General features: G+C 45.2%; 1 protein-coding gene across 1 annotated transcript; it reads left to right on the forward strand.

The window, feature by feature from the left end:
- The first annotated feature begins 2,075 nt into the window (after positions 1 to 2,075).
- On the forward strand, positions 2,076 to 45,198 carry PLEKHF1 (pleckstrin homology and FYVE domain containing 1). The gene is made up of 2 exons (XM_063946032.1): positions 2,076 to 2,351; positions 41,505 to 45,198. Exon 2 carries the CDS (start codon positions 41,519 to 41,521, stop codon positions 42,329 to 42,331), a length of 813 nt encoding a protein of 270 aa, XP_063802102.1. The 5' UTR covers positions 2,076 to 2,351; positions 41,505 to 41,518; the 3' UTR covers positions 42,332 to 45,198.
- Positions 45,199 to 72,089: the final 26,891 nt, after the last annotated feature.

The following is a 72,089-nucleotide window of genomic DNA, read 5'->3' on the forward strand; positions in this document are numbered from 1 at the left end:
AATCTACCGTAATTCAACTGGGGGTCGAGCTTTTAGTCATGCGGCTCCGACTCTATGGAGCTCACTTCCCCGCACAGTGCGAGAGGCCCCAACTATAGAATCCTTCACAAACAGAATCAAGACTTCCCTGTTATCTCACGCGTTTCACTAATGTCCCTTTAGTATGTCCATGCTCTCTGTATTTTATAAAAAGCTGTTCTGTACTTCATTGTTTCTGTACTATATTATGGGGGTTATTCAGGTTTGTTAGCAAACAAATAAAGGCAACTGGGCAAAACCATGTGCAGTGCAGGGGGGCAGATGTAACATGTGCAGAGAGAGTTAGATTTGGGTGGGTTATATTGTTTCTGTGCATGGTAAATACAGGCTGCTTTATTTTTACACTGCAATTTAGATTTCAGTTTGAACACACCCCACCCAAATCTAACTCTCTCTGCACATGTTAAATCTACCCCACCTGCAGTGCACATGGGCCCTCATTCCGAGTTGTTCGTTCGGTAAAAATCTTCGCATCGCAGCGATTTTCCGCTTAATGCGCATGCGCAATGTTCGCACTGCGACTGCGCCAAGTAAATTTGCTATGCAGTTAGGAATTTTACTCATGGCTTTTTCATCGTTCTGGCGATCGTAATGTGATTGACAGGAAATGGGTGTTACTGGGCGGAAACAGGCCGTTTTATGGGCGTGTGGGAAAAAACGCTACCGTTTCCGGGAAAAAACGCAGGAGTGGCCGGAGAAACGGAGGAGTTTCTGGGCGAACGCTGGGTGTGTTTGTGACGTCAAACCAGGAACGACAAGCACTGAACTGATCGCAGATGCCGAGTAAGTCTGAAGCTACTCAGAAACTGCTACGAGGTGTGTAATCGCAATATTGCGAATACATCGGTCGCAATTTTAAGATGCTAAGATTCACTCCCAGTAGGCGGCGGCTTAGCGTGTGTAACTCTGCTAAAATCGCCTTGCGAGCGATCAACTCGGAATGAGGGCCATGGTTTTGCCCTTTGGTGTGCTTTTTGTGTTTGCTAACAAATCTGAATAAGGCCCTATGTTCATTCTATCTGTTAAGCGCCTTGAGTCCTATTGCAGATAAAGCGCTATATAAATAAAATTTTATTATTATTATAATAAGCTGCATTTCAGCTCTATTTAGCAGCACACACTTTTAACGTCACGAAACCCAGAATATATGTATTGCCAGCAAGGTAGGAGAAAACGGGGTCTTAACGACGTGATTCTCGTCAGCAAGTGGGCAGGGTAATCTCATCAAGCTCCACCCACCTCATTAAGCACTTCAATGGCGTTATGAGATCAGTTATGTCATGTTCCCACCCTCCATGCTGGTAGGTAAGTGCTCCCTGGATGACGTACCTGCTGTAAATCAGAAAGCTGCATTGGTCGCCCCCCACTCCCACCCTGAAATTTGGGGTCTCCCTGACATTCCAGAGAGTGGTCTTCTATGGCATTTTTTCTGCCATTTAAAGACAACATAAAACTACGGCGACAATTATTAATAGAGTTGGCACTGGGCATAGCCCATATAGGCAAATGCCTAGGGCTCCACTGCTTCAGGTAGGCACGGTGGGCTGCCCCATCCTCACCCTGCACCCTTTGACAGCAGGAGCCGCCGGCAGACCTGCGACCTCTCACCAGCGGCGCTGCAGAAAAAAAATCCCACAAACTCTAGCGGCGCCGCTGGCAGAGGTCACGTCTTCTGGCGGCATCTCCCAGCGGTGTGACCACGTCCGCGCCAGCCGCCATATTTGTTTGGACGGGGGACACCAGCTAAAATCTTGCCTAGGGCACCAAAATGTGTTCAAAGCCTGTAAAAAAAAAAAACTGTGGAAAAAAAATAAAGTGTAAGCTCTTTGACCTAAACCTTTATGATGACTGATCTCTGCCATTATGTCAAGGCATCAATCCGCAGGACAAAAGCTAGATCTCTGCTGACAATGCCAAGTCTGAAACGTGACACCATATGACAAAGGTCAGAAGATTGGTAGCTGAGCAGGGCTGCTGTGTACTGCTGGGCGCAGGCTCAGTTCTGCTTCCAGCTGTGGGCGGAATGGAAAGCTCTTCTGCAAGAATGAGGGGGATTTACTAATGGTCATGTGCTATAGCTGTGTAGCATAAAGGGATAGCACACAGTCTGCCAGGAGACAGAACTAGACAGAACATAAGAGCCGCAGACACCCATTTCCACCATCAGGATTATTTGGGAGCTACCGCCCTCATCGCCCCCTAAACCTGCACCCCTGAGGACACCGTGTAATGTAGCTGCGGCTGCACACTAGGATCCATCTGCTTCCAGTACAAACACAGAGTGGGAGCAGCAGAAACTCACAGCAGACTGGGTGAGTGGCAGCAAAAAAGTGTTTTTGTTTTATTTTACTTTGTGAAACTTTTTCAGACTTTTAAGGAAACTTTTAAGTTTGTTTCTGCAAATAGGGAATCACTAATCAAAGTGTGTGACGACCAAAGCCGTGGATTATACACCGTTTCCCAATTATTATTTGTTTTAATCTTGAATAATGCAAAAAAAAAACAAAAAAAAAACAGACGTTAATTCTTGAAAGCTTCTTGCACGGCATCTGGAATAATAAGGGTGGTGACTTTCCAAGCGTACAGTAGGTGCAGCTACCTGGGACAGTCCCAGCTTTTAGGGATATGTTGCAGGTAATGTCCCTGTTTTTCAGTATAAGTGGCGCAGGACGGATTCCTATTATCCTGTGTATATGATGCCGTTCTCCCTGTTTTCTTCTAGAAAAGATCATATGTAGCGTTAATAGAAAACATGTGTTGCCGCCATGTCTATTAGACAGTGATGTGCTGGAGGAAATGACAAAATAATTGGTAGCTATTGATAGAATCTTATTGTAGGGAAGAATTGGGCAATGTGTGAATCTTCTGCTGACATTAACTTATCACGCTGGGACTTGTAGTTCCACGTTGCACAATTGCCTAGCGGTTACAGTCACCTGTGGTAGACCAATAAAGGATCTGAGTAGAGATGTACGTAAAAAGAGGAAGATATGTCAGGCAACAATTTCTCTCTTTTTTTGGGTGGGGGGAGGGAGGGGGATAAATGAAAGAAATTAGCGTTTAAAAAAACAGCAATTGTCTTGAGACAAATATATTTCTATATCTATGTAAAAAGTATTCCCTTGTTATTATCTGATGTAATAATGCTTTTTAAAATATACATTGTTTTTTAAAGTGTGTGCAACTACAAGGTGCGTACGCATCGCAGTATAGCTGGCGCGCCTACTGAACTCGCTACTAGAACGCGCACGTGCGTACAGATCTGATTTACAAATGTAGCGGAAGTTTTATATGAGAAGAGCCCATGTAATTGCTGCCTCAGACCGTGCATAGGTTAGGTACACCCCTGCCTCAGACCGTACATAGGTAAGGTACACCCCTGCATCAGACCGTACATAGGTTAGGTACACCCCTGTCTCAGACCGTACATAGGTTAGGTACACCCCTGCCTCAGACCGTACATATGTTAGGTACACCCCTGCCTCAGACCGTACATAAGTTAGGTACACCCCTGCCTCAGACCGTACATAGGTTAGATACACCCCTGTCTCAGACCGTACATAGGTTAGGTACACCCCTGCCTCAGACCGTACATATGTTAGGTACACCCCTGCCTCAGACCGTACATAAGTTAGGTACACCCCTGCCTCAGACCGTACATAGGTTAGGTACACCCCTGCCTCAGACCGTACATAGGTTAGGTACACCCCTGCATCAGACCGTACATAGGTTAGGTACACCCCTGCCTCAGACCGTACATAGGTTAGATACACCCCTGCATCAGACCGTACATAGGTTAGGTACACCCCTGCCTCAGACCGTACATAGGTTAGATACACCCCTGCATCAGACCGTACATAGGTTAGGTACACCCCTGCCTCAGACCGTACATAGGTTAGATACACCCCTGCATCAGACCGTACATAGGTTAGGTACACCCCTGCATCAGACCGTACATAGGTTAGGTACACCCCTGCATCAGACCGTACATAGGTTTGGTATACCCCTGCATCAGACAGTACATAGGTTAGGTACACCCCTGCCTCAGACCGTACATAGGTTAGGTACACCCCTGCATCAGACCGTACATAGGTTAGGTACACCCCTGCCTCAGACCGTACAAAGGTTAGATACACCCCTGCATCAGACCGAACATAGGTTAGGTACACCCCTGCCTCAGACCGTACAAAGGTTAGATACACCCCTGCATCAGACCGTACATAGGTTAGGTACATCCCTGCCTCAGACCGTACATAGGTTAGATACACCCCTGCATCAGACCGTACATAGGTTAGGTACACCCCTGCATCAGACCGTACATAGGTTAGGTACACCCCTGCCTCAGACCGTACAAAGGTTAGATACACCCCTGCATCAGACCGTACATAGGTTAGATACACCCCTGCATCAGACCGTACATAGGTTAGGTACATCCCTGCCTCAGACCGTACATAGGTTAGATACACCCCTGCATCAGACCGTACATAGGTTAGGTACACCCCTGCCTCAGACCGTACATAGGTTAGGTACATCCCTGCCTCAGACCGTACATAGGTTAGATACACCCCTGCATCAGACCGTACATAGGTTAGGTACACCCCTGCCTCAGACCGTACATAGGTTAGATACACCCCTGCCTCAGACCGTACATAGGTTAGGTACACCCCTGCCTCAGACCGTACAAAGGTTAGATACACCCCTGCATCAGACCGTACATAGGTTAGGTACATCCCTGCCTCAGACCGTACATAGGTTAGGTACACCCCTGCATCAGACCGTACATAGGTTAGATACACCCCTGCATCAGACCGTACATAGGTTAGGTACACCCCTGCCTCAGACCGTACAAAGGTTAGATACACCCCTGCATCAGACCGTACATAGGTTAGATACATCCCTGCCTCAGACCGTACATAGGTTAGATACACCCCTGCATCAGACCGTACATAGGTTAGGTACACCCCTGCCTCAGACCGTACAAAGGTTAGGTACATCCCTGCCTCAGACCGTACATAGGTTAGGTACACCCCTGCATCAGACCGTACATAGGTTAGGTACACCCCTGCATCAGACCGTACATAGGTTAGATACACCCCTGCATCAGACCGTACATAGGTTAGGTACACCCCTGCATCAGACCGTACATAGGTTAGGTACACCCCTGCATCAGACCGTACATAGGTTAGGTACACCCCTGCATCAGACCGTACATAGGTTAGGTACACCCCTGCATCTGTTGCCGACACTGATGTGACTGTACTTTGGGGGTCCAGCATTCTGTGTAATATAGGCTAGATTTATAGTTAAGTCTATGGAACTACAGAGGTCAGTAATCCGGGTTCACTACGGCTGGCCGGCGGTCGGGCTCCCGGCGACCAGCATCCCGGCGCCGGGAGCCCGACCGCCGGCTTACCGACAGCTTGGCGAGCGCAAATGAGCCCCTTGCGGGCTCGCTGCGCTCGCCACGCTACGGGCACGGTGGCGCGCTACGCGCGCCACACTATTTTATTCTCCCTCTATGGGGGTCGTGGACCCCCACGAGGGAAAATAATTGTCGGTATTCCGGCTGTCGGGCTCCCGGCGCCGGTATACTGAGCGCCGGGAGCCCGACCGCCGGCAAACAGAAGACCACCCCAGTAATCCTAAACATACCACGGGTGTCCATTTTTTGGATGGACTGCTCTTTATTTTAATTAGACCCCCCCCCCACCCTCTACCCTCCCCCTCATATGGTTTAATGTTGAAATCTTTTGAGGATGTTCAAAACAGTCTGTATAGCTCCTACATGAATATCATCCGTATTATACAGCAGGCGACTCACTGACTATAAATATATGGCTGTCAGGGTGTGCTTGGACTTGTAGTTCCACAGCTGCTGGAGAGCCACATGTAATAAGCCCACTGTATATTACAATGTGGGCAGTGCTTTCAGCTACATGTATGTATCATACATGTTTGCCCGGACACAAGAATAAAGTGCCTTTTACATGCACACATATCTGTGTGACATCATATCAGCCACTTCCAATGAAATGAAGGCGATTCAGACATACTGGGGTGGGAGGAGGACACGGCTGAACTTTTAATACTCAGCAAGCTCTGGGTGACACATTAACCCGCTCCCTTATAAGGCTCAGAACTACCTCTAGTGTTTGGGGCCTTCCCCCTGGGCTGTTGGCAGACGTGCTTGTTTTTGACTTTTTTTGCAAAGATCCGAATAATGGACGGGATCAGACCCGTGGCCTAGGAAAGATCACTATAAAAATAGAAAGAATGTACAAGAGTTCTGGCAGGCAGACAGGTCCTTGCTTTGCTTAGTGGTCAGGCAAGGTTCCCAGATTCCAGTCAGAGATGTCTCTGCACCATAGGAAGATGCAAGATGTAAGTAACATGCGGGGAATGGGCCTCAGTGATTGGTTAGCTGATGTGGCAGAGTACTGATCACAAGCCTGTACTCGCCTGCAAGAGACACGGACAGGAAAACACCTCTCGGGGCTATACACAGACACACAATGACACACAATGGTCCATTCAGGTATTCCGCCTCTTGTCACTCTATAGTGTTGTTGGTGCATACTTGCCGATATTTCAAGTCTCCTCTCCAGGAGATGCCTTGAGAGGAGAAGCGGGTGGGTGGTGATGAGGGAGGGGCCAAGCTGATTGCATCAGTAGGTCCCACCCGCCCGCCCACCCACCGGGAAAAGTCTGTGATTGGGCAAAATTTGCGTAGGGGTGGGGCTAAAATGACGCGATTCACATATAATCACGTCATTAGGCTCAGCCCCTCCGCCGGGTCTGTGATTTTGTTATTCTCCCTTTTTTATACTTGACGATCCACATGAACTACAATTGGGAACGGTAACTTGTGCCGAGCACCGCGGTAGCGGAGCGAAGCACCTTACCCGAAGCATAGCGAGCCATGTGAGGAGACACGGTGCACTAATTGGGGTTCCCCGTCACTTCACGAAGAAAACAACACCAAAAAAGGTTCAAAAAGTCATGTCTATCATTTCACCTGTCGACCTACTACATGTCGACCTAATGCCCATGTCAACCTTCAGTGGTCAACCTAATGACTGTTGACCTACGTTGAGTCGACCCAACGACCCGTACCCGTCCACGCATATTGTCCCTTACACGCAGTGGAAGCAGCCATTTTGCGTCCTTAGCCAGTATTGAAATTGGCTTCTTAGTCGGTGTAGGTTGGTTCCAGTTTAATATGAAACTAAAGGTGTATACACGCTGTGATATATTGTCTATACACACGGTGAGATATTGTCTATACGCGCGGTGATATATTGTCTATACACGCGGTGAGATATTGTCTATACACGCGGTGATATATTGTCTATACACGCGGTGAGATATTGTCTATACACGCGGTGAGATATTGTCTATACGCGCGGTGATATATTGTCTATACACGCGGTGATATATTGTCTATACACGCGGTGAGATATTGTCTATACACGCGGTGAGATATTGTCTATACACACGGTGAGATATTGTCTATACACGCGGTGAGATATTGTCTATACACGCGGTGATATATTGTCTATACACGCGGTGAGATATTGTCTATACACGCGGTGATATATTGTCTATACACACGGTGAGATATTGTCTATACGCGCGGTGATATATTGTCTATACACGCGGTGAGATATTGTCTATACACGCGGTGAGATACTGTCTATACACACGGTGAGATATTGTCTATACACGCTGTGAGATATTGTCTATACACGCGGTGAGATACTGTCTATACACGCGGTGAGATATTGTCTATACACGCGGTGAGATACTGTCTATACACGCGGTGAGATACTGTCTATACACACGGTGAGATATTGTCTATACACGCGGTGAGATATTGTCTATACACGCGGTGAGATACTGTCTATACACACGGTGAGATATTGTCTATACACGCGGTGAGATATTGTCTATACACGCGGTGAGATACTGTCTATACACACGGTGAGATATTGTCTATACACGCGGTGAGATATTGTCTATACACGCGGTGAGATATTGTCTATACACGCGGTGAGATATTGTCTATACACAGGGTGATATATTGTCTGTACACGCGGTGAGATATTGTCTATACACGCTGTGATATATTGTCTATACACGCTGTGATATATTGTCTATACACACGGTGAGATATTGTCTATACGCGCGGTGATATATTGTCTATACACGCGGTGAGATATTGTCTATACACGTGGTGAGATATTGTCTATACACGCGGTGAGATATTGTCTATACACACGGTGAGATATTGTCTATACACGTGGTGAGATATTGTCTATACACAGGGTGATATATTGTCTATACACGCGGTGAGATATTGTCTATACACAGGGTGATATATTGTCTATACACGCGGTGATATATTGTCTATACATGCGGTGATATATTGTCTGTACACGCGGTGAGATATTGTCTATACACGCGGTGAGATATTGTCTATACACATGGTGATATATTGTCTATACACGCGGTGATATATTGTCTATACACGCGGTGAGATATTGTCTGTACATGCGGTGAGATATTGTCTGTACACGCGGTAAGATATTGTCTATACACGTGGTGAGATATTGTCTATACACGCGGTGATATATTGTCTATACACGTGGTGATATATTGTCTATACACGCGGTGAGATATTGTCTATACACGCGGTGAGATATTGTCTGTACACGCGGTGAGATATTGTCTATACACGTGGTGAGATATTGTCTATACACGCGGTGATATATTGTCTATACACACGGTGAGATATTGTCTATACACGTGGTGATATATTGTCTATACACGCGGTGAGATATTGTCTATACACGCTGTGATATATTGTCTATACACGCTGTGATATATTGTCTATACACACGGTGAGATATTGTCTATACGCGCGGTGATATATTGTCTATACACGCGGTGAGATATTGTCTATACACGCGGTGATATATTGTCTATACACGCGGTGAGATATTGTCTATACACACGGTGAGATATTGTCTATACACGCGGTGAGATATTGTCTATACACGCGGTGATATATTGTCTATACACACGGTGAGATATTGTCTATACGCGCGGTGATATATTGTCTATACACGCGGTGAGATATTGTCTATACACGCGGTGAGATACTGTCTATACACACGGTGAGATATTGTCTATACACGCGGTGAGATATTGTCTATACACGCGGTGAGATACTGTCTATACACGCGGTGAGATATTGTCTATACACGCGGTGAGATATTGTCTATACACGCGGTGAGATACTGTCTATACACACGGTGAGATATTGTCTATACACGCGGTGAGATATTGTCTATACACGCGGTGAGATATTGTCTATACACGCGGTGATATATTGTCTATACACGCGGTGATATATTGTCTATACACGCGGTGATATATTGTCTATACACGCGGTGAGATACTGTCTATACACACGGTGAGATATTGTCTATACACGTGGTGAGATATTGTCTATACACAGGGTGATATATTGTTTGTACACGCGGTGAGATATTGTCTATACACGTGGTGAGATATTGTCTATACACAGGGTGATATATTGTCTATACACGCGGTGAGATATTGTCTATACACGTGGTGAGATATTGTCTATACACAGGGTGATATATTGTCTATACACGCGGTGAGATATTGTCTATACACGTGGTGAGATATTGTCTATACACGTGGTGAGATATTGTCTATACACAGGGTGATATATTGTCTGTACACGCGGTGAGATATTGTCTATACACGTGGTGAGATATTGTCTATACACGCGGTGAGATATTGTCTATACACACGGTGAGATATTGTCTATACACGTGGTGAGATATTGTCTATACACAGGGTGATATATTGTCTATACACGCGGTGATATATTGTCTATACACAGGGTGATATATTGTCTATACACGCGGTGAGATATTGTCTATACACGCGGTGAGATATTGTCTGTACACGCGGTGATATATTGTCTATACACGCGGTGAGATATTGTCTATACACGTGGTGAGATATTGTCTATACACGCGGTGAGATATTGTCTATACACGCGGTGAGATATTGTCTATACACGCGGTGAGATATTGTCTATACACGCGGTGAGATATTGTCTACACACGCGGTGAGATATTGTGTCTACACGCGGTGAGATATTGTCTGTACACGCGGTGAGATATTGTCTATACACGCGGTGTGATATTGTCTATACACGCGGTGAGATATTGTCTATACACGCGGTGATATATTGTCTATACACGCGGTGATATATTGTCTATACACGCGGTGAGATATTGTCTATACACGCTGTGATATATTGTCTATACACGCGGTGAGATATTGTCTATACACGCGGTGATATATTGTCTATACACGCGGTGATATATTGTCTATACACGCGGTGAGATATTGTCTATACACGCTGTGATATATTGTCTATACACGCGGTGATATATTGTCTATACACGCGGTGAGATATTGTCTATACACACGGTGATATATTGTCTATACACGCGGTGAGATACTGTCTATACACGCGGTGAGATATTGTCTATACACGCGGTGAGATATTGTCTATACACACGGTGATATATTGTCTGTACACGCGGTGAGATATTGTCTATACACACGGTGATATATTGTCTATACACGCGGTGAGATATTGTCTATACACGCGGTGATATATTGTCTATACACGCTGTGAGATATTGTCTATACACGCGGTGAGATATTGTCTATACACGCGGTGAGATATTGTCTATACACGCGGTGAGATATTGTCTATACACGCGGTGAGATATTGTCTATACACGCGGTGAGATATTGTCTATACACACGGTGATATATTGTCTATACACGCGGTGAGATACTGTCTATACACGCGGTGAGATATTGTCTATACACGCGGTGATATATTGTCTATACACGCGGTGATATATTGTCTGTACACGCGGTGATATATTGTCTGTACACGCGGTGATATATTGTCTATACACGCGGTGAGATATTGTCTATACACACGGTGATATATTGTCTATACACGCTGTGAGATATTGTCTATACACGCGGTGAGATATTGTCTATACACGCGGTGAGATATTGTCTATACACGCGGTGAGATATTGTCTATACACGCGGTGAGATATGGGCCCTCATTCCGAGTTGATCGCTCGGTATTTTTCATCGCATCGCAATGAAAATCCGCTTAGTACGCATGCGCAATGTTCGCACTGCGACTGCGCCAAGTAACTTTGCTATGTAGAAAGTAATTTTACTCACGGCTTTTTCATCGCTCCGGCGATCGTAATGTGATTGACAGGAAATGGGTGTTACTGGGCGGAAACACAGCGTTTCAGGGGCGTGTGGCTGAAAACGCTACCGTTTCCGGAAAAAACGCAGGAGTGGCCGGAGAAACGGGGGAGTGGTTGGGCGAACGCTGGGTGTGTTTGTGACGTCAACCAGGAACGACAAGCAGTGAACTGATCGCACAGGCAGAGTAAGTCTGAAGCTACTCTGAAACTGCTAAGTAGTTAGTAATCGCAATATTGCGAATACATCGGTCGCAATTTTAAGAAGATAAGATTCACTCCCAGTAGGCGGCGGCTTAGCGTGTGTAACTCTGCTAAATTCGCCTTGCGACCGATCAACTCGGAATGAGGGCCATTGTCTGTACACGCGGTGATATATTGTCTATACACGCGGTGAGATATTGTCTATACACGCGGTGATATATTGTCTATACACGCGGTGAGATATTGTCTATACACGCGGTGAGATATTGTCTATACACGCGGTGAGATATTGTCTATACACGCGGTGAGATATTGTCTATACACGCGGTGAGATATTGTCTATACACGCGGTGAGATATTGTCTATACACGCGGTGAGATATTGTCTATACACGCGGTGAGATATTGTCTATACACGCGGTGAGATATTGTCTATACACGCGGTGAGATATTGTCTATACACGCGGTGAGATATTGTCTATACACGCGGTGAGATATTGTCTATACACGCGGTGATATATTGTCTATACACGCGGTGATATATTGTCTATACACGCGGTGAGATATTGTCTATACACGCGGTGATATATTGTCTATACACGCGGTGAGATATTGTCTATACACGCGGTGAGATATTGTCTATACACGCGGTGAGATATTGTCTATACACGCGGTGATATATTGTCTATACATGCGGTGATATATTGTCTATACACGCGGTGATATATTGTCTATACACGCGGTGAGATATTGTCTATACATGCGGTGATATATTGTCTATACACGCGGTGATATATTGTCTATACACGCGGTGAGATATTGTCTATACACGCGGTGAGATATTGTCTATACACGCGGTGATATATTGTCTATACACGCGGTGATATATTGTCTATACACGCGGTGAGATATTGTCTATACACGCGGTGAGATATTGTCTATACACAGGGTGATATATTGTCTGTACACGCGATGAGATATTGTCTATACACGCTGTGATATATTGTCTATACACGCGGTGAGATATTGTCTATACACACGGTGAGATATTGTCTATACACGCGGTGAGATATTGTCTATACACACGGTGAGATATTGTCTATACACGCGGTGAGATATTGTCTATACACGCGGTGATATATTGTCTGTACACGCGGTGAGATATTATCTATACACGCGGTGAGATATTGTCTATACACGCGGTGAGATATTGTCTATACACGCGGTGAGATATTGTCTGTACACGTGGTGAGATATTATCTGTACACGCGGTGATATATTGTCTATACACGCGGTGAGATATTGTCTATACACGTGGTGATATATTGTCTGTACACGTGGTGATATATTGTCTATACACACGGTGAGATATTGTCTGTACACGCGGTGATATATTGTCTGTACACGCGGTGAGATATTATCTATACACGCGGTGAGATATTGTCTATACACGCGGTGAGATATTGTCTATACACGCGGTGATATATTGTCTATACACGCGGTGATATATTGTCTATACACGCGGTGAGATATTGTCTATACACGCGGTGAGATATTGTCTATACACAGGGTGATATATTGTCTGTACACGCGGTGATATATTGTCTGTACACGCGGTGAGATATTGTCTATACACGCGGTGATATATTGTCTGTACACGCGGTGAGATATTGTCTATACACGCGGTGATATATTGTCTATACACACGGTGAGATATTGTCTATACGCGCGGTGATATATTGTCTATACACGCGGTGAGATATTGTCTATACACGCGGTGAGATACTGTCTATACACGCGGTGAGATATTGTCTATACACGCGGTGAGATATTGTCTATACACGCGGTGAGATACTGTCTATACACGCGGTGAGATATTGTCTATACACGCGGTGAGATATTGTCTATACACGCGGTGATATATTGTCTATACACGCGGTGATATATTGTCTATACACGCGGTGATATATTGTCTATACACGCGGTGATATATTGTCTATACACGCGGTGAGATACTGTCTATACACACGGTGAGATATTGTCTATACACGTGGTGAGATATTGTCTATACACAGGGTGATATATTGTTTGTACACGCGGTGAGATATTGTCTATACACGTGGTGAGATATTGTCTATACACAGGGTGATATATTGTCTATACACGCGGTGAGATATTGTCTATACACGTGGTGAGATATTGTCTATACACAGGGTGATATATTGTCTATACACGCGGTGATATATTGTCTATACACAGGGTGATATATTGTCTATACACGCGGTGAGATATTGTCTATACACGCGGTGAGATATTGTCTGTACACGCGGTGAGATATTGTCTATACACGTGGTGAGATATTGTCTATACACGCGGTGATATATTGTCTATACACGTGGTGAGATATTGTCTATACACGCGGTGAGATATTGTCTGTACACGCGGTGAGATATTGTCTGTACACGTGGTGATATATTGTCTATACACGCGGTGAGATGTTGTCTATACACGCGGTGAGATATTGTCTGTACACGCGGTGAGATATTGTCTATACACGCGGTGTGATATTGTCTATACACGCGGTGAGATATTGTCTATACACGCGGTGATATATTGTCTATACACGCGGTGAGATATTGTCTATACACGTGGTGAGATATTGTCTATACACGCGGTGAGATATTGTCTATACACGCGGTGAGATATTGTCTATACACGCGGTGAGATATTGTCTATACACGCGGTGAGATATTGTCTACACACGCGGTGAGATATTGTGTCTACACGCGGTGAGATATTGTCTGTACACGCGGTGAGATATTGTCTATACACGCGGTGTGATATTGTCTATACACGCGGTGAGATATTGTCTATACACGCGGTGATATATTGTCTATACACGCGGTGATATATTGTCTATACACGCGGCGAGATATTGTCTGTACACGCGGTGATATATTGTCTATACACGCGGTGAGATATTGTCTATACACACGGTGATATATTGTCTATACACGCGGTGAGATACTGTCTATACACGCGGTGAGATATTGTCTATACACGCGGTGATATATTGTCTATACACGCGGTGATATATTGTCTGTACACGCGGTGAGATATTGTCTATACACGCGGTGATATATTGTCTGTACACGCGGTGATATATTGTCTATACACGCGGTGATATATTGTCTGTACACGCGGTGATATATTGTCTATACACGCGGTGATATATTGTCTGTACACGCGGTGATATATTGTCTATACACGCGGTGAGATATTGTCTATACACGCGGTGAGATATTGTCTATACACGCGGTGAGATATTGTCTATACACGCTGTGAGATATTGTCTATACACGCGGTGAGATATTGTCTATACACGCGGTGAGATATTGTCTATACACGCGGTGATATATTGTCTATACACGCGGTGATATATTGTCTATACACGTGGTGATATATTGTCTATACACGCGGTGATATATTGTCTATACACGCGGTGAGATATTGTCTATACACGCGGTGAGATATTGTCTATACACAGGGTGATATATTGTCTGTACACGCGGTGAGATATTGTCTATACACGCTGTGATATATTGTCTATACACGCGGTGAGATATGTTCTATACACGCGGTGATATATTGTCTATACACGCGGTGAGATATTGTCTATACACGCGGTGAGATATTGTCTATACACGCGGTGATATATTGTCTATACACGCGGTGATATATTGTCTATACACGCGGTGATATATTGTCTATACACGCGGTGAGATATTGTCTATACACGCTGTGATATATTGTCTATACACGCGGTGAGATATTGTCTATACACGCGGTGATATATTGTCTATACACGCGGTGATATATTGTCTATACACGCGGTGAGATATTGTCTATACACGCTGTGATATATTGTCTATACACGCGGTGATATATTGTCTATACACGCGGTGAGATATTGTCTATACACACGGTGATATATTGTCTATACACGCGGTGAGATACTGTCTATACACGCGGTGAGATATTGTCTATACACGCGGTGAGATATTGTCTATACACACGGTGATATATTGTCTGTACACGCGGTGAGATATTGTCTATACACACGGTGATATATTGTCTATACACGCGGTGAGATATTGTCTATACACGCGGTGATATATTGTCTATACACGCTGTGAGATATTGTCTATACACGCGGTGAGATATTGTCTATACACGCGGTGAGATATTGTCTATACACGCGGTGAGATATTGTCTATACACGCGGTGAGATATTGTCTATACACGCGGTGAGATATTGTCTATACACGCGGTGATATATTGTCTATACACGCGGTGAGATACTGTCTATACACGCGGTGAGATATTGTCTATACACGCGGTGATATATTGTCTATACACGCGGTGATATATTGTCTGTACACGCGGTGATATATTGTCTGTACACGCGGTGATATATTGTCTATACACGCGGTGAGATATTGTCTATACACACGGTGATATATTGTCTATACACGCTGTGAGATATTGTCTATACACGCGGTGAGATATTGTCTATACACGCGGTGAGATATTGTCTATACACGCGGTGAGATATTGTCTATACACGCGGTGAGATATGGGCCCTCATTCCGAGTTGATCGCTCGGTATTTTTCATCGCATCGCAATGAAAATCCGCTTAGTACGCATGCGCAATGTTCGCACTGCGACTGCGCCAAGTAACTTTGCTATGTAGAAAGTAATTTTACTCACGGCTTTTTCATCGCTCCGGCGATCGTAATGTGATTGACAGGAAATGGGTGTTACTGGGCGGAAACACAGCGTTTCAGGGGCGTGTGGCTGAAAACGCTACCGTTTCCGGAAAAAACGCAGGAGTGGCCGGAGAAACGGGGGAGTGGTTGGGCGAACGCTGGGTGTGTTTGTGACGTCAACCAGGAACGACAAGCAGTGAACTGATCGCACAGGCAGAGTAAGTCTGAAGCTACTCTGAAACTGCTAAGTAGTTAGTAATCGCAATATTGCGAATACATCGGTCGCAATTTTAAGAAGATAAGATTCACTCCCAGTAGGCGGCGGCTTAGCGTGTGTAACTCTGCTAAATTCGCCTTGCGACCGATCAACTCGGAATGAGGGCCATTGTCTGTACACGCGGTGATATATTGTCTATACACGCGGTGAGATATTGTCTATACACGCGGTGATATATTGTCTATACACGCGGTGAGATATTGTCTATACACGCGGTGAGATATTGTCTATACACGCGGTGAGATATTGTCTATACACGCGGTGAGATATTGTCTATACACGCGGTGAGATATTGTCTATACACGCGGTGAGATATTGTCTATACACGCGGTGAGATATTGTCTATACACGCGGTGAGATATTGTCTATACACGCGGTGAGATATTGTCTATACACGCGGTGAGATATTGTCTATACACGCGGTGAGATATTGTCTATACACGCGGTGAGATATTGTCTATACACGCGGTGATATATTGTCTATACACGCGGTGATATATTGTCTATACACGCGGTGAGATATTGTCTATACACGCGGTGATATATTGTCTATACACGCGGTGAGATATTGTCTATACACGCGGTGAGATATTGTCTATACACGCGGTGAGATATTGTCTATACACGCGGTGATATATTGTCTATACATGCGGTGATATATTGTCTATACACGCGGTGATATATTGTCTATACACGCGGTGAGATATTGTCTATACATGCGGTGATATATTGTCTATACACGCGGTGATATATTGTCTATACACGCGGTGAGATATTGTCTATACACGCGGTGAGATATTGTCTATACACGCGGTGATATATTGTCTATACACGCGGTGATATATTGTCTATACACGCGGTGAGATATTGTCTATACACGCGGTGAGATATTGTCTATACACGCGGTGAGATATTGTCTATACACAGGGTGATATATTGTCTGTACACGCGATGAGATATTGTCTATACACGCTGTGATATATTGTCTATACACGCGGTGAGATATTGTCTATACACACGGTGAGATATTGTCTATACACGCGGTGAGATATTGTCTATACACGCGGTGATATATTGTCTATACACGCGGTGAGATATTGTCTATACACGCGGTGAGATATTGTCTATACACAGGGTGATATATTGTCTGTACACGCGGTGAGATATTGTCTATACACGCTGTGATATATTGTCTATACACGCGGTGATATATTGTCTATACACGCGGTGAGATATTGTCTATACACACGGTGAGATATTGTCTATACACACGGTGAGATATTGTCTATACACGCGGTGAGATATTGTCTATACACGCGGTGATATATTGTCTATACACACGGTGAGATATTGTCTATACGCGCGGTGATATATTGTCTATACACGCGGTGAGATATTGTCTATACACGCGGTGAGATATTGTCTATACACGTGGTGAGATATTGTCTATACACAGGGTGATATATTGTCTATACACGCGGTGAGATATTGTCTATACACGTGGTGAGATATTGTCTATACACGTGGTGAGATATTGTCTATACACAGGGTGATATATTGTCTGTACACGCGGTGAGATATTGTCTATACACGTGGTGAGATATTGTCTATACACGCGGTGAGATATTGTCTATACACACGGTGAGATATTGTCTATACACGTGGTGAGATATTGTCTATACACAGGGTGATATATTGTCTATACACGCGGTGATATATTGTCTATACACAGGGTGATATATTGTCTATACACGCGGTGAGATATTGTCTATACACGCGGTGAGATATTGTCTGTACACGCGGTGAGATATTGTCTATACACGTGGTGAGATATTGTCTATACACGCGGTGATATATTGTCTATACACGTGGTGAGATATTGTCTATACACGCGGTGAGATATTGTCTGTACACGCGGTGAGATATTGTCTGTACACGTGGTGATATATTGTCTATACACGCGGTGAGATGTTGTCTATACACGCGGTGAGATATTGTCTGTACACGCGGTGAGATATTGTCTATACACGCGGTGTGATATTGTCTATACACGCGGTGAGATATTGTCTATACACGCGGTGATATATTGTCTATACACGCGGTGAGATATTGTCTATACACGTGGTGAGATATTGTCTATACACGCGGTGAGATATTGTCTATACACGCGGTGAGATATTGTCTATACACGCGGTGAGATATTGTCTATACACGCGGTGAGATATTGTCTACACACGCGGTGAGATATTGTGTCTACACGCGGTGAGATATTGTCTGTACACGCGGTGAGATATTGTCTATACACGCGGTGTGATATTGTCTATACACGCGGTGAGATATTGTCTATACACGCGGTGATATATTGTCTATACACGCGGTGATATATTGTCTATACACGCAGCGAGATATTGTCTGTACACGCGGTGATATATTGTCTATACACACGGTGAGATATTGTCTATACACGCGGTGAGATATTGTCTATACACGCGGTGAGATATTGTCTATACACGCGGTGAGATATTGTCTATACACGCGGTGAGATATTGTCTACACACGCGGTGAGATATTGTGTCTACACGCGGTGAGATATTGTCTATACACGCGGTGAGATATTGTCTATACACGCGGTGAGATATTGTCTATACACGCGGTGATATATTGTCTATACACGCGGTGAGATATTGTCTATACACGCGGTGAGATATTGTCTATACACGCGGTGATATATTGTCTATACACGCGGTGATATATTGTCTGTACACGCGGTGAGATATTGTCTATACACGCGGTGATATATTGTCTGTACACGCGGTGATATATTGTCTATACACGCGGTGAGATATTGTCTATACACGCGGTGAGATATTGTCTATACACGCGGTGAGATATTGTCTATACACGCGGTGAGATATTGTCTATACACGCGGTGAGATATTGTCTATACACGCGGTGAGATATTGTCTATACACGCGGTGAGATATTGTCTGTACACGCGGTGATATATTGTCTGTACACGCGGTGAGATATTGTCTATACACGCGGTGATATATTGTCTATACACGCGGTGAGATATTGTCTATACACACGGTGATATATTGTCTATACACGCGGTGAGATATTGTCTATACACGCGGTGAGATATTGTCTATACACGCGGTGAGATATTGTCTATACACACGGTGATATATTGTCTGTACACGCGGTGAGATATTGTCTATACACACGGTGATATATTGTCTATACACGCGGTGAGATATTGTCTATACACACGGTGATATATTGTCTATACACGCGGTGAGATATTGTCTATACACGCGGTGAGATATTGTCTATACACGCTGTGAGATATTGTCTATACACGCGGTGAGATATTGTCTATACACGCGGTGAGATATTGTCTATACACGCGGTGATATATTGTCTATACACGCGGTGATATATTGTCTATACACGTGGTGATATATTGTCTATACACGCGGTGATATATTGTCTATACACGCGGTGAGATATTGTCTATACACGCGGTGAGATATTGTCTATACACAGGGTGATATATTGTCTGTACACGCGGTGAGATATTGTCTATACACGCTGTGATATATTGTCTATACACGCGGTGAGATATTGTCTATACACGCGGTGATATATTGTCTATACACGCGGTGAGATATTGTCTATACACGCGGTGAGATATTGTCTATACACGCGGTGATATATTGTCTATACACGCGGTGATATATTGTCTATACACGCGGTGATATATTGTCTATACACGCGGTGAGATATTGTCTATACACGCTGTGATATATTGTCTATACACGCGGTGAGATATTGTCTATACACGCGGTGATATATTGTCTATACACGCGGTGATATATTGTCTATACACGCGGTGAGATATTGTCTATACACGCTGTGATATATTGTCTATACACGCGGTGATATATTGTCTATACACGCGGTGAGATATTGTCTATACACACGGTGATATATTGTCTATACACGCGGTGAGATACTGTCTATACACGCGGTGAGATATTGTCTATACACGCGGTGAGATATTGTCTATACACACGGTGATATATTGTCTGTACACGCGGTGAGATATTGTCTATACACACGGTGATATATTGTCTATACACGCGGTGAGATATTGTCTATACACGCGGTGATATATTGTCTATACACGCTGTGAGATATTGTCTATACACGCGGTGAGATATTGTCTATACACGCGGTGAGATATTGTCTATACACGCGGTGAGATATTGTCTATACACGCGGTGAGATATTGTCTATACACGCGGTGAGATATTGTCTATACACACGGTGATATATTGTCTATACACGCGGTGAGATACTGTCTATACACGCGGTGAGATATTGTCTATACACGCGGTGATATATTGTCTATACACGCGGTGATATATTGTCTGTACACGCGGTGATATATTGTCTGTACACGCGGTGATATATTGTCTATACACGCGGTGAGATATTGTCTATACACACGGTGATATATTGTCTATACACGCTGTGAGATATTGTCTATACACGCGGTGAGATATTGTCTATACACGCGGTGAGATATTGTCTATACACGCGGTGAGATATTGTCTATACACGCGGTGAGATATGGGCCCTCATTCCGAGTTGATCGCTCGGTATTTTTCATCGCATCGCAATGAAAATCCGCTTAGTACGCATGCGCAATGTTCGCACTGCGACTGCGCCAAGTAACTTTGCTATGTAGAAAGTAATTTTACTCACGGCTTTTTCATCGCTCCGGCGATCGTAATGTGATTGACAGGAAATGGGTGTTACTGGGCGGAAACACAGCGTTTCAGGGGCGTGTGGCTGAAAACGCTACCGTTTCCGGAAAAAACGCAGGAGTGGCCGGAGAAACGGGGGAGTGGTTGGGCGAACGCTGGGTGTGTTTGTGACGTCAACCAGGAACGACAAGCAGTGAACTGATCGCACAGGCAGAGTAAGTCTGAAGCTACTCTGAAACTGCTAAGTAGTTAGTAATCGCAATATTGCGAATACATCGGTCGCAATTTTAAGAAGATAAGATTCACTCCCAGTAGGCGGCGGCTTAGCGTGTGTAACTCTGCTAAATTCGCCTTGCGACCGATCAACTCGGAATGAGGGCCATTGTCTGTACACGCGGTGATATATTGTCTATACACGCGGTGAGATATTGTCTATACACGCGGTGATATATTGTCTATACACGCGGTGAGATATTGTCTATACACGCGGTGAGATATTGTCTATACACGCGGTGAGATATTGTCTATACACGCGGTGAGATATTGTCTATACACGCGGTGAGATATTGTCTATACACGCGGTGAGATATTGTCTATACACGCGGTGATATATTGTCTATACACGCGGTGAGATACTGTCTATACACGCGGTGAGATATTGTCTATACACACGGTGATATATTGTCTATACACGCGGTGATATATTGTCTGTACACGCGGTGATATATTGTCTGTACACGCGGTGATATATTGTCTATACACGCGGTGAGATATTGTCTATACACGCGGTGAGATATTGTCTATACACGCGGTGAGATATTGTCTATACACACGGTGATATATTGTCTATACACGCGGTGAGATACTGTCTATACACGCGGTGAGATATTGTCTATACACGCGGTGATATATTGTCTATACACGCGGTGATATATTGTCTGTACACGCGGTGAGATATTGTCTATACACGCGGTGATATATTGTCTGTACACGCGGTGATATATTGTCTATACACGCGGTGATATATTGTCTGTACACGCGGTGATATATTGTCTATACACGCGGTGATATATTGTCTGTACACGCGGTGATATATTGTCTATACACGCGGTGAGATATTGTCTATACACGCGGTGATATATTGTCTATACACGCGGTGAGATATTGTCTATACACGCTGTGAGATATTGTCTATACACGCGGTGAGATATTGTCTATACACGCGGTGAGATATTGTCTATACACGCGGTGATATATTGTCTATACACGCGGTGATATATTGTCTATACACGTGGTGATATATTGTCTATACACGCGGTGATATATTGTCTATACACGCGGTGAGATATTGTCTATACACGCGGTGAGATATTGTCTATACACAGGGTGATATATTGTCTGTACACGCGGTGAGATATTGTCTATACACGCTGTGATATATTGTCTATACACGCGGTGAGATATTGTCTATACACGCGGTGATATATTGTCTATACACGCGGTGAGATATTGTCTATACACGCGGTGAGATATTGTCTATACACGCGGTGATATATTGTCTATACACGCGGTGATATATTGTCTATACACGCGGTGATATATTGTCTATACACGCGGTGAGATATTGTCTATACACGCTGTGATATATTGTCTATACACGCGGTGAGATATTGTCTATACACGCGGTGATATATTGTCTATACACGCGGTGATATATTGTCTATACACGCGGTGAGATATTGTCTATACACGCTGTGATATATTGTCTATACACGCGGTGATATATTGTCTATACACGCGGTGAGATATTGTCTATACACGCGGTGATATATTGTCTATACACGCGGTGAGATACTGTCTATACACGCGGTGAGATATTGTCTATACACGCGGTGAGATATTGTCTATACACACGGTGATATATTGTCTGTACACGCGGTGAGATATTGTCTATACACACGGTGATATATTGTCTATACACGCGGTGAGATATTGTCTATACACGCGGTGATATATTGTCTATACACGCTGTGAGATATTGTCTATACACGCGGTGAGATATTGTCTATACACGCGGTGAGATATTGTCTATACACGCGGTGAGATATTGTCTATACACGCGGTGAGATATTGTCTATACACGCGGTGAGATATTGTCTATACACACGGTGATATATTGTCTATACACGCGGTGAGATACTGTCTATACACGCGGTGAGATATTGTCTATACACGCGGTGATATATTGTCTATACACGCGGTGATATATTGTCTGTACACGCGGTGATATATTGTCTGTACACGCGGTGATATATTGTCTATACACGCGGTGAGATATTGTCTATACACACGGTGATATATTGTCTATACACGCTGTGAGATATTGTCTATACACGCGGTGAGATATTGTCTATACACGCGGTGAGATATTGTCTATACACGCGGTGAGATATTGTCTATACACGCGGTGAGATATGGGCCCTCATTCCGAGTTGATCGCTCGGTATTTTTCATCGCATCGCAATGAAAATCCGCTTAGTACGCATGCGCAATGTTCGCACTGCGACTGCGCCAAGTAACTTTGCTATGTAGAAAGTAATTTTACTCACGGCTTTTTCATCGCTCCGGCGATCGTAATGTGATTGACAGGAAATGGGTGTTACTGGGCGGAAACACAGCGTTTCAGGGGCGTGTGGCTGAAAACGCTACCGTTTCCGGAAAAAACGCAGGAGTGGCCGGAGAAACGGGGGAGTGGTTGGGCGAACGCTGGGTGTGTTTGTGACGTCAACCAGGAACGACAAGCAGTGAACTGATCGCACAGGCAGAGTAAGTCTGAAGCTACTCTGAAACTGCTAAGTAGTTAGTAATCGCAATATTGCGAATACATCGGTCGCAATTTTAAGAAGATAAGATTCACTCCCAGTAGGCGGCGGCTTAGCGTGTGTAACTCTGCTAAATTCGCCTTGCGACCGATCAACTCGGAATGAGGGCCATTGTCTGTACACGCGGTGATATATTGTCTATACACGCGGTGAGATATTGTCTATACACGCGGTGATATATTGTCTATACACGCGGTGAGATATTGTCTATACACGCGGTGAGATATTGTCTATACACGCGGTGAGATATTGTCTATACACGCGGTGAGATATTGTCTATACACGCGGTGAGATATTGTCTATACACGCGGTGAGATATTGTCTATACACGCGGTGATATATTGTCTATACACGCGGTGAGATATTGTCTATACACGCGGTGAGATATTGTCTATACACGCGGTGAGATATTGTCTATACACGCGGTGAGATATTGTCTATACACGCGGTGAGATATTGTCTATACACGCGGTGAGATATTGTCTATACACGCGGTGATATATTGTCTATACACGCGGTGATATATTGTCTATACACGCGGTGAGATATTGTCTATACACGCGGTGATATATTGTCTATACACGCGGTGAGATATTGTCTATACACGCGGTGAGATATTGTCTATACACGCGGTGAGATATTGTCTATACACGCGGTGATATATTGTCTATACATGCGGTGATATATTGTCTATACACGCGGTGATATATTGTCTATACACGCGGTGAGATATTGTCTATACATGCGGTGATATATTGTCTATACACGCGGTGATATATTGTCTATACACGCGGTGAGATATTGTCTATACACGCGGTGAGATATTGTCTATACACGCGGTGATATATTGTCTATACACGCGGTGATATATTGTCTATACACGCGGTGAGATATTGTCTATACACGCGGTGAGATATTGTCTATACACAGGGTGATATATTGTCTGTACACGCGATGAGATATTGTCTATACACGCTGTGATATATTGTCTATACACGCGGTGAGATATTGTCTATACACACGGTGAGATATTGTCTATACACGCGGTGAGATATTGTCGATACACACGGTGAGATATTGTCTATACACGCGGTGAGATATTGTCTATACACGCGGTGATATATTGTCTGTACACGCGGTGAGATATTATCTATACACGCGGTGAGATATTGTCTATACACGCGGTGAGATATTGTCTATACACGCGGTGAGATATTGTCTGTACACGTGGTGAGATATTATCTGTACACGCGGTGATATATTGTCTATACACGCGGTGAGATATTGTCTATACACGTGGTGATATATTGTCTGTACACGTGGTGATATATTGTCTATACACACGGTGAGATATTGTCTGTACACGCGGTGATATATTGTCTGTACACGCGGTGAGATATTATCTATACACGCGGTGAGATATTGTCTATACACGCGGTGAGATATTGTCTATACACGCGGTGATATATTGTCTATACACGCGGTGATATATTGTCTATACACGCGGTGAGATATTGTCTATACACGCGGTGAGATATTGTCTATACACAGGGTGATATATTGTCTGTACACGCGGTGAGATATTGTCTATACACGCTGTGATATATTGTCTATACACGCGGTGATATATTGTCTATACACGCGGTGAGATATTGTCATACACACGGTGAGATATTGTCTATACACACGGTGAGATATTGTCTATACACGCGGTGAGATATTGTCTATACACGCGGTGATATATTGTCTATACACACGGTGAGATATTGTCTATACGCGCGGTGATATATTGTCTATACACGCGGTGAGATATTGTCTATACACGCGGTGAGATACTGTCTATACACACGGTGAGATATTGTCTATACACAGGGTGATATATTGTCTGTACACGCGGTGAGATATTATCTATACACGCGGTGAGATATTGTCTGTACACGCGGTGAGATATTATCTATACACGCGGTGAGATATTGTCTATACACGCGGTGAGATATTGTCTATACACGCGGTGAGATATTGTCTGTACACGTGGTGAGATATTATCTGTACACGCGGTGATATATTGTCTATACACGCGGTGAGATATTGTCTATACACGTGGTGATATATTGTCTATACACGCGGTGAGATATTGTCTATACACGCGGTGATATATTGTCTGTACACGCGGTGAGATATTGTCTATACACACGGTGAGATATTGTCTATACGCGCGGTGATATATTGTCTATACACGCGGTGATATATTGTCTGTACACGCGGTGAGATATTATCTATACACGCGGTGAGATATTGTCTATACACGCGGTGAGATATTGTCTATACACACGGTGAGATATTGTCTATACACGCGGTGATATATTGTCTATACACGCGGTGATATATTGTCTGTACACGCGGTGAGATATTGTCTATACACGCTGTGAGATATTGTCTATACACGCGGTGAGATATTGTCTATACACGCGGTGAGATATTGTCTATACACGCGGTGATATATTGTCTATACACGCGGTGATATATTGTCTGTACACGCGGTGAGATATTGTCTATACACGCGGTGAGATATTGTCTATACACGCGGTGAGATATTGTCTATACACGCGGTGAGATATTGTCTATACACGCGGTGATATATTATCTATACAGGCGGTGAGATATTGTCTATACAGGCGGTGAGATATTGTCTATACACGCGGTGAGATATTGTCTATACACGCGGTGATATATTGTCTATACACGCGGTGATATATTGTCTGTACACGCGGTGAGATATTGTCTATACACGCGGTGAGATATTGTCTATACACGCGGTGAGATATTGTCTGTACACGCGGTGAGATATTGTCTGTACACGTGGTGAGATATTATCTGTACACGCGGTGATATATTGTCTATACACGCGGTGAGATATTGTCTATACACGTGGTGATATATTGTCTATACACACGGTGAGATATTGTCTGTACACGCGGTGATATATTGTCTGTACACGTGGTGATATATTGTCTATACACGCGGTGATATATTGTCTATACACGCGGTGAGATATTGTCTGTACACGCGGTGATATATTGTCTGTACACGCGGTGAGATATTATCTATACACGCGGTGAGATATTGTCTATACACGCGGTGATATATTGTCTATACACAGGGTGAGATATTGTCTATACACGCGGTGAGATATTGTCTATACACGCGGTGAGATATTGTCTATACACGCGGTGAGATATTGTCTATACACGCGGTGATATATTGTCTATACACAGGGTGAGATATTGTCTATACACGCGGTGAGATATTGTCTATACACGCGGTGATATATTGTCTATACACGCGGTGATATATTGTCTATACACGCGGTGATATATTGTCTATACACGCGGTGAGATATTGTCTATACACGCGGTGAGATATTGTCTATACACAGGGTGAGATATTGTCTATACACGCGGTGAGATATTGTCTATACACGCGGTGATATATTGTCTATACACGCGGTGAGATATTGTCTGTACACGCGGTGATATATTGTCTGTACACGCGGTGAGATATTGTCTATACACGCGGTGAGATATTATCTATACACGCGGTGAGATATTGTCTATACACACGGTGAGATATTGTCTGTACACGCGGTGATATATTGTCTGTACACGCGGTGAGATATTATCTATACACGCGGTGAGATATTGTCTATACACGCGGTGAGATATTGTCTATACACGCGGTGAGATATTGTCTATACACAGGGTGATATATTGTCTGTACACGCGGTGATATATTGTCTATACACACGGTGAGATATTGTCTATACATGCGGTGATATATTGTCTATACACGCGGTGAGATATTGTCTATACACACGGTGAGATATTGTCTATACACGCGGTGATATATTGTCTATACACGCGGTGATATATTGTCTATACACACGGTGAGATATTGTCTATACACGCGGTGATATATTGTCTATACACGCGGTGAGATATTGTCTATACACGCGGTGATATATTGTCTATACACGCGGTGAGATATTGTCTATACACGCGGTGATATATTGTCTATACACGCGGTGAGATATTGTCTATACACGCGGTGATATATTGTCTATACACGCGGTGAGATATTGTCTATACACGCGGTGATATATTGTCTATACACGCGGTGAGATATTGTCTATACACGCGGTGAGATATTATCTATACACGCGGTGAGATATTGTCTATACACGCGGTGATATATTGTCTGTACACGCGGTGAGATATTATCTATACACGCGGTGAGATATTGTCTATACACGCGGTGAGATATTGTCTATACACGCGGTGAGATATTGTCTGTACACGTGGTTAGATATTATCTGTACACGCGGTGAGATATTGTCTATACACGCGGTGAGATATTGTCTATACACGTGGTGATATATTGTCTATACACGCAGTGAGATATTGTCTATACACGCAGTGATATATTGTCTGTACACGCGGTGAGATATTGTCTATACACGCGGTGATATATTGTCTATACACGCGGTGATATATTGTCTATACACGCGGTGATATATTGTCTGTACACGCGGTGAGATATTGTCTATACACGCGGTGATATATTGTCTATACACGCGGTGATATATTGTCTGTACACGCGGTGAGATATTGTCTATACACGCGGTGATATATTGTCTGTACACGCGGTGAGATATTGTCTGTACACGCGGTGATATATTGTCTGTACATGCGGTGATATATTGTCTATACACGCGGTGAGATATTGTCTATACATGCGGTGATATATTGTCTATACACGCGGTGATATATTGTCTATACACGCGGTGAGATATTGTCTATACACGCGGTGAGATATTGTCTATACACGCGGTGAGATATTGTCTATACACGCGGTGATATATTGTCTATACATGCGGTGATATATTGTCTATACACGCGGTGAGATATTGTCTGTACACGCGGTGAGATATTGTCTATACACGCGGTGAGATATTGTCTATACACGCGGTGATATATTGTCTATACACGCGGTGAGATATTGTCTATACACGCGGTGAGATATTGTCTATACACGCGGTGATATATTGTCTATACACGCGGTGAGATATTGTCTATACACGCGGTGAGATATTGTCTATACACGCGGTGAGATATTGTCTATACACGCGGTGAGATATTGTCTATACACGCGGTGATATATTGTCTATACACGCGGTGAGATATTGTCTATACACGCGGTGATATATTGTCTATACACGCGGTGATATATTGTCTATACACGCGGTGATATATTGTCTATACACGCGGTGATATATTGTCTATACACGCGGTGATATATTGTCTATACACGCGGTGAGATATTGTCTATACACGCGGTGATATATTGTCTATACACGCGGTGAGATATTGTTTATACACGCGGTGATATATTGTCTATACACGCGGTGATATATTGTCTATACACGCGGTGAGATATTGTCTATACACGCGGTGAGATATTGTCTATACACGCGGTGATATATTGTCTATACACGCGGTGATATATTGTCTATACACGCGGTGATATATTGTCTATACACGCGGTGATATATTGTCTCAATCAGTAAGTATCGCACTAGCGATGTAATTACATTATGTGCGCGTTCAGGTGCTGGACAATGCGATCGCCTCTGTCTGATTGGCAGGCAGGGGCAGTCGGGGCGACAACGCAGCGTTGGGGGGGTGTGGAGATGGGAACACAGGCGGGTACGGGCCGTTTGTGGAGCGGTCGTGTGACATCACAAGCGAAGCAAAACATGGTGGCGGTATGCCAGGCAAGAGGCTACCCTTGTTTTGCGGCGTCAGTGATGCGATCGCAATTTAATTGCGATTGCATCGCTGGCGTCCATTAGCATGCAGTTCTAGCCACTTGCAGTTTTCCTACATTAGTAAAACAGCGACTGATACTGAAAAAGGTCCTAAGTCCAGCACAAGACGCGTGATTGATACCACATGTGACTAAACGTGTCAGCCCATGTGGTTCTACTTAGTCTCGTGACTTTGTTTTTATTATTACTATTATTTCTTGTCTACTGTTCTGTCTCATGTTACGTCTCTGTCACAAATGGCGTATGATAACCATTGATGTGAACGGATGAGATTTCTCACATGGGGGGTCATTCCGAGTTGTTCGCTCGCAAGCTGCTTTTAGCAGCTTTGCACACGCTAAGCCGCCGCCTACTGGGAGTGAATCTTAGCTTATCAAAATTGCGAACGAAAGATTAGCAGAATTGCGAATAGACACTTCTTAGCAGTTTCTGAGTAGCTCCAGACTTACTCGGCATCTGCGATCAGTTCAGTCAGTGTCGTTCCTGGTTTGACGTCACAAACACACCCAGCGTTCGCCCAGACACTCCTCCGTTTCTCCAGCCACTCCCGCGTTTTTCCCAGAAACGGTAGCGTTTTTTCGCACACAACCATAAAACGGCCAGTTTCCGCCCAGAAACACCCACTTCCTGTCAATCACATTACGATCACCAGAACGAAGAAAAAACCTCGTAATGCCGTGAGTAAAATACCTAACTGCATAGCAAATTTACTTGGCGCAGTCGCAGTGCGGACATTGCGCATGCGCATTAGCGACTAATCGCTCCGTTGCGAGAAAAATATAACGAGCGAACAACTCAGAATGACCCCCATGGAACGGGGCGAGAAGGTAAAATGATGACGTAGTGCATCTTTATCTGACTTGTGGGGAAATGGTCCCAGTATCGACCACTGGTTATATATGAGCACCAGCTAATAGCCAGAGTAACCGCCGGTGCGGCACGGTCAGCAGCTAGACGGTCTGAACTGTCATTGAGAAGCCAGAGTAACCGCCGGTGCGGCACGGTCAGCAGCTAGACGGTCTGAACTGTCATTGAGACAAGCGTCTGGAAGCTCCCAGGTTCATCCTGATGGTGAGCGTGTCGGTCGGCCCTCACGCACCTTCGTAGATGATGTTCACCTCACACATCAAAGGCACGTGGTGCTCCACAGCTTCCACACTGGTTATTATCAATAGTGCCATTTGTCCAACCACGATACACCTTCACCGCAGCAGCACGCGGACAGGTCACACACTGCGCTGCGTCAGAAATACCGCCACCCCTGGCCCGAAAGCCATGGGGTCAAGGCTTGACACTGCAAATTATGTAATTATCCCACCCTCAGACTTCCCCTTCAGTATCTCCGGGAAGGGAGATCCATTAAGTAGGCAAAGCTACAGTACAAACGAATGACATTACAAGGTGCTTCATGCCTGAATATTGTCACTAGCTCTTAGTAAATTGAGAGACTGCAATCTCGGGAATAATGGTTCATGCTGTGAAATTGTCACCTCCACTGGTTGTCTACCTACTTTTTGCTGATCCCTTCTGGAAGATCTCGGAGGGGGAGATCTGGGGGGCAGGTGTGTTGGGGTTGCGGTGGCTCAATTGATCTCATCACGCAGTGGGGCTATAATGATCCATTTTGTGGCGAAACGCGTCATCATACCACAACCTGACCATTTCACTTGGAAAGTGACCAGGGTCCGGGAGGCTGGGCTACTCTCTCTGGAGAGTAGGGGAACTCCTAGAAATGTGAGAGTCTCCAGGACATATTTTGAGGGTAGACAAGTATTCTTCACCGAAACCACTGTTCCATTCTCCCTTGGATGTAAGTCCATTAGTGGCGGATGTGTCAGCATGGGGTTCTCAAACTGGTGTCGCACTTAAGGGGCCCGTGCATCAAGGATCTGTCAGCACATTGCTCTGTTTTGCCGATGTTCTGCAAATTCCAACACATTGTAGAGTAAATCCTCAATTTGCTGATTTCGACCCAAAAATTATCAGAATCAGCAAATCAGGGGTTTCTAATGTTGGATTTTGTGTAGATCAGGAATTTGCTAATCGGATCTGCAATCAGGGAACGATGATTGGGGGAATTGGACAATTGATGTATTGGTCTCATTAACCAATGCACACCTCACAATGGGGGTCATTCAGATCTGATAGCTAGGCAGAGATTTTTGCAGCCCTGCGATCAGATAGTTGCCGCCTACAGGGGGAGTGTATTTTAGCTGTGCAAGTGTGTGATCGCATGTGTAGCAGAGCTGTACAAACTGATCTTGTGCAGTCTCTGCGCAGCCCAGGACTTACTCAGCCGCTGCGATCACATCAGCCTGTCCGGAGCCGGAATTGATGTCAGACACCTGCCCTGCAAACGCTTGATCCCGCCTGCGTTTTTCCGGACACTCCCTGAAAACAGTCAGTTGCCACCCACAAACGCCCTCTTCCTGTCAATCTCCTTGCGAACACCCGTGCGAATGGAACTTTCGCACATTCCCGTCGCTGACCGGCGATCCACTTTGCATGCGCAGTTCGGATCTGATTGCCCGCTGTGTGAAAACGCAAGCCGTGATCAGATCTGAATGAACACCTATGTTCTGTTTTCGGTAAACCAGTCCTGATGTATGGACCTTAGTAGCTTATCAGAATGGGGTTATAAGTTACTTAAATGGGAGGAAGGTGACGTCTTACAAGAGCTGCAGAAATCTGTCTTGTTCTAACTTTACAATGGAACATTTTGTCCCTTTATAACCTAATTTTTTCAAGACTAACCAAGCGCCCACAAATTCCTCTTCTTCTGCGGAGTTCCATGCATTCCTTACCACCCATTGCATGCTGTGCGCTGTGTTCGTTAGAAGTATAATGTTGATATAATGAGCAGAAGTATTTAAGCACCATAAAAAACATGGTATAATAACAGTAAGTAAACATAACAGGATGGGGAATTTAGTTCTCCGCAGCTGAGACAGGATCCCGCGTGATGCACTTTTACATGAACCGGCTTAACGGGTTTCTGGAAATTCATTGCATTTTTTAAAAGATGATTTATATTTTTGCAACCAGGAGAGGTCTATGGGCCGTATTCAGGGTTGTTAGCAAACCAAAACAGTTAGCAATTGGGCAACACCATGCTGCACTGCAGGGGAGGCAGATGTAACATGTGCAGTGCAGGTGGGGCAGATGTAACATGTGCAGAGAGAGTTAGATTTGGGTGGGGTGTGTTCTAACTGATATCTAAACTGCAGTGTAAAAATAAAGCAGCCAGTATTTACCCTGCACAGAAACAATATAATACCCCTTTTACACCAAAATCCCGGGTCTGACCAGGATTTGGAACACGGTTCCAAGCCGGGGTCAGACCCAGGACTCCCCCCATTTCCACTGCAGTGCCGATCCGGGATATTCCCGGATCGGCACCGTTTATGCAGTGTCTTGTGGTCTGGCGCTTAGAGATGACGTCATCTCCAAGCTCCGGGAAACACTGCAGAGCGGGACTCCGGAGCGTCACGCTGGGAGTAAGCACAGCAATCTGGAAGCTGCTGTGCTGCCCCCAGCCTCGGGCGCTTCCAGGCACCAGACATGGCGCTGCTGTCTGCATAGGCAGCATGTGCCATGTCCCCAGCCTCCCACCCACCGGACACTGCGGTACGGGGGGTTTGCCATGCTGTAAATGGGTGCCGGGTCGGCTGACCCGGCTTACCCATTTACACCGCCTCCAACCCCGGGTCTTACCCGTGTCCAACCTTGCGTATGTGCCGCGTTGGATTCCCGGGAAAGTGGACCCGGGGTTTAGGAGAAGGACCCTTTTACACCGCCTGCGGTCCCGGGATATTTCAGGTGGTGTAAAAGGGGTATAACCCACCCAAATCTAACTCTCTCTGCACATGTTACATCTGGCTCCCCTGCAGTGCACATGATTTTTCCCAATTGTTAACTTTTTTGGTTTGCTAACAACTCTAAATAACCCCTTAAATTCTGAGTTACTTCATGTAAACTTAGCGCTCCCCGCAGATATATCGTATCGCAATGCTGCGTAATCAGTTTACGCTGTGCATACTTTATGTTACTTACGGTGGAGATCGTTCATCTGCTTTTTTATGCTTTTCCCTCATTAAGCACATTAAAAAAAAGCCAAGCGAGAGACAGTGGTGCTGTTACCACACATGCGTTCCCTCCAGGAATCTTCACGTAACGTACTAGAAAGCGGCGCAACCTATTCTCTGTGTTAATATGTGCAAAAGATTGTATTAGTAACAGCAGAACACACAGAGAAAGGCATCACTAATACCCCTGTCACATAATACCCCTGTCACATAATACCCCTTCACACAGAAATACCCCTGTCACATAATACCCCTTCACACAGAAATACCCCTGTCACTTAATACCCCTTCACACAGAAATACCCCTGTCACATAATACTCCTTCACACAGAAATACCCCTGTCACATAATACCCCTTCACACAGAAATACCCCTGTCACACAATACTCCTTCACACAGAAATACCCCTGTCACATAATACCCCTTCACACAGAAATACCCCTGTCACATAATACTCCTTCACCCAGAAATACCCCTGTCACATAATACCCCTTCACACAGAAATACCCCTGTCACATAATACCCATTCACACAGAAATACCCCTGTCACATAATACCCCTTCACACAGAAATACCCCTGTCACATAATACCCCTTCACACAGAAATACCCCTGACACATAATACCCCTTCATACAGAAATACCCCTGTCACATAATACTCCTTCACACAGAAATACCCCTGTCACATAATACCCCTTCACACAGAAATACCCCTGTCACATAATACCCCTTCACACAGAAATACCCCTGTCACATAATACCCCTTCACACAGAAATACCCCTGTCACATAATACCCCTTCACACAGAAATACCCCTGTCACATAATACCCCTTCACACAGAAATACCCCTGTCACATAATACCCCTTCACACAGAAATACCCCTGTTACATAATACCCCTTCACACAGAAATACCCCAGTCACATAATACCCCTTCACACATAAATACCCGTCACATAATACCCCTTCACACAGAAATACCCCTGTCACATAATACCCCTTCACACAGAAATACCCCTGTCACATAATACCTCTGTCACACGGAAATTCCCAGGTGCAGCAGTTCTACCCGCTAATTTGCCGATAAACATGAGTCCTTTTTCTCGGATCTGGTCTCTAGGTCGACAAGACTTAGGTCAACAGTAAGTAGGTCGACACGGTTTCTAGCTCAACGTGTACTAGGGCGACATGAGTTTTTCACTTTTCTTTTCTTCATTTTTTTTTTTACTTTTTCATACTTTACGATCCACGTGGACTACGATTGGGAACAGTAACGCGGTGCACTAATTGGGGTTCCCCGTCACTCTGTGAAGAAAACGACACCAATTTTTTTTTTTAAAACCTCATGTCGGCCTTTTTCATGTCGACCTAGAGTCCCTGTCGACCTAGAAACCATGTCGACCTACTTACTGTCGACCAATAGTGGTTGACCTAGACACTGTCAACCTAAATCTATTCTATCTTCATACCACACCCCCTTTTTCTGTGTGAAAGGGTCAGCCCGGGACTTCGACCCGAGTTTGACCCTTTCGCACAGACAAAATACCCGTGTTGATCCACAAATTATCGGCGGTCAGCACACCGACCCTGGGATCTCGGTACAGGGATCAGGGGTGAACGCAAAAAAAGCCCCTTGCTGACTCGCGCTCGCCACAGGTTCTGTTCCCACTCTATCGGTATCGGGGACACCCACTAGTGGTAATAATCACTGTGGGTCAGCATTCTGTCTGCCAGTATTTTGATTGTGTCGGCACGGGGACCGCCGGGGATACCAAGCATCTGTCACATGACCGCATCCCGATTTATAAACAAGTTTTCTCATACACAGCTAGTTTAAAACTCGTCTATGATAAATGGTGCTCCAGCCAATCAGCTCCTGTCTTGCGTTGAAAAATGACATTTGGGAGCTGATTGGCTGGAGCACCATTTATCATACGCAACAAGTTGTAAAACACGTTACATATGATAAAACTCGTTGGTAAATCAGCCACTAAATGCCAACGGCTACGGCAAGGGTTCCCAGCCCCGGCACATCTGCCTGCCGAACAGTTTTATGTGGCACATGCTGGTTTGCACATGGGATCCCGGGCACGGGTGTGGTATGGAGTGTCGACAGTAACTAGGTCAACAGTGTCTATGTCGACCACTATTGGTCGACAGTAACTAGGTTGACAGGGTTTCTAGGTTGACAGGGACTCTAGGTCAATAGGGTCTAGGTCGACATGAGTTTTTTATGTTTTTTTGGTGTCATTATCTCCGTACAGTGACCGGGAACCCCAATTAGTGCACCGTGTCCCCTCGCATGGCTCGCTTTGCTCGCCATGCTTCGGGCAAGGTGCCTCGCTGCGCTATCTCTGTTTTCGGCACAGGTTACCGTTCCCAATTGTAGTAAACGTGGATCGTAAAGTATGAAAAAAGTTCAAACACAATGGAAAAAAAATTGTGAAAAAACTCATATCAACCTTTGCCACGTCGACCGACTGACCACGTTGACCTAAAAACCAGGTCGACATAAAGCATGTCGACCAATAGTGGTCGACCTAAGGACCAGATAGTTCAAAAAAAGAAAAAGAAAATGTGAAAAACTCATGTCGACCTTTTGACCTGTCGACCTAGAACATGTCAACCTAGAGACCCGTTGACCTAGAAACCCTGTCGATCTAGTTACTGTCAACCTGGAGACCGGATACCCCCGGGCACGCCCTTTTGTCGGAAGACAAAGGAGTTTTCTCTTTTTGACCTGATTTCTTATCTCTTCTACGATGGCGGCGTGTGTACGTGGATAATGCCACCGAGGGCCAATGGCTCCTGGGGGTCAGTTCCTGCAGTGTTAGGGGATAGGTGTTTGGCATAGGTGTAGCTGTATAATACTACAGGGGCATAGAACTGGCACACCGAAGGGTTACACCGCCCTGGTCTAGTGCAGTACATTCATTTCCCCTGTGTGCAGCAGGTATGTATGACCGAGCTCTCAGCCTTATCTCTCAGGTGGAACAAGACTCGGGTGAGGCGTTATCTTAGGTTTAACCCTCACTTGTCAGCATTACAGTATATACTGTATTCTTCTTCCGCTTTTCCAAAAACACACATATTAGAGTCACCTGTCATTCTCACCGTTCCATTGTCCTGGGGGTGATGAGGAAAATGTCTAGTCACTGCTAAAATGTTTTCTCCTCCGCTCAATGGCCCTCATTCCGAGTTGATCGGTCGCAAGGCGAATTTAGCAGAGTTACACACGCTAAGCCGCCGCCTACTGGGAGTGAATCTTAGCTTCTTAAAATTGCGACCGATGTATTCGCAATATTGCGATTACTAACTACTTAGCAGTTTCAGAGTAGCTCCAGACTTACTCTGCCTGTGCGATCAGTTCAGTGCTTGTCGTTCCTGGTTGACGTCACAAACACACCCAGCGTTCGCCCAGGCACTCCCACCGTTTCCCCGGCCACTCCTGCGTTTTTTCCGGAAACGGTAGCGTTTTCAGCCACACGCCCCTGAAACGCCGTGTTTCCGCCCAGTAACACCCATTTCCTGTCAATCACATTACGATCGCCGGAGCGAAGAAAAAGCCGTGAGTAAAATTACTTTCTTCATAGTAAAGTTACTTGGCGCAGTCGCAGTGCGAACATTGCGCATGCGTACTAAGCGGATTTTCACTGCGATGCGATGAAAAATACCGAGCGAACAACTCGGAATGAGGGCCAATGTACGACGCTGCTGACCCTTTGTAACGCCTTAAAAAGTCATGATTATACAGAAAGGAAAGGCACCTCATGGGGGGGTCTGCCATATGCCCCTCTAATGGCATTCACAGCTGTAATATTATATAAAGTACATTATGTTCTATTAATCCCGAAGACCCTTGTCATTAATTTCTCTATGATTATAACGATGGGATTCCTGTCTCTTCTCCAAACCCGTTCTTCAATTTCTTTGTCCTGAGGAGCAAAACCCCCCCGAGGCATCCACGGTATATTTTAACCAGACCACTAGGAAACCTAGGTAAACGCCTAGGACCTAGGGCAGCGCTGCTGAAGCTGCTTTCTGACAATATAATGGACCGGCGGGTCATTCTCTGCTGTTAAACCCGGTGGGACAAATTTATTAAACATCGGTTTTCAGTCGACACCGGCGGACGACGACAGGTATCAGCGTCAGATTGCGGTCTAATAAAACTGCATTTACTGAGCATCGGTTTTGACTGTCCTTCAGAATTCCATGTTCATTTCTTCCCTTTGTTCGTACACCTGTAAGTTACATTTACTAAGCTGCGGGTTTGGTGTTGATTTGAAACCGCCGGGGATTGGCGACGGTGGCAGGCTGTGTTTGGCCGGAGGGCCGTGGTTTGCCCGCCACTAGCCCAAAACATTGATGGTTCTATTCCGCAGTGTGGTTTCTCATCACAAAACATCGCTCAGTAAATATAGCCCTGTGCGTAACCATAAAGGTTCTCACGTCTCTCAGGCATCACGGTCATGCTTATGTAACCCTGTGTGACGTTCCAGAGATCTGTATTTACTTAGATATGAATCACTGCAAAGTAATCCTGCGCCTGCCCTTGTAAACTGAATCTCTGGCCACCATTCTCTCTCTGTATGGCGGCTCGCAGTGTCATTGTGTTCTAGCAGAACTGCTCATTGTGTACTCTAAATACTAATTGTTGCTGCCAACCCACAAAATATACTGTGTCATTTATTTCTCTTGTGTATGAAATTGTTTAAAAAGAAAAAGGAAATAATCTCATGTATTTTCCACAATATTACACAATGGCGTCTCTCGCTATTTCCACTCTACCATATCATTTACTCAGGAGAGAGGTTCAGTCCTCGCTCATCCCCCTTCCTATCCCTCCTATCTTTTATGGGAAGATTTCCCCAGATTCAGACTGGTATGTAATCATGATGGTTTGCGTACTACCCCGATGGCCGGTGGACTGCACGTGTGCAGGTCCTGCTTTGTCGCTGCAGTGCCCCCAAGCCATTTGGTCGGGCAGAACAGGGTTGGCGATGCGGACAGTTCTACAAAACCGTTTTGTAGGCATGGTGAGTCTAGTAGCTCTGTGTCTTCTGAAGCTCATTTCCTGGCCCATGCAGAGGCGTTCCAAGAGACCTTCTGAGTTAGGTTAGGCTTAGTCAGATGGCTGATGGTCTCCAGACGCAACACTCAGATCTGCGATGCTGGCAGGAGGCGTAATGTTCCTTCAGACGTCTGCATTAACATTTTTGCATCGCTGTTGTGTCCTTAGAGGCATCAGCGATGCTAGCTGCGCCCGTCTCTCAATCGCTCCCATAGAGCATACTTGCCTACTCTCCCAGATTGTTCGGGAGGGTCCCAAGTCTCATGTGGTGCTCCTGGACGCTCGGAAGAGTGGCCAAGTCTCGTGTGGCCTCGTTCCCTGCTTCAGAATGCCAGTTATCACAGTATTGTATAGTGGGGTGGAGCCACGATGATGCAATCTCATCCTCACGCTCCTGGGCCACCCAACTGCCCGCGACTTCCCCCGGTCCCCGCGGTGCTGACCTGGCTGCCGATTCTGATGGGAACAGATCTTGGCCAGATCACTGTCCGTGAAATGACTGTTTATGAGTTGCCAATGGGTGGGATGCAAGAGATTCATCTTATGGGGAGTAGGGTGGGCATGTAGGTAGAGAATCGGGCTACACAAAGGCCACATTCAGTGAAGAAGGCCTGTTTGCCCCAGTGCCGGGACTAACGAGGGCGGACGGATATCCAGCACTATTTTAGGCGGTATCCGGTCTCTAGGTCGACCACACTTAGGACATGCATTAGGTCGACCACTATTGGTGAACATGCATTAGGGCGATATGGTTTCTTGGTTGTCATGGTTACTAGGTCGACATGACAAAAGGTCGACATGAGTTTTTCACAATTTTTTACATTTTTTTTTAACTTTTTCATACTTTACGATCCGCGTGGACTACAATTGGTAACGGTGACCTTGCCTGCGCTCACCATGCCACACGGTGCACTAATTGGGGTTCCCGGTCACTCTATGAAGAAAACTAACCAATTTTTTTTTAAACTAATGTCAACCTTTTGACATGTTGACCTAATGCTTGTGTTGACCCATTTCAGATGTCGACTTAGTTACTGTCGACCAATATTGGTTGACCTAGACACTGGCGACCTAAGTGTGGTCCATCCTATGAACTACACCAATTTTAGGCTATATCATGGTGAGCAAACAGGTTATATATAATTTATAATAATAGAGGATAAGGCAGTGAACCCTACTGAGGTTGAGGTTCCCACAGGCTCTCACCTCCCTAGAACTAATCCAGTTTAGGGCCTTCCATACTCCTCCATCCCACAATGTGACTGCTTCTTTTATCCTAATCAGCTCCAACTGGCAAACCGCATTTGGTAATGCTTAGAATTAACCTTCACCTATGTAATGAAGCTCCAGGGAGGAGGACGTTTCTCTCTAACTGGAAGAGGTCTGTTCCTCATTAATATTATGTGCAGGGATGGGACCACTGGGAACTTTTCAGAAGTTATATGAAACCTACTCTCAACACCTTGCAGCCAGTTCAAATGAGGTGGGGTTCCCATCTGCCCTTTACTTAGTAGGTGTGAGGGAAGACTCTCTCTGGCGCATGTGGTGCGAGAAAGGAAGCGTACATTGTGTACACTTTGGGGGAGTTGTCTCAAACCTTGGAGAGAGATAAAGTGGAGAGAGAGGATTTACCAACCAATCAGCTCCTAACTATCATTTGCCTAGCACAGTCTGTAAAATTGGCAGTCTGGAACTTATTAGCTTGTACTCTTTCTCTCAGTTAATCTCTTTCCAAAATATGATAAACAAGGACTTCAAGATTGAACAATGGGAGATTTACTCACCTACTCATTGTGAGATAAGAATTATGTGTGTACTGGTATCTTTGAATATTTGATGAAATAAACTGTTTAGCTGTCATAATTAAAACGTCTCCTATTTTGAATACAAATTAGCTGATGATATAGAAATACACAATACTCCAATAGAGGTAGCTCACACAAATGCAAAATAAAATGAAGTGCATTGGTTTGTGAGAAGCTGTAACTCACTTGAGGCGCGTTTCACCAGGCAAACATGTAAGCTTCATCAGATGCATAATTGGTAAATATTCAAAAACAGGGCAATCCCCTCGTTTCCGTTCTGCCTCAAAGCTCAGGCAAACTGTGGAAAAAATTTTATTTATACATTAAGCAAAAATTAATGAATCCATTTATATGTTTTTCAGGCATAAGATAAGACATGGTGGACCACCTCGCTTACACGGAAATCAACAATCAACGGATAACAGCAGTAGAAGCCTGTTTTGGCGCAGCTGGCCAGCCTCTCACTTATCCGGGAAGAGTTCTCGTGGGTGAAGGGATATTGACCAAAGAATGCCGGAAAAAGCCCAAACCAAGGATCTTCTTTCTCTTCAGTGACATTCTTGTATATGGAACCATTGTGATCAACAAAGTCAAATACAGTTGTCAACACATTATCCCCTTGGATGATGTGACCACTGAGATTCTTCCTGACAGTGGAGACATGATGAACCGGTGGATGCTGAAGACCTCAAAGAAATCCTTTGTGGTTTGTGCCGCCTCTTTCACTGAACGGAAAGAGTGGATCAGTCACATCAAAGAATGCTCTAATCGGATGCTGCAGAAGACCGGTAGACAACCTCCCAGCAAACACGCCGCTCCATGGATACCGGACAAAGCCACCGACATCTGCATGCGATGCACTCAGACTAAGTTTACAACAATAACTCGTAGACACCATTGTCGCAACTGTGGCTTTGTCGTATGTCAGGATTGCTCCAAGAATAGGTTTGTGATTCCATCCTTATCCTCCAAGCCTTTAAGGGTGTGTAACCTGTGCCACAGAAGGCTGATGTCCGATAAAATAGCAGAAAAAGAAGAACTGGAAAGGCAAGCTCTGGAGTTAGAGAGAGAAGTTCCAGTGTATGATCCATCCAGTGAAGACGATAGTGATAATGATGATGACAAGAACAGTGTCTTTCCTTCAAATGAAGATTTCTATTCTTCTTCGTGGTCTGCCTTCCATGCATGATTTGTGTGTGTGTTTGTATGGGTTATTAGGACCAGTGGCAGCTCCAGAAGTGGGGAGCCACACCAACTGCTACCGCAAACACTGCCAAACATCGCCGGTTGGGACTCACTGGCAGTTGGTGTGACTCTGTTTTTGAATTTTGAAAGTTAGGGGCAGTGAATGGGAGGTGGCTAGTACAGTAGTGCAATCAAAAATGGTCCACAGCAGGCATAGGAGGCCATAGTCAAGCAGAGAAGCTGTACATTCCATAGTGCTGCTGCAAGTTTTGTTGGTATTACTGCGTGTATGCAGGGGCATAGAGAGGGAGGCCGGGCCCAAGTAATGCAGGGTGCCATAGCCATGCTTCTTTTAAAAAAAATAGATTAAAAATGATAGCCATTTGCCCCTCAGCCAGGGGCAGATCCATAGGGGGAGGGGGGGGCACGATCAGTCTGATCTCATCACCCCCCACCCCTCCTGCTGGCAGTGGACCATATATGTTAGCTGCAGGGGAGAGAGAGAGGCTGCTGCCAGCTGATACTTGAGAGGCCATAACAGTGATGTTCCTCCCATGGTCTATAGCTGGTGAGCACATTGTGCAGATAAAAGTCCTAGAAAAACTTCCACTACAGTCCTTGATGAAGATGTAGCCACCACCTACCTAGTAGGTGGTGGTCACATCTAGTTCTAGAAAGTAGTACAGACCATTCAAATCAAAGTCCACCTGTGCCTTGAGTCCGACGATAACGTTCAAGAGAAGATGATCTCTCTTGGCGAATGATGTATTTGAAAGACGTGAGATCTTCTAGGAGCACTCGTGCTGGTTCATGGGTTCTCCGGGAACCTTCGTTGCCACAAATGGCCTAGCCTATACTTGGAAAGCATTCCATAGCCCTTCATGACACTAGCCACCTAGACTATTTCCAAAGCGGAGCTGAAATGTGTCTCTACGTGGACCTAATGATAAGTTGTATATTTGTGTAGAACAGTAACAGTATTGCCGATATAGCTCTTCTTAAAGAGAAATTAAATGTAAAATCAAGTTGTCATATAATAAACTAATATCTGTGTAAATAAGTTATCAGATCTTCAGGTAGAGCCGTCATCATGGAGGAGTATTTAAACAAGCGTCTCCGATTTTTTTCTTCCTCTTTCTTGTTTCGACAACTTGTATTTTAGATTTAGTTTTCTTTAAAAAGTGACTCCTTGCCATAGATAATGTGGGCACTCCCAGTATAAGGGAGAACGTTGGTACTCCTGTGTCTAGGAGACATTTCAGTGAACTTTTGTTGTGTATGAAAGTATTATGTTGTGTAAGGTTACGTACAAGTCATTGCCATATACACTTTCTGCCTTTATATGGCATGTACATAGATAGGAGGAGTGGTTATGCAAATTAGTGGGTGTGGCTTCACAGAGTAAATGAGGAAGAAAGCGATAAGGCGGATTTTCTAAGACATTGGACTAGCACAATAATGCACAGACAAAGGGCCTCCTGTAATTCATGTTGTACGCAGTGCCGATGTTCATGCAATGGAGCGATTATCGTCAGACTGCACATGTGCGGCGATCGCAATTACACACACTCCAAGGTGCCATTGCACTCGCGCTCACGGTAAGATTGTTTTTTATCGCAGAGTGATTGACAGGAAGGGACCGTCGTTTCGGGGCGGTAACTGGGAGTGGTGGCAAAAACGCAGCCGTTTTCAAGGCATACATCTGCCTTCATCTGCGATCACGTACTTAGAGAAATATGGCGCCAGAGACGCTACTGCCATAGCCAGTCTGTGTTGCAAGTCCATCAGCCTGAAGATTCGCAGCTGTGTAGGCACGTGCGCAAAAACATGAATTAGGTCCAGAGGTGTGTTCCGTCACCGTGTTCCACCAGTATTATCACCACTAGTGCCTAGAGTTGTTGGAGGGGTCCTGACCTGACTATTGCAGTGTAATGTATTGGAGCCAGCTATGCGGAACACTACAAATGAAGTTTTTGGGGTAATTTGAATATTACTCTCATACTATTACTATTATTGTTATGGTATTGCTATTATTTAATTGCTACATATCTGACTCTATACTGATAATGAAATGAATACACTATATTTTGAGTTTTGTCCACTGTGTAACCTTTGGATAGTGTTTATCTATGGTGTTTACATATTGCAATATTATGGTATATGCTATGCATTTAACACTAAGGTTTTATTGTGCAATAATATTTCCAGCTCGCCACCTTTTCATTATAAATAATGTGATCATTTATATAATAATATGTGTGTGCGTGCATGCATGTGTGTGTGTGTTGGAGAGACAATAATTGGTATACAGGTAATATGACGTGTTGCCGTACTGACAAAGGTTATTTTCAGTAAAGTCGGTCGGTCTCTGGGTATTAAAACAAATTTCCTGTTCTCCCCTAGAAGCTGATTGGCTAAAGAACCATTTATCATATGTAACGCATTTTATCCCTCGTTGATAAATGAGCCCCTTAGTTCCATCTGTCAATAATTAAAAATTAGTGTTCAGTAAATAATAAGAATTTACTTACCGATAATTCTATTTCTCGTAGTCCGTAGTGGATGCTGGGGACTCCGTAAGGACCATGGGGAATAGCGGCTCCGCAGGAGACAGGGCACAAAAGTAAAAGCTTTAGGATCAGGTGGTGTGCACTGGCTCCTCCCCCTATGACCCTCCTCCAAGCCTCAGCCAGGATACTGTGCCCGGACGAGCGTACACAATAAGGAAGGATTTTGAATCCCGGGTAAGACTCATACCAGCCACACCAATCACACTGTACAACCTGTGATCTGAACCCAGTTAACAGCATGATAACAGCGGAGCCTCTGAAAAGATGGCTCACAACAATAATAACCCGATTTTTGTAACAATAACTATGTACAAGTATTGCAGACAATCCGCACTTGGGATGGGCGCCCAGCATCCACTACGGACTACGAGAAATAGAATTATCGGTAAGTAAATTCTTATTTTCTCTGACGTCCTAAGTGGATGCTGGGGACTCCGTAAGGACCATGGGGATTATACCAAAGCTCCCAAACGGGCGGGAGAGTGCGGATGACTCTGCAGCACCGAATGAGAGAACTCCAGGTCCTCCTCAGCCAGGGTATCAAATTTGTAGAATTTTTCAAACGTGTTTGCCCCTGACCAAGTAGCAGCTCGGCAAAGTTGTAAAACCGAGACCCCTCGGGCAGCCGCCCAAGATGAGCCCACCTTCCTTGTGGAATGGGCATTTACATATTTTGGCTGTGGCAGGCCTGCCACAGAATGTGCAAGCTGAATTGTACTACACATCCAACTAGCAATCGTCTGCTTAGAAGCAAGAGCACCCAGTTTGTTGGGTGCATACAGGATAACAGCAAGTCAGTTTTCCTGACTCCAGCCGTCCTGGAAATCTATATTTTCAGGGCCCTGACAACATCTAGCAACTTGGAGTCCTCCAAGTCCCTAGTAGCCGCAGGTACCACAATAAGCTGGTTCAGGTGAAACGCTGACACCACCTTAGGGAGAAACTGGGGACGAGTCCGCAGCTCTGCCCTGTCCGAATGGACAATCAGATATGGGATTTTGAGAGACAAAGCCGCCAATTCTGACACTCGCCTGGCCGAGGCCAGGGCCAACAGCATGGTCACTTTCCATGTGAGATATTTCAAATCCACAGATTTGAGCGGTTTAAACCAATGTGATTTGAGGAATCCCAGAACTACGTTGAGATCCCACAGTGCCACTGGAGGCACAAAAGGGGGTTGTATATGCAGTACTCCCTTGACAAACTTCTGGACTTCAGGAACTGAAGCCAATTCTTTCTGGAAGAAAATAGACAGGGCCGAAATTTGAACCTTAATGGACCCCAATTTGAGGCCCATAGACACTCCTGTTTGTAGGAAATGCTGGAATCGACCGAGTTGAAATTCCTCCGTGGGGGCCTTCCTGGCCTCACACCATGCAACATATTTTCGCCAAAAGCGGTGATAATGTTGTGCGGTCACCTCCTTCCTGGCTCTGACCAGGGTAGGGATGACCTCTTCCGGAATGCCTTTTTCCCTTAGGATCCGGCGTTCAACCGCCATGCCGTCAAACGCAGCCGCGGTAAGTCTTGGAACAGACATGATCCTTGCTGAAGCAAGTCCCTTCTTAGTATCTCTTGAAGTTCCGGGTACCAAGTCCTTCTTGGCCAATCCGGAGCCACGAGTATAGTTCTTACTCCTCTCCGTCTTATAATTCTCAGTACCTTGGGTATGAGAGGCAGAGGAGGGAACACATACACCGACTGGTACACCCACGGTGTTACCAGAGCGTCCCAGCTATTGCCTGAGGGTCTCTTGACCTGGTGCAATACCTGTCCAGTTTTTTGTTCATACGGGACGCCATCATGTCCACCTTTGGTCTTTCCCAACGGTTCACAATCATGTGGAAGACTTCCAGATGAAGTCCCCACTCTCCCGGGTGGAGGTCGTTCCTGCTGAGGAAGTCTGCTTCCCAGTTGTCCACTCCCGGAATGAACACCGCTGACAGTGTTATCACATGATTTTTCGCCCAGCGAAGAATCCTTGCTGCCATTGCCCTCCTGCTTCTTGTGCCGCCCTGTCTGTTTACGTGGGCGACTGCCGTGATGTTGTCCGACTGGATCAGCACCAATTGACTTTGAAGCAGAGGTCTTCCTAGGCTCAGAGCATTGTAAATTGCCCTTAGCTCCGGTATATTTATGTGGAGAGAAGTCTCCAGACTTGACCACACTCCTTGGAAATTTCTTCCCTGTGTGACTGCTCCCCAGCCTCTCAGGCTGGCATCCGTGGTCACCAGAACCCAGTCCTGAATGCCGAATGTGCTGCCCTCTAGTAGATGAGCACTCTGCAGCCACCACAGAAGAGACACCCTTGTCCTTGGAGACAGGATTATCCGCTGATGCATCTGAAGATGCGATCCGGACCATTCGTCCAGCAGATCCCACTGAAAAATTCTTGCGTGAAATCTGCCGAATGGAATCGCTTCGTAAGAAGCCACCATTTTTCCCATGACTCTTGTGCATTGATGCACTGACACTTGGCCTGGTTTTAGGAGGTTTCTGACTAGCTCGGATAACTCCCTGGCTTTCTCCTCCGGGAGAAACACCTTTTTCTGGACTGTGTCCAGAATCATCCCTAGGAACAGCAGACGTGTCGTCGGAATCAGCTGCGATTTTGGAATATTTAGAATCCACCCGTGCTGTCGTAGAACTACTTGAGATAGTGCTACTCCGACCTCCAACTGTTCTCTGGACCTTGCCCTTATCTGGAGATCGTCCAAGTAAGGGATAATTAAGACGCCTTTTCTTTGAAGAAGAATCATCATTTCGGCCATTACCTTGGTAAAGACCCGGGGTGCCGTGGACAATCCAAACGGCAGCGTCTGAAACTGATAGTGACAGTTCTGTACCACGAACCTGAGGTACCCTTGGTGAGAAGGGCAAATTGGGACATGGAGGTAAGCATCCTTGATGTCCAGGGACACCATATAGTCCCCTTCTTCCTGGTTCGCTATCACTGCTCTGAGTGACTCCATCTTGATTTGAACCTTTGTATGTAAGTGTTCAAAGATTTCAGATTTAGAATAGGTCTCACCGAGCCGTCTGGCTTCAGTACCACAAATAGTGTGGAATAATACCCCTTTCCTTGTTGTAGGAGGGGTACTTTGATTATCACCTGCTGGGAATACAGCTTGTGAATTGTTTCCAATACTGCCTCCCTGTCGGAGGGAGACGCTGGTAAAGCAGACTTCAGGAACCTGCGAGGGGGAGACGTCTCGAATTTCCAATCTGTACCCCTGGGATACTACTTGTAGGATCCAGGGGTCCACTTGCGAGTGAGCCCACTGCGCGCTGAAACTCTTGAGACGACCCCCCACCGCACCTGAGTCCGCTTGTACGGCCCCAGCGTCATGCTGAGGACTTGGCAGAAGCGGTGGAGGGCTTCTGTTCCTAGGAAGGGGCTGCCTGCTGCAGTCTTCTTCCCTTTCCTCTACCCCTGGGCAGATATGACTGGCCTTTTGCCCGCTTGCCCTTATGGGGACGAAAGGACTGAGGCTGAAAAGACGGTGTCTTTTTCTGCTGAGATGTGACTTGGGGTAAAAAAGGTGGATTTTCCAGCTGTTGCCGTGGCCACCAGGTCCGATGGACCGACCCCAAATAACTCCTCCCCTTTATACGGCAATACTTCCATGTGCCGTTTGGAATCTGCATCACCTGACCACTGTCGTGTCCATAAACATTTTCTGGCAGATATGGACATCGCACTTACTCTTGATGCCAGAGTGCAAATATCCCTCTGTGCATCTCGCATATATAGAAATGCATTCTTTAAATGCTCTATAGTCAATAAAATACTGTCCCTGTCAAGGGTATCAATATTTTCAGTCAGGGAATCCGACCAAGCCACCCCAGCGCTGCACATCCAGGCTGAGGCGATCGCTGGTCGCAGTATAACACCAGTATGTGTGTATATACTTTTTAGGATATTTTCCAGCCTCCTATCAGCTGGCTCCTTGAGGGCGGCCGTATCTGGAGACGGTAACGCCACTTGTTTTGATAAGCGTGTGAGCGCCTTATCCACCCTAAGGGGTGTTTCCCAACGCGCCCTAACTTCTGGCGGGAAAGGGTATAACGCCAATAATTTTCTATCGGGGGAAACCCACGCATCATCACACACTTTATTTAATTTATCTGATTCAGGAAAAACTACAGGTAGTTTTTTCACACCCCACATAATACCCTTTTTTGTGGTACTTGTAGTATCAGACATATGTAACACCTCCTTCATTGCCCTTAACATGTAACGTGTGGCCCTAATGGAAAATACGTTTGTTTCTTCACCGTCGACACTGGAGTCAGTGTCCGTGTCTGTGTCTGTGTCGACCGACTGAGGTAAATGGGCGTTTTAAAGCCCCTGACGGTGTTTGAGAAGCCTGGACAGGTACTAATTGGTTTGCCGGCCGTCTCATGTCGTCAACCGACCTTGCAGCGTGTTGACATTATCACGTAATTCCCTAAATAAGCCATCCATTCCGGTGTCGACTCCCTAGAGAGTGACATCACCATTACAGGCAATTGCTCCGCCTCCTCACCAACATCGTCCTCATACATGTCGACACACAAGTACCGACACACAGCACACACACAGGGAATGCTCTGATAGAGGACAGGACCCCACTAGCCCTTTGGGGAGACAGAGGGAGAGTTTGCCAGCACACACCAAAACGCTATAATTATACAGGGACAACCTTATATAAGTGTTTTCCCTTATAGCATCTTAATATGTAATAATATCGCCAAATAAGTGCCCCCCCTCTCTGTTTTAACCCTGTTTCTGTAGTGCAGTGCAGGGGAGAGCCTGTGAGCCTTCCTAGCAGCGGAGCTGTGTAGGAAAATGGCGCTGTGTGCTGAGGAGAATAGGCCCCGCCCCCTTTTCGGCGGGCTTCTTCTCCCGTTTTTCTGACAACCTGGCAGGGGTTAAATACATCCATATAGCCCCAGAGGCTATATGTGATGTATTTTTAGCCAGCATAGGTACTTTCATTGCTGCCCAGGGCGCCCCCCCCCCCAGCGCCCTGCACCCTCAGTGACCGTTGGTGTGAAGTGTGCTGAGAGCAATGGCGCACAGCTGCCGTGCTGTGCGCTACCTTAAGAAGACTGGGAAGTCTTCAGCCGCCGATTTCTGGACCTCTTCTCTCTTCAGCATCTGCAAGGGGGTCGGCGGCGCGGCTCCGGTGACCCATCCAGGCTGTACCTGTGATCGTCCCTCTGGAGCTAGTGTCCAGTAGCCTAAGAAGCCAATCCATCCTGCACGCAGGTGAGTTCACTTCTTCTCCCCTAAGTCCCTCGTTGCAGTGAGCCTGTTGCCAGCAGGACTCACTGAAAATAAAAAACCTAACAAAACTTTTACTCTAAGCAGCTCTTTAGGAGAGCCACCTAGATTGCACCCTTCTCGGCCGGGCACAAAAATCTAACTGAGGCTTGGAGGAGGGTCATAGGGGGAGGAGCCACTGCACACCACCTGATCCTGAAGCTTTTACTTTTGTGCCCTGTCTCCTGCGGAGCCGCTATTCCCCATGGTCCTTACGGAGTCCCCAGCATCCACTTAGGACGTCAGAGAAATTTACTAAAAAAAAAATGAGTCAATTACCGAAATTACGTTGTGTCACCTTTATAATATGAAGCCACCTACAGGCTGTGTTCTCCAGTGGAAGTGGATCAGTTGGTAATGCAATGTATGTAGCCAACAGATCTACCTCATAGGCAGCCATTTTGTGATATCACTTCACCAGGAGTGTCTCAGATGAACTACTTCAGTGATGATCTGATCGGCTGCTTCCTCATGAATTTGATTTAGCCCACAAAATGGCTGCCTCCGCCGTGTCTGGGGTATGGGTAAACGTTACCTCATGTGCACCTGTGATTTGTATGACAATAATCTCAGCTACCCGTGCCGTCTCTAGAGAATAATTTTCCACTTTGATAACAGAGGTCCATAAAAATAGATGGCCAAACCCTTATTTGTACTTTCTGAATAATAGTTGACATGTATTGAATGATATAATAAATTATTTTTTATCTACCTTCTAACTTCTTTCGTTTTATCATTTAAAAAAAAAAACAAGAACTTTTGCGTCCTAAAGACTAATAAAAACATGAATAAAAAATCTAGCATTTGGTTAATTCATGCATGAAAGGGTTAAAATGTAAGTATTATGTAGTAATATGAACACCATTGCAACGATTCTGGCGTTGGACCTGCATTTCACTTGCAATTAAAGCTGTAATAAAACGCATTTAAATGCGCATTCACCCATGTATCTTAGCTACGAGTAACAATGACCGCATGGAGGACGGTGAAACGTCTATAGAGGATGTGTGGCTGTAGCTTAATGCTGCAAGTGATTATAAGCCAGATTCGCACAGGTACCGGAGAGAAGTCTGACGCAGCTGATTCACGTGATTCACCGCGGTATAAATGTCACTTTCTTTCACAGAATTGTACCTCACATTTAGTTATTCTTTAGAAATTAAGGGATCTATTCATGAAGCAGTGATAAGAGTGGAGAAGTGAGCTTGTGGAGAAGTTGCCCATGGCAACCAATCAACTGCTCCGTACAACTGTACAGTATGCAAATTATAAATGTTACTTCAGTGCCGATTGGTTGCCATGGGCAATTCTCCACTGGCTCACTTCTACACTCTTATCACTGCCTCATGAACAGACCCCTTAGCTCTGTGGGGGTGATTCAAACCTGTTCGCTAGGGTGCGTTTTTTGCATCCCTGCAATCAGGTAGTTGCCGCCTACAGGGGGAGGATATGGTGTGTGTGCAGGGGTGCGATCGCATTTGTAGCAGAACTGTACAAATATCAGTTTGTGCAGTTTCTGCTCAGCACAGGACTTACTCAGCCGCTGCGATGATCTGGGCCGGAGCTGACGTCAGAAACCCTTCCTCCAATCGCCTGGTCCCTCCTGGGTTTTCCCAGACACTCCTCTAAAACGGTCAGTTGCCACCCACAAATGCCCTTTTCCTGTCAGTCACCTTGCGATCACCCAAACGATCGCTTTTTCGTGCAATCGCTTTTTTCGCACCATCCTTTCGCTAGGCACCGATGTCCGGTGCACTTGTCCGACGCGCCTGCGCATTGCGGTGCATACGCATGTGCAGTACAGACCTGACCGCCTGCTATGCAAAAACGCAGCTTAGTGATCAGGTCTGAATTACCCCCTATGTACGAAGCCCTGGAGAGAGATAAAGTGGAGAGAGATAAGGTACCAACCAATCAGCTCCTAGCTGTCATTTTTCAAGCACAGCCTGTGACATGGCAGCTAGGAGCTGAAGGTGCGGTTACGGTACAGCGGCCACCTTTTAGGAGCTGGGAAAGGTTATTTTTATTTTTTACTAATTAAAGCTTTTTTCTATATGTAATATAATTGATGTGAGTATTTATGTTTGAAATAAACCAATAATAATAATTATAATAATAATTCATTGTTCATATTACGCACATTTATTACCACATGCAGGAGGGACATAAACAAAATCTTCATTAATCTGAATTCCAGGGGCTCGTGTCCATTGTTCCTCTAAGCATCTTATATATCCTCATTTTAAGCTGCTTATTTGGGGAAATAAGTCTTATTTTGAATTTGCGCACTTTGCGAGTCTCCACAATGTGCTCGGTGTTCAATTGTTTACACTTTACAGGCATGCTGGGACTTTTAGTTCTACTGCAGCTGGGATGTCACAAGTGGTTAAAGAGACCCCCCACGCCACCCCACTCCCACCCCATAAAAAGGCCCAAAAACAGGCAACCTTAGCTGAATAACCTCTAAGCTGTGCGGATAGGGTGTTTCTCCCTGACCTAAACCGGTTTATATCAGCTTAGCGTATCTCTTGCACAGAAAGAGCCACCACCGCTCCACCGCCTCCGTTTAAAATTCTGCCACAGACATTGCTTTGAGAAATGTGATTGATGGCCATATGTATTAAGCTGCGAGACGTATCATACGGCTCTGTAAGTATCACATTTTAGTGATTATTGTACCTTGTATTTTCCCCAGCGTAGATTGAAATGCATATCTATCTGAGCGTAGCACTACCACACCTCATCCGTGCCGTTGTAGCACGTTCTAGCCACCAAACCAGTTATTCCTATTTTTCTTTATACGTTGACTTTCCACACTATTTACTGTACAATCACCTGTATACGATAAATGTGCCCAGAGCAAGGAACTGGAAGAATCACCTGTATCCCCGCCAACAGCTTCAGCTGTGATTCCGCTGCTTATCAAGTCTTCCCCACACCTGTTAGATTGCAAGCTCATGGGGCCAGGCCTATCTTTGGTCTCAGTTATGTGTCATGGTATGTAATTTGCTTGCATCGTGAGCTCGGCGGTAAAATTGTGTTTTTATTTTCCGCACATTTTTTCTGCATATTTAGGAAACCATTGGGGCTAATAGTATAGGGATGTACACTGGCCACGCCCACGCAGAACAGGCCACACCCACACAGCTCCTCTGCTTCTCTGAAAGGATCCTCTGCAGCATCAGGCCCATGTGGCTGCCCTTGTGGTAAATGTGACCAGTTACGGCCAGACAGCCGCTGCGCAGTCGGTGATGTGCAGGAAAAATACTGTAAGGCTACCAGAAATACAAGATTTACCTGTTGAGTTAGTGAGGAAGTATACACATACACATTGTTTATATAACATGAACTCTCCACATATGAACACACAGGTTAGCGTCTCACCACAGGGAATTCTAAGGGAGGCGTCACCGGCAGCTTCTACCCAGAAATGCAGCTCTGCAAAATTCCGGAGGCTGACAGGAAAAAATGCAACAGCACGAAATAGACGTCATCCCACTATCCAGGCAGTTTTACAGTAGCTGCAGCAATACAGCACGTATACAATGATGCCCCCTCCCCATTGCAGGACTACTGGTCTGTTATACCTAACTAGGAACAGCTATGACCACTGGGCCCTCTGCAGAGCAAATCACATCCACTGGTCTCCACTGGTCTCCGTTTAATAAGAATCCTTATCCCTTTAGCACTTGCTAAGATGCAATGCGATGCAAAGGTGGCTGTCACCCATGTGCATTTATTAGCGCCAACACAGCAGAGGGTGCAGAGGAGGAAAAGGAAACGCCAGAGTTATGTAAAATAGCGGCAAATACAGATGATTTACCTTTCTTCCTGTTGTAATTCTACTTCTCTCTGGAGTAAGGGGCCTATCAATAAATAACACAGTCTCCATATGGTTGTCTTGATATTCTACTAATAACCTGGCAATGTCACTGTTGCTATCTGTGTCCATGAGAGCTATAGGGCCATATTTACAGACAAACAATTACAATATGGATGTGGCAGTAAAATATAGCCCTGTATTAATGTGTGTAGGTAGGGTAGCTGTGAAGGTGTACTAGTATGAGTAATATAGGTGGAAGTAGGGTGTGTAGGTATGTAGGTGTGAGGGTGTAGTAATGTGGGTAGTATAAGTAGGAGTATGGTAGGTGTGAGGGTGTATTAGTGTAAGTAGTATAGGTGGGAGTAGGGTAGGTGTGAGGGTGTAATAGTGTGGGTAGTATAGGTGGGAGTAGGGTAGGTGTGAGGCTGTAATAGTGTGGGTAGTATAAGTAAGAGTAGGGTAGGTGTGAGGGTGTATTAGTGTAAGTAATATAGGTGGGAGTAGGGTAGGTGTGAGGGTGTATTAGTGTGGGTAGTATAGGTGGGAGTAGGGTAGGTGTGAGTGTGCATTAGTGTGGGTAGTATAGGCGGGAGTAGGGTAGGTGTGAGGGTGTATTAGTGTGAGTAGTATAAGTGTAAGTAGGGTATGTGTGAGGGGGTATTAGTGTGAGTAGTATAGGTGGGAGTAGGGTAGGTGGGAGGATGTGTTAGTGTGGGAAGTATAGGTGGGCGTAGGTAGGTGTGAGTAGTACAGGTGGGAGTAGGGTAGGTGTGAGGGTGTATTAGTGTGGGTAGTATAGATGGGTGTAGGGTAGGTGTGAGGGTGTATTAGTGTGAGTATAGGTGGGAGTAGGGTAGGTGTGAGGGTGTATTAGTGTGGGTAGTATAGACGGGTGTAGGGTAGGTGTGAGGGTGTATTAGTGTGAGTATAGGTGGGAGTAGGGTAGGTGTGAGGGTGTATTAGTGTGGGTAGTATAGACGGGTGTAGGCTAGGTGTGAGGGTGTATTAGTGTGAGTAGTATAGGTCAGAGTAGGGTAGGTGTGAGGGGGTATCAGTGTGTGTAATATAGATGGCAGTAGGGTAGGTGTGGAGGGGTATAAGTGTGGGCAGTATAGATGGGAGTATGGTAGGTGTGAGGGGTTATCAGTGTGGGTAATGTAGATGGGAGTAGGGTAGGTGTGAGGAGTAATCAGTGTAGGTAATATAGATGGGAGAAGGCAGGTGTGAGGGGTTATCAGTGTGGGTAATATAGATGGGAGTAGGTAGGTATGTGTGGGTATCAGTGTGTGTAATACAGACAGTAGCGGATCTTGCCACGGGCAAGCCGGACTTTTGCCTGGGGCGCCACCTTCCGGAGAGCGCCGCACCATGGCAAGATCCGCTACTGTGCCCCGCGCTGTGTCCGCCGCTGCTCCCCCGCTGTGAAGGGAACTAGACGCTACCCGTCTAGATTCCCTTCATGGAGAGGACCTTTGCTGTGCGTGATGACGTCATCGCGCACCGCACAGCATTGTGGGACTGACACAGACGCTAGGGGTCATAATTGACCTCTAGTGTCTATCTATGCTGTGCTATGGGAGAGACGTCATGACGTCTCTCCTATAGATCCGAGGAGAGGAGCGGCGCCGGCGGAGGTCTGCAGCGGTCGGGAATCAGGAGCGGGGATAGTATTACTTTTTTTGTGTAAGCGGCGCTACTCCTACAGGGGGCACGAATGGGAGCACAACTCTACAGGGGGTGTAACTGACCATGCCCCCTGTAAGAAGCCACGCCCTTATTTTCCGTCCGGGGCGCCAAAAGGGGTAGAACCGGCACTGAATATAGATGGCAGTCGGGTAGGTGTGAGGGGGTATCAATGTGGGTAATATAGATGGCAGTAGGTAGGTGTGTGTGGGTATCAGTGTGAGTAATATAGAAGGGTGTAGGGTAGGTGTGAGGGGGTATCAGTTTGGGTAATATAGAATGCTGCAGGGTAGGTGTGAGGGGGTATCAGTGTGGGTAATATGGAAGGGTGTAGGGTAGGAGTGAGGGGGTATCGGTGTGGGTAATAAAGAAGGGTGTAGGGTAGGTGTGAGGGGATATCGGTGTTGGTAATATAGAAGGGTGTAGGGTAGGTGTGAGGGGGTATTAGTGTGGGTAATATAGAAGGGTGTAGGGTCGGTGTGAGGTGATACCAGTGTGAGTAATATAGAAGGGTGTAGGGTAGGTGTGAGGGGGTGTCGGTGTGGGTAATATAGAAGGGTGTAGGGTATGTGAGGGAGTATCAGTGTGGGTAATATAGAAGGGGGTAGGGTAGGTGTGAGAAGGTATCAGTGTGGGTAATATAGAAGAGTAGGTGTGAGGGGATATCGGTGTGGGTAATATAGAAGGGTGTGGGGTAGGTGTGAGGGGTATCAGTGTGGGTAATATTGAAGGGTGTAGGGTAGGTGTGAGGGGTATGTGTGAGTGCATTAGTGTGGTTAATATAGAAGGGTGTAGGGTAGCTGTGAGAGGGTTTCAGTGTAGGTAATATAGAAGGGTGAAGGGTGGGTGTGAGGGGATATCAGTGTCGGTAATATGGAAGGGTAGGTGTGAGGGCATCAGTGTGGTTAATATAGAAGGGTGTAGGGTAGGTGTGAGGGTGTATCAGTGTGGGTAATATAGAAGGGTGTAGGGTAGGTGTGAGGGGGTATCAGTGTGGTTAATATAGAAGGGTGTAGGGTAGCTGTGAGAGGGTTTCAGTGTGGGTAATAAAAACGGGAGTAGGATAGGTGTGAGGGGGTATTAGTATAGGTAATATAGAAGGGTGTAAGGTAGGTGTGAGGGGGTATCAGTGTGAGTAATATAGAAGGGTGTAAGGTAGGTGTGAGGGGGTATCAGTGTGGGCAGTATAGATGGGAGTAGAGTAGGTGTGAGCGGGTATTAGTGTGGGTAATATAGAAGGTTGTATGGTAGGTGTGAGGGGGTATCAGTGTGGGTAATATAGAAGGTTGTATGGTAGGTGTGAGGGGGTATCAGTGTGGGTAATATAGAAGGGTGTAGGGTAGGTATGAGGGGGTATCAGTGTGGGCAGTATAAATGGGAGTATAGTAGTTGTGAAGGGGTATCATTGTGGGTAATATAGACGGGAATAGGGTAGGTGTGAGGGTGTATTAGTGTGGGTAGTATAGGTGGGAGTAGGGTAGGTGTGAGGGGGTATCAGTGTGTGTAATATTGATAGGACTAGGGTAGGTGTGAGGGGGTATTAGTGTGGGCAATATAGATGGGAGTAGGGTAGGTGTAAGGGGTTTCAGTGTGGGTAATATAGAAGGGTGTAGGGTAGGTGTGAGGGGGTATCAGTGTGGGTAATATAGATGGGAGTATGTAGGTGTGAGGGGTATCAGTGTGTGTAATAGAGATAGGAGTAGGGTAGGTGTGAGGGTGTATTAGTGGGTGTAGTATAGGTGGGAGTAGGGTAGGTGTGAGGGTGTATTAGTGTGGGTTGTATAGGTGGGAGTAGGGTAGGTGTGAGGGGGTATCAGTGTGGGTAAAATAGATGGGAGTAGGGTAGGTGTGGGGGGTTATCAGTGTGGGTAATATAAAAGCATGTAGGGTAGGTGTGAGGGGATATCAATGTGGGTAATACAGAAGGGTGTAGGGTAGGTGTGAGGGGGTATCAGTGTGGGTAATATAGAAGGGTGTAGGGTATGTGAGGGAGTATCAGTGTGGGTAATATAGAAGGGGGTAGGGTAGGTGTGAGAAGGTATCAGTGTGGGTAATATAGAAGAGTAGGTGTGAGGGGATATCGGTGTGGGTAATATAGAAGGGTGTGGGGTAGGTGTGAGGGGTATCAGTGTGGGTAATATTGAAGGGTGTAGGGTAGGTGTGAGGGGTATGTGTGAGTGCATTAGTGTGGTTAATATAGAAGGGTGTAGGGTAGCTGTGAGAGGGTTTCAGTGTAGGTAATATAGAAGGGTGAAGGGTGGGTGTGAGGGGATATCAGTGTCGGTAATATGGAAGGGTAGGTGTGAGGGCATCAGTGTGGTTAATATAGAAGGGTGTAGGGTAGGTGTGAGGGTGTATCAGTGTGGGTAATATAGAAGGGTGTAGGGTAGGTGTGAGGGGGTATCAGTGTGGTTAATATAGAAGGGTGTAGGGTAGCTGTGAGAGGGTTTCAGTGTGGGTAATAAAAACGGGAGTAGGATAGGTGTGAGGGGGTATTAGTATAGGTAATATAGAAGGGTGTAAGGTAGGTGTGAGGGGGTATCAGTGTGAGTAATATAGAAGGGTGTAAGGTAGGTGTGAGGGGGTATCAGTGTGGGCAGTATAGATGGGAGTAGAGTAGGTGTGAGCGGGTATTAGTGTGGGTAATATAGAAGGTTGTATGGTAGGTGTGAGGGGGTATCAGTGTGGGTAATATAGAAGGTTGTATGGTAGGTGTGAGGGGGTATCAGTGTGGGTAATATAGAAGGGTGTAGGGTAGGTATGAGGGGGTATCAGTGTGGGCAGTATAAATGGGAGTATAGTAGTTGTGAAGGGGTATCAGTGTGGGTAATATAGACGGGAATAGGGTAGGTGTGAGGGTGTATTAGTGTGGGTAGTATAGGTGGGAGTAGGGTAGGTGTGAGGGGGTATCAGTGTGTGTAATATTGATAGGACTAGGGTAGGTGTGAGGGGGTATTAGTGTGGGCAATATAGATGGGAGTAGGGTAGGTGTAAGGGGTTTCAGTGTGGGTAATATAGAAGGGTGTAGGGTAGGTGTGAGGGGGTATCAGTGTGGGTAATATAGATGGGAGTATGTAGGTGTGAGGGGTATCAGTGTGTGTAATAGAGATAGGAGTAGGGTAGGTGTGAGGGTGTATTAGTGGGTGTAGTATAGGTGGGAGTAGGGTAGGTGTGAGGGTGTATTAGTGTGGGTTGTATAGGTGGGAGTAGGGTAGGTGTGAGGGGGTATCAGTGTGGGTAAAATAGATGGGAGTAGGGTAGGTGTGGGGGGTTATCAGTGTGGGTAATATAAAAGCATGTAGGGTAGGTGTGAGGGGATATCAATGTGGGTAATACAGAAGGGTGTAGGGTAGGTGTGAGGGGGTATCAGTGTGGGTAATATAGAAGGGTGTAGGGTAGGTGTGAGGGGGTATCATTGTGAGTAATATAGAAGTGTGTGAGGTAGGTGTGAGGGGCTATCAGTGTGGGTAATATAGAAGGGTGTAGGGTAGGTGTGAGGGGGTATCAGTGTGGGTAATATAGAAGGGTGTGGGGTAGGTGTGAGGGGGTATCATTGTGAGTAAAATAGAAGGATGTGTGGTAGGTGTGAGGGGTATCAGTGTGGTTAATATAGAAGGGTGTGTGGTAGGTGTGATGGGGTATCCGTGTTGGTAATACAGAAGGGTGTAGGGCAGGTGTGAGGGGGTATCAGTGTGAGTAATATAGAAGGGTGTGTGGTAGGTGTGATGGGGCATCAGTGTGGGTAATACAGAAGGGTGTAGGGCAGGTGTGAGGGGGTATCAGTGTGAGTAATATAGAAGTGTGTAGGGTAGTTTTGAGGGGGTATCAGTGTGGTTAATTAAGAAGGGTGTGAGGTAGGTGTAAGGGGGTATAAGTGTGGGTAATATAGAAGGGTGTGGGGTAGGTGTGAGGGGGTATCATTGTGAGTAACAAAGAAGGGTGTGGGTTAGGTGTGAGGGGGTATCAGTGTGGTAAAGTGTGGTTAATATAGAAGGGCGTAGGGTAGGTGTGAGGGAGTATCAGTGTAGGTAATATAGAAGGGTGTAGGGTAGGTGTGAGGGGGTATCAGTGTGGGTAATATAGAAGGGGGTAGTAGGTGTGAGGGGGTATCAGTGTGGGTAATATAGAAGGGTGTAGGATAGGTGTGAGGGGGTATCAGTGTGGTTAATATAGAAGGGTGTAGGGTAGCTGTGAGAGGGTTTCAATGTGGGTAATAAAAACGGGAGTAGGATAGGTGTGAGGGGGTATTAGTATAGGTAATATAGAAGGGTGTAAGGTAGGTGTGAGGGGGTATCAGTGTGAGTAATATAGAAGAGTGTAAGGCATGTGTGAGGGGGTATCAGTGTGGGCAGTATAGATGGGAGTAGAGTAGGTGTGAGCGGGTATTAGTGTGGGTAATATAGAAGGTTGTATGGTAGGTGTGAGGGGGTATCAGTGTGGGTAATATAGAAGGTTGTATGGTAGGTGTGAGGGGGTATCAGTGTGGGTAATATAGAAGGGTGTAGGGTAGGTGTGAGGGGGTATCAGTGTGGGCAGTATAAATGGGAGTAGAGTAGGTGTGAAGGGGTATCAGTGTGGGTAATATAGACGGGAATAGGGTAGGTGTGAGGGTGTATTAGTGTGGGTAGTATAGGTGGGAGTAGGGTAGGTGTGAGGGGGTATCAGTGTGTGTAATATTGATAGGACTAGGGTAGGTGTGAGGGGGTATTAGTGTGGGCAATATAGATGGGAGTAGGGAAGGTGTAAGGGGGTATCAGTGTGGGTAATATAGAAGGGTGTAGGGTAGGTGTGAGGGGGTATCAGTGTGGGTAATATAGATGGGAGTATGTAGGTGTGAGGGGTATCAGTGTGTGTAATAGAGATAGGAGTAGGGTAGGTGTGAGGGTGTATTAGTGGGTGTAGTATAGGTGGGAGTAGGGTAGGTGTGAGGGTGTATTAGTGTGGGTCGTATAGGTGGGAGTAGGGTAGGTGTGAGGGGGTATCAGTGTGGGTAATATAGATGGGAGTAGGGTAGGTGTGGGGGGTTATCAGTGTGGGTAATATAGAAGGGTGTAGGGCAGGTGTGAGGGGGTATCAGTGTGGGTAATATAAAAGCGTGTAGAGTAGGTGTGGGGATATCAATGTGAGTAATATAGAAGGGTGTAGTGTAGGTGTGAGGAGGTATCAGTGTGGGTAATATAGAAGGGTGTAGGGTAGGTGAAAGGGGGTATAAGTGTGGTTAATATTGAAGGTGTAGGGTAGGTGTGAGGGGGTATTAGTGTGGGTAATATAGAAGGGTGTAGGGTAGGTGTGAGGAGGTATCATTGTGAGTAATATAGAAGGGTGTGAGGTAGGTGTGAGGGGCTATCAGTGTGGGTAATATAGAAGGGTGTAGGGTAGGTGTGAGGGGGTATCAGTGTGGGTAATATAGAAGGGTGTGGGGTAGGTGTGAGGGGGTATCATTGTGAGTAAAATAGAAGGGTGTGTGGTAGGTGTGAGGGGGTATCAGTGTGGTTAATATAGAAGGGTGTGTGGTAGGTGTGATGGGGTATCCATGTGGGTAATACAGAAGGGTGTAGGGCAGGTGTGAGGGGGTATCAGTGTGAGTAATATAGAAGGGTGTGTGGTAGGTGTGATGGGGTATCAGTGTGGGTAATACAGAAGGGTGTAGGGCAGGTGTGAGGGGGTATCAGTGTGAGTAATATAGAAGTGTGTAGGGTAGTTTTGAGGGGGTATCAGTGTGGTTAATTAAGAAGGGTGTAAGGGGGTATAAGTGTGGGTAATATAGAAGGGTGTGGGGTAGGTGTGAGGGGGTATCATTGTGAGTAACAAAGAAGGGTGTGGGTTAGGTGTGAGGGGGTATCAGTGTGGGTAATATAGAAGGGTGTAGGGTAGGTGTGAGGGGGTATCAGTGTGGTAAAGTGTGGTTAATATAGAAGGGTGTAGGGTAGGTGTGAGGGAGTATCAGTGTGGGTAATATAGAAGGGTGTAGGGTAGGTGTTAGGAGGTATCAGTGTGGGTAATATAGAAGGGTGTAGTAGGTGTGAGGGGGTATCAGTGTGGGTAATATATAAGGGTGTAGGGTAGGTGTGAGGGGGTATTAGTGTGGGTAATATAGAAGGGTATAAGGTAGGTGTGAGGGGGTATCAGTTTGAGTAATATAGAAGCATGTAGTAGGTGTGAGGGGGTATCAGTGTGGGTAATATAGAAGGGTGTAGTGTAGGTGTGAGGAGGTATCAGTGTGGGTTATATAGAAGGGTGTAGGGTAGGTGAAAGGGGGTATAAGTGTGGGTAATATTGAAGGTGTAGGGTAGGTGTGAGGGGGTATCAGTGTAAGTAATATAGAAGGGTGTGGGGTAGGTGTGAGGGGGTATCAGTGTGGGTAATATAGAAGGGTGTGGGGTAGGTGTGAGGAGGTATCAGTGTGGGTAATATAGAAGGGTGTAGGGCAGGTGTGAGGGGGTATCAGTTTGGGTAATATAGAAGGGTGTAGGGTAGGTGTGAGGGGGTTTCAGTGTGGGTAATATAGAAGGGTGTAGGGTAGGTGTGAGGGGGTATCAGTGTGAGTAATATAGAAGGGTGTGGGGTAGGTGTGAGGGGGTATCAGTGTGGGTAATTTAGAAGGGTGTGGGGTAGGTGTGAGGTGGTATCAGTGTGGGTAATATATAGAAGGGTGCAGGGTAGGTGTGAGGGGATATCGGTGTAGGTAATATAGAAGGGTGTAGGGTAGGTGCGAGGGAGTATCAGTGTGGGTAATTTAGAAGGGTGTGGGGTAGGTGTGAGGTGGTATCAGTGTGGGTAATATAGAAGGGTGTAGGGTAGGTGTGAGGGGGTATCAGTGTGGGTAATATAGAAGGGTGTGGGGTAGGTGTGAGGGGGTATCAGTGTGGGTAATATAGAAGGTTGTAGGGTAGGTGTGAGGGGGTATCAGTGTAGGTAATATAGAAGGGTGTGGGGTAGGTGTGAGGGGGTATCAGTGTGGGTAATATAGAAGGGTGTAGGATAGGTGTGAGGGGGTATCAGTGTAGGTAATATAGAAGGGTGTGAGGTAGGTGTGAGGGGGTATCAGTGTGGGTAATATAGAAAGTGTAGGGTAGGTGTGAGGGGGTATCAGTGTAATATAGAAGGGTGCAGGGTAGGTGTGAGGGGGTATCAGTGTGGGTAATATAGAAGGGTGCAGGGTAGGTGTGAGGGGGTATTAGTGTGGGTAATATAGAAGTTGTAGGATAGATGTGAGGGGGTATCAGTGTGGGTAATATAGAAGGGTGTGGGTTAGGTGTGAGGGGGTATCAGTGTGGGTAATATAGAAGGGTGTAGGGTAGGTGTGAGGGGTATCAGTGTGGGTAATATAGAAGGGTGTAGGGTAGGTGTGAGGGGGTATCGGTGTGGGTAATATAGAAGGGTGCAGGGTAGGTGTGAGTGGGTATCAGTGTGGGTAATATAGAAGGGTGTAGGGTAGGTGTGAGGGGTCGGTCACTATTTGCCCCACCTGCTTCCACAGACAGAATGACCTGGATGAGAACCTCTGGTGTAAAGGTATTTTCCTAAAGTGAGTAACAGAGAGGGTAATAAGAGAGCGCCGGTTGTGCGCTATCTATAAAGAGGAAGACGTTTGCGGTGCCAGGCACTCTCGCTGAGATGTCGTAAGTCTCCTGCTGCTCTATATACTATGGGGGTCATTCAGAGTTGATCGCTCGCTAGCTATTTTTTGCAGCGTTGCGTTCAGGTCAAAACTCTGAAAAACTGTGCATGCACCGCAATGCGCAGGCGCGTCGTACGGGTACAAAGCGAATCGGTGCTGAGCGATGGATTTAACGAAGAATCCATTCGCACAGCCGATCGCAAGAAGATTGACAGGAAGAGGGCGTTTGTGGGTGGTAACTGACCGTTTTCAGGGAGTGGCTGGAAAAATGCAGGCGTGTCCAAGCGTTTGCAGGGCGGGTGTCTGACATCAATTCCGGTCCCGGACAGGCTGAAGTGATCGCAGCGGCTGAGTAAGTTCAGACCTACTCAGAAACTGCACAAAACTTATCTGAACCGCTCGGCTACACTTGCAAAGCGAAAATACACTCCCCCATAGACGGTGACTATCTGATCACAGCGCTGCAAAAAATAGCTAGCGAGCGATCAACTCTGAATGACCCCCATATGTTGCATACTGTTTATGGTGACAAGTTGCACAATAAACACATAAATCTGCTGAGCTGTTGTTTTGCAAGGAATTGGCCGACATCACACGTGTCACAAGATGCAGCTCTGTGAGAGAGATTTCGGGTAGTTTGGCTCGCGGTTTGGGCTCCTGGCCAGGTCACAGTTACTTTGAGAATTTAGAGGAACCCCACCCCACCACCACCACCACCACCACCCCCACCCGAAACAACAGCATATTGTGATAGATGTACAGAGGTCTGCACAGATCACAATTAGCTATAAGTCCATCGCCATATAAAGGCATGAGGTCAGAGGTCAGTCCAATCTGTAATAACAGACACAAAGCGTATGATGACATCAGATTTCCTCATCAGCCGGAGGCATTTTATGTCTCACAATAATTTATTGTTCCAGTGTAATACAGAACTGATCACATCATTTTTGCAAATACTGTATCACTTTTAATGTGTCTTGCTTTTTCATTTAATATCAATGTAACTCAGGATTGCTCATCGTTTGGTAGACATTGCATGGTCGGTGTAAGATGATGTCATAGAAGTAACTTTATTTTCAGCGTCCGCAGCGTGGCAGTCCGCCACGGGAACACAGTGGGAAGAGACGGGCAGCCATCTTGCTTTCTTCGAGTCCAACCAAATAGTAAGCTTAGCTTACCACTGTTCATCACTGTACCGATTACACTATCTATAGATGGCATTAGCGGTATGGTCTCCATTACCGTCAATGGTTGACTCAGCAACGCCTTTCCGGCATCTAGGCTTTGCTGAGTCCCTCCTGGGAGAGAGTGCAATGGGACAGACGGCCATTCCTGGACTGGGAGCATAACATTACAGGCAAGTGTGTCGTTGTGTATTACAGTTTCATTTGCCATATCTAAGAGATACGAAGGGGTCTATTCATGAAGCAGTGATAAGTGTGGAGAAGTGAGCCTGTGGAGAAGTTGTCCATGGCAACCAATCAGCATTGACGTCACATTTGTAATTTGCATATTATACAATTATACGGAGCAGCCGATTGGTTGCCATGGGCAACTTCTCCACAGGCTCACTTCTCCATTCTTTTCAGTGCTTGATGAGTAGACCCTTAATCATTGGAGAGAGATAAAGTGGAGAGAAAGTACCAGCCAATCAGATCCTACCTGCCGTGTAACAGGCTGGGTTTGAAAAATGTGAAACAAAAGAAATGTTTTGAAACCGCACAGGACCTTTATGTATAATATATTAATAGTGTAAACCCAACATATAGGCCGTATCAGAATGTGAATTACTTTGTGGCACTGGGTTGGCGGTGCTCCCAGATAATTAGTCACCAAAGACTATACAAGAAAAGGGTTAAGTAAAAAGAAAGAGACTTTGGGGGTCATTCCGAGTTGTTCGCTTGCTAGCTTTTTAGTTTAGCAGAAGTACGAACGAAAGGATCGCAAAGCGGCAGCAAAATAATTTTGTGCAGTTTCAGAGTAGCTTCAGACCTACTCAGCGCTTGCGATCACTTCAAACTGTTCAGTTCCGGATTTGACATCACAAACACGCCCCGCGTTCGGCCAGCCACGCCTGCGTTTTTCCTAACACGCCTGCGTTTTTTGGAATACTCCCTGAAAACGGTCAGTTGACACCCAGAAACACCCACTTCATGTCAATCACTCTGCGGCCAGCAGTGCGACTGAAAAGCTTCGCTAGACCTTGTGTGAAACTACATCGGCCGTTGTGAAAGTACGTCACGCGTGCGCATTGTGCCGCATGCGCAGAATGCCATTTTTTTTGCGTCATCGCTGCGCAGCGAACATTTTCAGCTAGCGATCAACTTGGAATGACGCCCAATATGCCTTTTCTGGGGCACACTTGTAAATAAAATAAATCAGTTTAAAAATTAGCTTTTATTATTAATTTTAAAATCCTAGGCTTTATGTGACATATAGCAGTTAAATACTGGGAAATAATTATCAATCCAGCATGGAATAGCTCATAAATAACGAAAATATGAAAATACGGTAACCGGAAAACTTTGTTCCCATAAATTTATCTGCCAATAGAACATATTGTGAAGTATGGTCGCTCTATTCACCACCTTATAAATTGTTAACAAGAAAAAAAAGGAGAGGGTAAAATGTTGGAGTTTGTATGTACTCCCTTTTGTTATTTAGACACTTATAATAAGTGTGTTCAGATAAGGTATAGATGGCACACCACAGATCAGTCTTATGGGTGACGCAAGTACCCCTTTTAGAGACAAGCTCGCCATATAACCCTCAGATAACCTGCATTACATATATCCTGATATATAGCATAAATCAGGGTAAATCTTGCATTTGTCTAATAACATAAGTAGTGCATTTGTAATCAATCAAAACATCTTTATGTATCTTGATGACCGATAGCAGCCCAATTGCACTATAAATAAATATCACAAATTGCAATACGGGCAGCAAAAGTTGCATGCCAAAAACAGACACATGTATATCCACAGTTTCTGCAAAATAATTGCCACAGCTGTATATCCAGCACAGAAAGGTTCAGCTATATCCCCTCATTGTCAGCCAAATCCCACAATAATATACCACCTGGATAATGTGGTTACATCAATCCGCTGAAAGCCTTATTCCGCTGTAACTAGAATATTGCAAAAAACAATGCAGTTGTCCGTGTGATCGTTGATATATATTGCACATTGCATTAAAAATCCTCCTACTGATATACTTTGTAAAGAGAATATAGAAACCAGAGTATATGGGAGTATGGGGTCTTCTGCTGTCCTGCATCTGTTTACACATTGAATACCGGATGAGAGAGACACCAAAACTTCCACTGCGATCTGATAACACAGAGAGGAGCTTGCTTCTGCTTTTTCTTATTGCTACACAAGGAACCCTGATGCCGCTGTAACAATTGTATCAGTGCAGGGTATCCCGGCTGCTGAAATGAGAGAGCCCGCCCGCTCCTATGGAAAAAAGGGGGATAGAAGAGCACATATGATTCTGTGTCTCTGTGCTGGGTAATGCCGCCATGTCTCCTGCATGAAGGGGTTTGGAGAGCGACCACCAGCGCCCGTGTCTCCGCTGACCGGAAGTCGGACCCGAACCAGAACCGGAAGTGATGTACGTTTCGCTGTTGGAATCTTGATTGCTGTCAGATTTTAAAATGAATAATAATAGCTAATTTTTAAACTGATTTATTTACAGGTGTGCCCCAGAAAAGGCGTATAGTCTCTTTCTTTTTACTGGGTTTGAAAAAATGACAGGAGCTAATTGGTAGGTACTTTATCTCTCTCCGCTTATCTCTCTTCAAGGCTTAGTACATAAATCCGAGTCCTGACTATACCTGCTCACGTACCTGAGCTAATTCCATGGAGCGAGATTAAATACACAAACATTTGTAATAAATAGATATCTCTGGAATGGTATCTGTATTATATACCAGTCTCTGGGACACTCCCTGTATTATATACCAGTCTCTGGGACACTCCCTGTATTATATACCAGTCTCTGGGATACTCCCTGTATTATATACCAGTCTCTGGGACACTCCCTGTATTATATTCCTGTTTCTGGAATGCTCTCTGCATTGTGTATCTGTGGAGCAGATGTATTAAGCTTGGAGAAGTGATAAACCAGTGATAAATGCAAGGCAATAAAGCACCAGCCAATCAGCTCAAATAAGTAAATTGACAGTTAGGAGCTGATTGGCTGGTGCGTTATCACCTTGTACTTATCACTGCTTTATCACTTCTCCAGGCTTAATACATCTCCCCCAGTCTTTGGAATCCTCTTTGTATTTTGTATAGGACTTTGAAATTATATTAGTAACATAGTAACATAGTAACATAGTATCTGAGGTTGAAAAAAGACAATTGTCCATCGAGTTCAACCTATTTGTGGTCTCCTATGCATGATGATTTGACTAAAATTTCTGACTGATGCTGCTGTCAGCCGTTACATTTTATCCCTATTTATAGTAACTATAATGCATGACTATGCATCATAACCCTGGATATCTTTATCCATTAGGAATTTATCTAACCCATTCTTAAAGGTGTTGACAGATTCCGCCATTACAACTCCCTCGGGCAGGGAATTCCAAACACGTATTGTCCTTACCGTGAAAAAGCCTTTACGCCGTATTGTGCGGAATCTCCTCTCCTCTAACCTGCGCGAGTGTCCACGAGTCCTCTGTGTTGATCTAACCAAAAACAAGTCCCGCGCAAGCTCTGTGTATTGTCCCCTTATATATTTGTAGATGTTGATCATATCCCCTCTTAGTCTCCGCTTTTCCAATGTAAACATGCCTAGTCTTTCAAGCCTTTCCTTGTATTCCATCGTCTCCATGCCCTTGATTAGTTTGGTCGCCCTCCTCTGAACCTTTTCTAGCTCCAGGATATCCTTTTTGAAGTACGGTGCCCAGAATTGTACACAGTATTCAAGGTGTGGCCTCACTAGTGATTTATATAACGGGAGTATAATACTCTCGTCCCTAGCATCAATACCCCGTTTTATGCATGCTAATATCTTATTAGCCTTCTTTGCTGCAGTCCTACTTTGGGTACTACTGCTTAGCTTGCTATCTATGAGGACACCTAAGTCCTTTTCCAGTACAGAATACCCTAATTTTACCCCATTTAGTAGGTAGGTGTAATTTTTGTTCTTGTTACCACAGTGCATTACCTTACACTTGTCTGTGTTGAAGCGCATTCTCCATTTGGCTGCCCATGCTTCTAATTTAACTAAGTCATTCTGAAGAGACTCGGCATCCTCCTCTGTATTTATAGCCTTACACAATTTGGTATCATCTGCAAAAATTGATACCATGCTCTCTAGACCTTCTGTTAGGTCGTTAATGAAAATATTGAACAATAGCGGTCCTAATACTGAGCCTTGCGGCACACCACTTAGCACTTCAGTCCAATTTGAAAAAGATCCATTAACCACAACGCGCTGCTCCCTATTATCTAACCAGTTTTTGACCCAAGTGCATATTGTGCTTCCTAGCCCTGATTCTTGTAGCTTGTAGATAAGTCTCATGTGTGGTACAGTATCGAACGCTTTGGCAAAGTCTAAAAAGATTACATCCACGTCTTTACCCTGATCTAGGTTTGCGCTTACTGTTTCATAAAAGCCAAGTAAGTTGGTTTGACAGGATTTGTCCTTCATAAACCCATGTTGATTCCTTTTAATGACCTTATTGACTTCAAGGAACTTCTGAATACTATCTCTTAGAATACCTTCCAATACTTTCCCCACTATAGATGTAAGACTAACTGGTCTATAATTACCTGGTTCAGCTTTACTTCCCTTTTTGAATATAGGCACTACTTCCGCTATACGCCAGTCTTTGGGAACCATACCTGATATAACTGAATCCTTAAAGATCAAAGCGGTATTGCCAGTTTAGAGTGAAGCTCCATTAGAACCCTTGGATGAATACCATCGGGCCCTGGTGATTTATTAATCTTTAAATGTTTTAATCGGTCACAGACTACTTCCTCGCTTAAATAAGTACCTATCAGTGTGATATTCTCATTATTGAGATTGTGTGTCAGTCCCTGAATTGGGTCCTCTCTAGTGAATACTGTTGAAAAAAACTCATTTAGTGTGTCCGCTATGTCATTATCATTTTTGCTTAAGACTCCCAACTTGTCTTTCAAAGGGCCTATACTCTCCTTTTTTAATCTCTTGCTATTAATGTATTTAAAGAATTTTTTGGGATTCGCTTTGCTTTCCTTTGCTCCTAGTTTTTCAGTTTCTACTTTAGCCGCTCTTATTTCCTTTTTTGCACTTTTTGTTACATTCCTTATAGTGCTGAAATGACTCTGCTTCCCCGTCAGATTTGTATTTTTTAAATGCTCGCCTTTTCTTGCCCATTGTATTGTGCAGCGGTGGCTGTTGGGCTGCAGGGGGAGCCGCTAAGCACATATAAACATACATGTGTAGATGTATGTCATTTATATGATGGCAGTTTACCGGTGCTGTGTACCATAGCTGCTGCGGTGTACCCGGGACTCAACATTGGCTTCCCCTAAGCCCACCCCCAAACTTTCACAGCCGGACAAATTCTGATAAAAAAAAAATTAAATCGGCAGTAATATTCAAGGCATGACTAAAGGGGGTTACACGCGGAGAGATCTGACTAGATTGTTTAGAACTGAAGCACGGATCTCTCAGTGTGTGTCCCCCTACAGCGATAGCGATGCGCGGCCCCACGCAGCGCTATCGTCGGTGCTAGATTGGAGTGCATGCAGTGCGCAATCTAGCAGGTTGCTTATTTCACCGCTGGGTGAAATAAGAGGTCCCCCCGCTCAGTACACATCGCGCTGTGCTGAGCGGTCACTGATAGATCGATCAACACACATCTCTCTCCGTGTATACGGTACTTACCGCTTTAAAAAACGTCCGAGTTCGGCCGGCATCCCGCACCTCCAGCAAACTCAGACGCCATTACAGCCCACCACATATGTGCACTATACACATAGCTGTTCATAAATAAATAAATATTGCGTGTCTGTCTCTGGATTGCTGTTTATATTCTATGGTGGTCTCTAGAATGTTCTCTGTATTGTATGGCGGTTGCTGGAATAATGCTCTATTATTTATTGGCCTTTGGAATGTTCTCTGCATTGTTTGGAAATCTCTGAAATGCTCTCAGTATTATATGACAGTTCTGGAATGCTGCTCTCTTTATTGTATATTAAGCTGTGGAATGATCTCTATATTATCTGAGAGCCTGTAAAATGCTCTCTGTACTGCATAGCAATCCCTGGAATGCTGAAATCTGTATTATATATTGGTCTCTGGGATGCTCTCTGTATTGTCTGACGGGCTCTCTTAAGATGCTGTGTGTATTGTGTATCAGTCTCTGGAGTGCTATCTGTATTGTATATTTCTCTGGAATGCTTCTTGATGTATTGTATATTTACCTCTGGAATGTTCTCTGTATTATATATTGGTCTCTGGGATGCTCTCTGTATTGTCTGATGGTCTCTCTTAAGATGCTGTGTGTATTGTGTATCAATCTCTGAAGTGCTCTCTGTATTGATAATTTCTCTGGAATGCTGCTTGCTGTATTGTATATTTATCGCTGGAATGTTCTCTGTATTATATATTGGTCTCTGAGATGCTCTCTGTATTGTCTGATAGGCTGTCTTAAGAAGCTGTGTGTATTGTTTATCGGTCTCTGGAGTGCTCTCTGTATTGTATATTTCTCTGGAATGCTTCTTGCTGTATTGTATATTTATCTCTGGAATGTTCTTTGTATTATATATTGGTTTCTGGGATGCTCTCTGTATTGCTTTGATGGTCTCTCTTAAGCTACTATCTGCAGTGCCGTAGCTAGACATTTTAGCGCTGTGTGCAAGAAACAGCATTGCCCCCCCCCCCCCCCCACATCATATTTAAAATAGGACCAGTGCATGCTGTAGGCATGTGGCAAAAATATAGGGGTGTGGCTCCATGGGGAAGAAGCATGGCCACAAAATAAAAACAATTCATAATATGCCACACAGTACTGCCACTTACACATGTTACGGCAGGCAGAGTTCCCCTTTTACACATTCCGGCAGCCAGAGTACCCCTTTTACACATTACGGCAGGCAGAGTCCCCCTTTTAACATTACGGCAAGATAGGTCCCCCTTTTACACATTGTGGCGGGCAGAGTCCCCCTTTTACACATTACGGCAGGCAGATTGCCCCTTTTACACATTACAGCAGGATAGGTCCCCCTTTTACACATTATGGCAGGCAGAGTCCCCCTTATATGCAGTACAACAGGCAGTTTTTGTGGCACAGAACACACACTGAAAGGAGCACAATATTGACACAGTATGATTCAGGTCACATGTATAATATGAACTAGTCCAGGAGGATTGTTGGAACAGTAAACAGAGCTGAGATTTGCCTAAGGCTTAGGGGGGTAAAATCCAATTACCTGCGGTCATTTGTCGCTGGTAATTGTTTTGCCGGGGGCTATTCAAAAAGCCGGTGCGAGCAGCGGCTTATCTGGGATTTTATTTCACCTGCTTTAGGCAAGCGAAAACAAAATCCCCGATAAGACCTGAACGCGAAGACGCAGAGGTTTCACTGACCCTGTGTGTTTTTTTGTGAGAAAAGGGATTTTTTATGGGAGAAATATCGCCAATATATCTGGAGAAGTAGCCAAAAGAAAAACTTACATTTTTCGCGCCAGATGTTTTTTTACCCCTAATTGGACACCCCCCTTAGAGTGATCATTCTGAGATTTGTAGTTC

This window comes from Pseudophryne corroboree, chromosome 11 (assembly GCF_028390025.1).
Source record: "Pseudophryne corroboree isolate aPseCor3 chromosome 11, aPseCor3.hap2, whole genome shotgun sequence".
Lineage (NCBI taxonomy): Eukaryota > Metazoa > Chordata > Amphibia > Anura > Myobatrachidae > Pseudophryne > Pseudophryne corroboree.

Bases quoted from the DNA above. Each gene is read 5' to 3' on its own strand.
- PLEKHF1 (XM_063946032.1), top strand. From the start codon at position 41,519: ATGGTGGACCACCTCGCTTACACGGAAATCAACAATCAACGGATAACA.